This window comes from Papaver somniferum, chromosome 3, assembly GCF_003573695.1.
Source record: "Papaver somniferum cultivar HN1 chromosome 3, ASM357369v1, whole genome shotgun sequence".
Taxonomy (NCBI): domain Eukaryota; kingdom Viridiplantae; phylum Streptophyta; class Magnoliopsida; order Ranunculales; family Papaveraceae; genus Papaver; species Papaver somniferum.
In genome coordinates, this window is record NC_039360.1 from 122,448,260 (window position 1) to 122,520,348 (window position 72,089).

General features: G+C 36.7%; 3 protein-coding genes across 4 annotated transcripts; 2 read left to right on the forward strand and 1 right to left on the reverse strand.

The window, feature by feature from the left end:
- The first annotated feature begins 7,501 nt into the window (after positions 1 to 7,501).
- On the forward strand, positions 7,502 to 12,720 carry LOC113357221 (UDP-rhamnose/UDP-galactose transporter 6-like). The gene is made up of 6 exons (XM_026600561.1): positions 7,502 to 7,754; positions 9,211 to 9,452; positions 10,222 to 10,406; positions 10,496 to 10,696; positions 11,100 to 11,261; positions 12,013 to 12,720. Exons 2-6 carry the CDS (start codon positions 9,323 to 9,325, stop codon positions 12,337 to 12,339), a joined length of 1,005 nt encoding a protein of 334 aa, XP_026456346.1. The 5' UTR covers positions 7,502 to 7,754; positions 9,211 to 9,322; the 3' UTR covers positions 12,340 to 12,720.
- Positions 12,721 to 26,492: 13,772 nt separating this feature from the next.
- Positions 26,493 to 30,426, forward strand: LOC113357222 (protein BRASSINOSTEROID INSENSITIVE 1-like). Its single transcript, XM_026600562.1, has one exon. The coding sequence runs from the start codon at positions 26,682 to 26,684 to the stop codon at positions 30,261 to 30,263; it is 3,582 nt and encodes a 1,193-aa protein (XP_026456347.1). The 5' UTR covers positions 26,493 to 26,681; the 3' UTR covers positions 30,264 to 30,426.
- Positions 30,427 to 31,922: 1,496 nt separating this feature from the next.
- Positions 31,923 to 35,459, reverse strand: LOC113357224 (40S ribosomal protein S18-like). Of its 2 annotated transcripts, XM_026600564.1 has the most exons (5): positions 35,371 to 35,459; positions 35,105 to 35,265; positions 34,805 to 34,993; position 34,663; positions 31,923 to 32,271 (listed from the first exon to the last, which is right to left on the reverse strand). In XM_026600564.1, exons 1-5 carry the CDS (start codon positions 35,371 to 35,373, stop codon positions 32,167 to 32,169), a joined length of 459 nt encoding a protein of 152 aa, XP_026456349.1. In that variant the 5' UTR covers positions 35,374 to 35,459; the 3' UTR covers positions 31,923 to 32,166. The 2 variants fall into 2 exon arrangements, with proteins under 2 accessions (XP_026456349.1, XP_026456348.1); XM_026600563.1 differs by lacking the exon at position 34,663.
- Positions 35,460 to 72,089: the final 36,630 nt, after the last annotated feature.

Below are 72,089 nucleotides of genomic sequence, written 5' to 3' on the forward strand. Positions count from 1 at the left end.
ATGCGTTAGATTTTTTATATCTAATCTGATACGAGGATACTGATACGGGGATTCGTCAATTTTTCAAAAATGGGGATATGGGATACGTAGGATTCGTGTATTTATTAAAATCATTTAATTTTATAATAGTTCATTTTAGTAAAAAGAATCACATAAAACAAAAAAGTTCTCAAATACTTAATGGAATATTAAAATAAAATAGATAAAAGTTGTCTAACATCTGACTCACCCATCGCTAGTTAATATTGTCTTCATCAAAGAACACCGCTTTTTGTTGTGGCTCGTCAAATGAAAGATTTGCAACTTCAAGTTCTCTCAAACTGTCTAGTGTATCAAATTTATCTTCACTAATATCGTACATTCTACTTTCTCCTTTTGTATAATTTTCACTTTTTCGTGAAAGGAGATGAATATTACCGTAAACAAACAATAAATCCTCAGCACGTTGGGGTATAATCTTGTTTCTCTTCATTGAATGAATAAAATTATATATGCTCTAATTTCTCTCCAATGATAAATTATATGTGATCCAATTATATTATAGGAAGTATCCCTTCTTAGAGTATCCGAGAGGTGTCCCAGAGTATCCCCAACCATTTTTTAATTAATGAAAAGGGATACTTTAAATGGAGTATCCGATACGTATCCACAAGTGCCCCCAAGTATCTGACACTAATACGGTGTCCGACACGGATATGTCACCGATTTTGAAGTGTTCGTGCTTCATAGTATCTAATGGTTCACTTTGTTTCTAAATGGCGGTTTAATCAACTTGTTTTTGTGTTTGGCTTAATTGAGAAACTTTAACAAATATATTTTTTATAATTGAAAAAATGAAAATTTTTATCTCCTCTAACCATGTTTCCTAGTTTTCTAAGAAAAACCCTAAATCCAAACTCATTATTGATCATCACAATCATCCATTAATCATCGTTGATCATTAGAATTTACTTTTTTATTCAATCATTAACAATGAAATCTATCTTTAGTTAAAACATGTACATGACAAATTAAAGTTTCTAAACCTGTTGGAGAATTGCTCGGTTGAACCCACCAAGTGTTGGTATGTCAAGGTTGGTTGTCATATTTTAGTATCAAAACTCAATTAGAGTCGCTTGATTAAGATTACTAGAGACAACTTCGTTTAGGTTAGACTAGAAAGTCTAGGAATGTTGAGACACACAAGTGCTACTCCGAAGACCTGAAGAACGCGAAGATGTATAACGACTACAACAAAGACATCATCCTTCCACTTGAGGTTAGTAATCCTGACTTGACTTGTTCTACCATGACTCCTAACGTAGATTAGGGTTTTGTGTGAGTTTGAAATTAGGGTTTGATAGATAGGAAAGTTCTAGATGTCGACATAATTTGAACATGTACATAATTCTTACCATTGATTGTTCAAAGATATTCCTTGATACTCAAGGTGATCTCAAATCGAAATATTGAAGAATCTTTTAATTAAGATTTTCGAATTATATGTTTTTGATTGTCCATCAATCAAAACATATCTCTAGAAAAAATATATTAGTTAAGTGATAAACTAATATTATCTATTTTGTAAAGAGAGGTTATAGAATTATGGGTTGGATGTTAGTTGGAAATATGAAAACCGAAATTAAGTATTTTATTGCATATCTCGAGAATCTTTCAATTTTGGATTTTCCTTGTTGTCCAAACACTCTTGGTCTATAAATAGTGAAATTTGTTATTCTTACAAACTATCTTTATCCAGGAAAACTTCATATTTTTGTTGTTTCTGGTGGAGCCGACTACTAGTATTACTTGTAATCCTATACCGGAGAGGAAAGTACTCTAATTAGGCGAAATCTCTTACAATCCGCTCTTTTAAAGACTTCTGTGGGATCAAGAAGCTCTAGAAAGTACCGTTGGTGGGAAACTAGATAATTGCATTGTTATTTTAGTTTTCAATTACTGATTTGATTGACTAACGGTTGTTGAAACTTTGATTGCACCTAGTTTGATTATTCTTGAGAACCTTCTCTTGTGATATAAGGTCACTCAAACTAGATCAAAGTATCGACGTGATCTTCAAAACTATTTTTAGATCTGAAGAAAACTTATGATCATCCATTTTAATAGACTCCGTTATGTGCGTGATCTATCATAACTGGAATCAAGTTTTATGTGTAGGTATAATTGAAGACAATTGCAGATTTGAAGAAAAAAAAATTCTGATTGGTTTCGCATCTTGCGATATTAGTGCACACATCTTGATCGGTTGGGATACGACTAAGATCATATTTATTTTTGGTAGATTTGATCAAGTAGTCATATAGATCTGCAACTATCATTTGGTGATATTCTTTAATATCAGAATCTGATAGCTTGTGAATCTGGATCTGATCATTTCGGATCTTGATTGATCTTACCTGACAAAGAAGTTTACTTGTTAAACGGAAGAGCCTTTGTCATAACTCGACGTATCTTTATTCTTAAATATTAATAGAGTACTTACCAAACAACTTTGTTCATTTACTGTTTAGAATATGATCAAATGGAGTTGAGTGCTTAAGACTTTACATATGTAAAACAACTCAAGATAGTGATTTCTATCTTGGGATTCACGTGCGTTGGCCAGATGGTTGTAGGCGCAGGGATATTGAGGGAACTAAGTAACTAGGGGTAGATTACTTGGTCTCAACTATACGAAGTTGGCTTTGTTCTTTGTATAGCGGCTTAATTCCAAGAGTATTCAAAACTAGACTAGGTTTCGGGGTTTTTTTGCGTTTGCGGCTTCCTCGTTAACAAAATCTTGTCGTGTCATTTACTTTACTTCCGCATTATAATTGTTTAGTTATAATAAAGTAAATAACACTTGTACATTAATCCAAGACACTTGGCGCTAATCCCATAGTATATTGGTTTTATAACCGTAACTATTATCAAGTGTATACCTTGTTGTCGTAGACGATCACTCAAGGTAACATACTTATAGGTTGATATGAAAAGATTGTGGTGTAATTAGGTACCCCCGTCATTTCAAAAGCCATTCTTCTTCACCTTGTACTGATTTGTTGTTGGACTACTACACCTGAATCCATAAATCTAATATAACAACCTTTCTTGTCTTCATTGCTCTGTGCAATTACTCTCGAAAAACAATAATCACCACATTCCCTTGTCATCGGTTTGCAAATGTACATGAATTTTCCCATTCTCTAGTCATGGGATTTCGTATTGCAATGAATTAACTCAATGTCTCTAACCCTCATCATTAATATTCACAATTTTTTAGTTTTAGTGTGGTAAACTTATCTCAACGTCTTTCAAACCAACAAATCCATAAAGTAACATTTATCTTATCAGAAAAATCTCATTAATCCCGTGAAGATCAAAACCTAAAAACCTAAAACTTTTTTTGAATTTTTCGCTACATTATTTCCTAAAAGTTCTTGACTTGAGAATAAGCACTACCAAACAAAAAACAATGTTAATTAATTGCCACATCAGTTAAAATTATAAACCACCGGATAAGTAACATCCAGTGGGTTATTCTAAAAAAAAGGGTCCGTCAAATCATTTTGTTGCAGGATCCCGACCCATGAATAAATTAATAAGTAAATAAAAGAAAGAAAACTCAGTTAGTGGTGGGTACATGTACATTGGTTAGTTTTGCGGGACAACTCATCAACACAATAAAATTAACAATCATCCACCATCCATCCCAGGGTGAAGTGAATAATCTACAACAAATGTTCAACATGCCAACCATTATAATTATACATATCTTTCTACCTTGGTGTGCACTTCAAACAAGGAAGATCCTCCACTCATTTGTTCACACCACTACTTCAATTATTAGCACGTAAGGATAAAGGTTGGATGATTAAATGTTTAACTCCAACATGCAGGTTAGTAGTGATAAACTTATATCTCATCTCTACATCTAATCATTTGATGTGTTATTCATGTCAACAACAAGATTGAACGAATTCGAGTTATTTTGTAAAAGGGTCGTAAGTTTATAGCCTAATTAGCGTCTGGGTCGTAGAACATGCAGTTGATGCGTTAGGATCGTAGACTGACCCATGACCAGTTTGACTGTCTATATTTTTTTTTACTCAAACACCCTTTGGAAAGTATTGAATTATGAGTGTGTCAATCTCTAGCTAACGCCCAATTAACTTATGAGTAACGGAGTCAGACTATCTAATATGCATTTCCAAGACCACGATTTAATAAAAGTATTATCTTGTAAGTTCACCGAAGGTGTCAAGCATTTTGGTTCATCAATTACCATCCTTGAAATAACAACAGAGCAAAACTTAGTTCGTGATCTTTATGCTATTCTCCAAAGGTCTGCTGTTGACAACATTTGTAAACTTTCCATTGGGTTCGATCATGCCTACCTGCCGCCACAATTCGATCATATCGAATTAAATTCATAAATAGATTTGTATGATTTTTCTTAAATGGGGTATATGTTCTTATTTTGTTTGGTTTTAATCTTCTTCCTTGGCACTTGGAATATATTCGATCACTAACTGTTCGTGAAAATGCCGGAGACAGTCGGCAATTTATAGATGTTAATCTTCAAAATTGAGACCCATTACAAGTTTACCAAGTAATACTATGAATTTAAGATGGTTTATATGCTTGGATTGTTACTTAAGAATCGACGACAATGTGGTTTTGTAATTGTTGTAACTAGAACCAATGAACTCAAATTTCAGAAAATTATAGCATTTCATATCTGTTCAATGTCTCTTGAAATTACGAAATTGAATTTGGGTTTGTAAAGATGTTAGATGGAAGAAAAGAAATGTTAAGAGTTTTTCTTCACCCCAATTTCACATATAGGGTTGTCTGTTTATATAGATTATTTGCAAATGGGTCAAACAGAGTTCACTAGATTCAAACGGTGTTGGCTAAAAAGTCACCTAACTATTGAATTAACGGTTTTGGGTTAGTCTATGACTAGTGTATCAATTGCATGTTCTAAGACCCATAACCTAATTAGGTCTTAAACATACGAACCTTTTACAAATAACTTTTAAGAACTCTTTTTGGGATAATGATTCCTACGTCAGAAAGTTGCATCCTCTGGGACGGTATATAATAACCAAACCTAAAAACCAGTGTGAAACACAATAAGGCCCTACTAATGTAACTAGCTAGGATTCTGTATATCTATTAGCGGGTGTTTCTTGCATACCTATCATCAAACATCAAATCTTTTATAGAATTGGAAATTGTACAACAACTCTTATCACAATAAGTTGGATTCCACACTTCACACCTCTCGATTTAAACCAATGATAACCAATTTAGATATTGGTAGATATGGTTGACCCAATATTACTTACTTGGTTTCAAGAAAAATTATCCCAGCATCCTCCCTAAGCAAAGGCAGGAATTCTAAACATCCACATACTTTAAGATAAACCACATAGTAACATCATTTTGCACACATAAAATCTGAATGTTATACAACTGCATTGGGATATAAATGCATAGCCCAAAGCACAAACCTAAAACCTCTACCACCATCAATGTTATCTGGACACTACCATGTCCATCAAAAATATAGTTTTCCTTGCAGAAAGCAATGAGTGAAGGATTGTACACTTTCACAATCCTCAACAAAATTCACTCACAAGTTCCAACCTTTGCCTAATCTGCAATGTTGGTATAGAAAAGAATATCTAAATTATGCTTCATTGTCAAGTTTTAACAAAAACTTGTCACATCTATCTCACCCAATTAGCATACATAACATCTCTATTTTAATCAACTTCCAGACAACACTTTCAAAAATTTCTACAGTTTAAATCCACGTACCTATCACCACCTGTTTCTGCTTCTACTTCTGGTCAATATGTATAGCCAGGAAATGAATTCATCTATAAATGCAAACAACTGGCAAATACTGCCCAAATAACGCTTTAGCTGAGGTAGAAAATTAACCGGACAAGCGGGGTTTTACCTCGTCATTTACTAGTTGTATCACTATTGATTAAACCAAACTATAAAAGCAGAATTACAACAATAATATCAATAGTATGTGTCCCTTCTATGCGGACTATGCAAAAAACATAGTAGCTAAAGAACACCTCGGCTATGCCGGGATCGGTTTTATCTGCAGAGGTCCCACGAAAATTACCCTAGAAGCTTAGCACAACCTTGGGGGATCACCGACGCATTGTTGGCTTAAATATGAACAAAACAACAATGCATTTGACAAAAAACCCAAGTGTACTTTGAAACAGACCCAGGGGTCAGCTTCATCAATACCGTCAATGCACCGTCTTATTATATCTCAAGTATGATAACGGAAATTAAACTACGGATAAAACAAATACCACACACTGTAGAACATAACTATAAAGAGATCAATCAGGCCAGGTAAAATTAAAGTCGGACATATTTTTTTCCGACTACGGTATGAGATCATGTTGCACCAGATATTTTAGACGAAATTATATCAAATGACTGAGACTCCATCGATACAATATACCCACATAATTCCTTTCTAGTTCTTAATACCAATTTTAGAGGGAGGATCCCTCACATGGTTACATTCACAACTATCTCATATTCGGGATGATACTTTTCTTAATAAATCCACACCGTAATGAATTTAAAGCTCATATTTTGGGGTATGTTTCTCTTAAAAAGATATACATACCCACAAAAAATAAGCATGTTCCGAAATATCAAACCTCACTGTTTATCAATCCTAATTTCAATGGTTGAAAATCTGTTGATCTTCAGCGGCCGATCTTTAGCAGTGTTATACGTTTCAGAATGTACCCATTCTTTGTAAGAGCAACTGCAGTGGTGCGACCATAACCAAAGAGTAAAAACCGAAAAAATCTAAAAGGATTGGGTTTAGTCCATGGTGCGACGTTATGGTGTAGGAGCAAATATGGTGGAGCGGGTGTATAAAGATTCGTCTGATATGGGGCTCAGTTTGAAATTACGCCCACACTATGGGTCTCAGTTTGAAATTACGCCCACACTCCAACGGGCTCAGTTTGAAATTATGCCCCACTCCAAATATGGTGGAACGACAATTAGGACTCCGCCCCACTCCAGACGCAAGTAATATTTGCGTCTCACGGCGGCTCAGTTTGAAATCACGCTCGACCAAAACTAAACTAAAGAACAAATATGGTTTGGTTTTTGGTTTTAGTCTAGTTTTTGATCTTTACTCCGTTCAATAGTGGTTGATTTTTGGTCCAAATATTTGATTTTGCTCGTCGACTGTGGTTGCTCTAAGAACATAGACCTTTATAAAAAGAATATACGTCCAAAATACTAACTTTAAATTCATTACCGGTTATATTTTATTAAGAGAAATGTGACCCTAAATGTGAGCCAATGTGAATATAACCATGTTAGCGGATACTTCCTCGTCAATTTATTTGAAAAAAAAGAAAGAAAAAAATGTACAATGGTCATTATTTTGTGTAAACATAGAAACGTATAAAGAGTATTATTATTATGGGTTTTCCACACTAGCTTCATTTGTTCCAAAAACTATCTTAAATTTCTCTCTCTCTTCTCTATACACCCAAAAGGGAAAAAACGTTCCCTTCTTCTTCACTCACTTCCAGATTTAAAGAGAGAGAGAAGAAAGGGAAGAAAAAAAAACTGTAACTTAAACTTTCTTCACTCTTCTTCTTCTTCTTCTGGGTCTTTCGTTAATGGCAATAACGAAACCCTTGAATTCATCTTCAAATTTTGTTGCTGATAGTAGTATCAACTCGATCTCACTCTAAAAGGTTCATTTTTCTTTTGATTGTTATTTCTATCCGTGTTATCTAGAGATTAGAAGCGGAACTTACAGTTTAAGTTATGGATCTGAGTGACATTTATTATAATTTCTTTTCTCATTTTTTTGCTTGAAAATTTTCTGATGGATCTGGATTTACTTAGACTGAAATTCGTAATATCGATCTCGGAGTTTTTCCCGATTCATTGATTGATTGATGTGTAATCAAATTTAAGTTTTGCTAGGTCTTTGATGTAGTGATGCAAATTATTGTTACCAGTATGGATGAGATTGTGAAATACCCAGATCATTCAGTTAACGAATCTGGAAATAAGTTTGATCTGAATTCTGGTTTTGGAATATATGTAGTACACATAATCATTCTGTTTGATTCTGTATTCTAGGTCTTCAAAGCTGAAACAAGTAAATTTGGTATTATGGTTTCAAATTCTTGGTTTTATTTGGAATCGATTTACAATAGAGAAATTTGGTACATTTCTTACGAATTGAATAAGATTTTTAGGGGATATACCAAAATAGTTGATTGAATAAGATTTTTAGGGGATATACCGGAGTAGTTGGAAGAACGTGTTATACTTAAACTTCTATTGAGAAGCTTGAAAATGCAACGTTGGTGATATGAAAAATGTTCAGTTCCTGATGTTAGTGCTTAGAGGGACCTTGATCAGTCAAAACATTCGCTAGTAAGGTGTATATACTTTGGATAGAAGAATGTAAAACTGGTGGTGGAAACTTCATCTATCTGGTATGTCGATAAAAGAAAAAACTTCATCTATCTAGTATATTTAGTGGAGGTCAAAATGATTGAGACATTGGGTCGTCATATAGTCCTTTCGACTTTGCTCTATTAGGATGTCTAAGGTCGCCAAGAATTTATGTGTATATGGGAAAGAAGACGATAACATGTGATATAAATAGCTATTTTTATATCAGTGGCCAGAACCGTATGACTTGAATGTGTGTTACAACATTAATTTAAGTGTGTGACATTAGGTGCCACAAACACATGCTTATAACATTGAATCCTCTATTACAACCCAAACCTAAAATTTTCATGTGATAGAAAGTTGATTGTACCACTAAACCCACCAGCTCGTGCAGGACATAAGCACACTGATAATTAACTAGCCAATTCTAGTGGTTGGCAAACATTTTGGTTCCAAGCTCCTATCAAGGAACTTCTCTTTTGCATCTATTAGGAAAATGTCTTCCAATGGACACACACAATGTTAACGAGACGTTTATTTATTGCTGCAGTTCTTACTACCACAAAATGAAAATGGCATATTACTTGCCATCTATTGAAATAGTTATTTCCCGTTCATAATCTAGAACTTCAGTATGCTTCTGTTTTTTTTTTTTTGTTTTTTTTTTAAATCAGATTGACTTGCACGGCATTTTCAATTTACTTCATTTCTAAGTATTCAGTTGTTTTATGTTTCCAGAAAATCAGTTGCTAGAGTGGATACTCTTAGCCTTTATCTGGAAGCGCAAGATTTTGTTTTAGCAGAGACAGACAAGTTCAAAAGCTTGTGACATAAACGAAGGAACAATAAAATGGCTCCCTCGAGCAAGGCCGATAAGAAGGCCGCATTAGATGCAGCCTCGTGGATGTTTAATGTCGTGACTTCTGTTGGAATTATCATTGTCAATAAAGCCTTAATGGCAACATACGGCTTCAGTTTTGGTAAATATTCTATCATTTTCATCTGCATCTCTTTGATTTTCTTTTTCCCACACATTCTTTGGTATACCTATAATATTTTATGTTTTGCTTTTCTGTTGAAAGTTGAAAATAAACACTAGATAATATATCCACTGCTTTCTTCCGTTTTATGCCCTTCTACTACCAAAAATCCTGTGCCGGAGTTTAACACAAGGATTTGAAGTTCAGCCGTGTAGTGAATTTATAGTGAACAAGGCATGGGCTCATTGACTTCCTTGTTTCATACAAAAATAAGAATTACCACAAGTAATTAGTAAGGTGTAAATGTGAGTGACAAAATCTAGATGCTTTTAAAAGCTAAATTATATTATATGTGATGGAACATTTATCCGGTCTGGATTGAAATTTCAAGGTCAAGATACTGTAGTTATATACAATTGTTTTATAGCCGGCCATACTTAATTATCTGTTTATTGTGTTCTGTAAATAAAAAAGGAGTTCTTGTTTTGCTTTTTCCATTTAATATTCTTTTCTGATGAGGGCATTGCTGCTTGAATCATTGCTATTTCTTTTTATAATTCCGTTTACACATTGCTGAGGTTTGTTAGCCTTGCATGGTTTTTTTGTTTTGTTTTGAGGTTCTGTTGTTTTTGGCTTCATTATCATACATTTTACTGCTTAAATTGACATTGATCTCATAATTGATTGAAAGTACTTTTTCTTACACTTGTCCAAATAGCTAACCATGTCAGATTTCTAATTCTTGCTAAATTACTATCTTCTCCTGCAGCTACAACGCTAACTGGGCTTCATTTCGCTACCACAACCTTGATGACATTTGTTCTTAGGTGGCTGGGATACATCCAGCCCACGCATTTACCTCTATCCGAGCTCCTGAAATTTGTTCTCTTTGCAAACTTCTCTATAGTTGGGATGAATGTGAGCTTAATGTGGAATTCTGTCGGATTTTACCAGGTTAGTTTGATGGTCTATTGGATTTTTGACTCCTTCATTGAAATTTTATACCAAGTTCTTTCTCCAATAAATTATATTTATATCATCAGATAGCGAAACTCAGCATGATCCCTGTATCCTGCATTCTGGAAGTCATCTTGGATAAAATTCGATACTCGAGAGACACAAAATTGAGCATACTGCTGGTTCTTCTCGGTGTTGCTGTTTGTACTGTAACTGATGTGAGTGTTAATACTAAAGGATTTGTTGCTGCAATTGTCGCTGTCTGGAGCACTTCCCTGCAACAATATGTAAGTCATCGGTTGCTCAAAATAAGATGTTATCTTTTGATCAATATTTTTTTGTAAACCTAATACAATAGATGGACTGTCTAGTTAGCTTTCTTGATATTATGAAAATCCACTTGCACCTTATTTTAGATTGCTAGATGTTTCTTGCTTAGTCCATCTTTTCACTATTTGGTGCATATAAGCTAATTAACCCCCTTGGCCAAATTAATTACTCCATTATGTATAATTGTATTTTTTTCTTTCATGTCTTGATATTATGAATACACCCACTTATACCTATCGTAACTTTTATATAATGTCAATTTTTTTCTTATCCTAGCTTGGTTTTTTAACTGGAATCTCCCAGTTCTGATAGAACTTGTCTTATGTAACATATCCGGCTACCTTTTGGTTGTTTGTGTAGTATGTACATCACCTTCAACGGAAGTATCAACTTGGATCTTTCAGCCTATTGGGGCATACTGCGCCTGTCCAGGCTGCATCACTGTTGGTTGTAGGTCCCTTTCTGGATTACTGGTTGACAGGCAAAAGAGTCGACCACTACGATTATAATGTAGTTTCGGTGGTAAGTATAAATCTTATCTTGAAGCTCTCCGTTCTTTGAACTTCTATATGATGTTTGGTGTCAGAGGCTAAGGTTATAGATGATTGAGTGTTCCTAAAACTTAGAACTTTGTAGATATATGTAAGAACTAAGAAGTAGATAATACTTGGTTTGAGCCTCCCTAACCCACCAAACCTCATCCTAACTCATCTATAGGCGCTACACACAGGTTTCTGTTTGTTATAGGTAGTACATAATTGAGTTATTGCCTTATCGGTGGAGTGGATGCTTAGTATTCTGTTTGGACCTTCCATGTACCATTTTTAAATGTCTTCTGATGTAGGAGCATCTTGGAACACTGCGTTTAAAGATTTATTATTTAAATGCGCTGCTCAATATGCTGCAGTACAAGTAGCCATTTAAGCATTGCTATGTATAATCTGCTCAAGTGTTGAAGAAAGGTGCTTAAGGCTTGACTTTAGTTGTTCATTCTTGCATACCAAATCCAAAATATACCTCCAGTAGAGCAAAGGTTAAAACTGAATTCCACATTTGTGGAGAAGACTTATGTAGGTCGTTAGGAAATAACTGTCCCTATTACTTCGAGTTTGCTCTATAACAGTTTAAGTAAACTATTCACTGTTTACTGAATCTAGACTGATGAGTTGTCATTCTTTTCTCTTGTATTTGTTCTGCTTTTATTTTTTGTATGCTTCTTACAGTGAATACAGAGCACCGGCACTAATGATTGGGTTTTATTTCTACCTTGCAGTTATTCATCACTTCTTCGTGCATCATTGCGATAGGGACAAACCTTAGTCAATTTATCTGCATAGGCAGATTCACAGCTGTATCATTCCAAGTCCTTGGGCATATGAAGACTATCCTAGTCTTAATACTGGGGTTCATACTTTTTGGGAAAGAAGGTCTCAATCCACAAGTAGTTCTGGGAATGATAATAGCAGTATTAGGAATGATCTGGTACGGGAATGCCTCATCTAAACCAGGTGGCAAAGAGCGGCGTAGTAGCCATTCTCTACCAACCAGCAGACCTCAAAAACATGGGTCAGATACCAGCGAGACCGATGGGAAGATCTAACACGTTGAAGAAAATCTTAGATGGCTGGATATATCCGATTTCAGGAAGAAACAAAAAGGAAAACAAAGAAGTTAGCTTCTAACATAAAAAGGTTAGAACACGCATGGTTATTTTTGTCTAATTCTTTCACTTCTAATTTTGATTTTTTTAAGCCATCCTTTTAATTTGTTCTCAAGGGAATGAACACAGTTGGATCTGGTGTAGATTCCCTAAAATCCCATTTTGTTCCACTATCATCATGGTCATCAGTTATAGTAATTTATTTATTTATGATTTCTCCCCTCTCTCCAATAAGTTCATTTTCTTCTTGTATTGCTGAATTTCTTATAAACCAAGTAGTGAATTATCATTTTCAATGGATATTCAATCCATTTTATTCTTCAACCTTATGTTCAATCAGTTACTCTGCCGCCCCCTTAAGACTGCAACTTGTCCGTAACAGCTTATCGCTGATCATGATTAGTGAATTTCTCATCTCTATTGTGCTGTTTAGTAATATCACTTGTTAGATTCCAAAACTACTTTGATATATCGTGCAGGGTCGTGTACTTGTCCAGCACAATCTTTAGTTCAAACAAAGACAGCTATAGATTACCATTGTTTGTTGGGGAGGTCCGTATAATGCTCTCTTGATTTTAGGTTGGTGCTTATCTTGGCCCCATTTCTTGGTAGGTGCAGACCGTGCAGAGAGAGAGAGAGAGAGAACCAATAAATTGGTGGTTCATATTGGGCCTATACGAATTGAAGGTTATCGTTGCTGCTAGGATTTTTGTGGTTTTACTAGTTTCATCTACATTAAACAAAACGATGGAACCCTAGAGACGGGACATTGGACCCTGTATGATGTTGTGATACAGAGGCAGCAGCACTATGCTGCAATTTCTAGGAAATAGAAGAGAGTCAAGAAAGAAAGCTGGATTCATTTTGGATGGAAAAAAATACACTAGAAATAATTGGAGACCAATACAGGTATTGTAGCACACTTGCACTCAGATAGCAATCAGAGAGCAATACAGGTTGGTGATAAACAGTGTCTAGGTGGATGATGGTATTATCATAATAGAAGTCTTAACAGAAGATAGTATTGAGTTCTAGGATTGGCTATCAAGAAACCAAGTGCTGGGATTAGACGGTGTAGGTAGGACCCCATGTTCTCCTCTCATAATCATTGCCCTGTTTGAAAGATCTTTTACAAAGCAACTCCATTCAAGTTGTGTCCGTGTGTGTTTGTTTTATCCACTCCAAATGTCAGGTCCCGTTATTCTACATTCAAATACACTCGGAATACAGACTAACGCTTCCTCTACCGTATGAGCGGCAATACGAGGAGCAACACCCCCATTCGCACTATTTCATACGCATCTACCTCAGACGGTACATAGTAATCTCTCTTTTTGTAGTAAATCTTGATTTCCATTAAAGGACTGGCAGTTGCACAAACATTATGGTGCTTTCTCTGTCTGTCCATGTATAAATGCCAATGCCTTGACTTGACCTAACCGCGTGTGCATGCACGTGTAGGTGTTCCCCCCTCTCTCACAATCCTCTCGCTACTATTAATAGTCTATTACCGGTATATACTATTCTTCTCTTATTGCTTTGCCTGTGCTGTGCTCACAACGCACGTTATCAAAGAAAAAGAAAAAAATGCCCCTCCACTGTTTACGAAGAACTCACTAAATCCCTTCTTCTCAAGAATGGGAAAGAAAGACCAAATGAGACACATTTCGAAATTCTTGTCTCCTCTTTTCGTTCTTGGTTTTTGCAGTTTTGCTTCCCTCACAGTTTGGGGTTTTGGGAAATGATCTTTTCTCCTCTTACATCATCATCATCAGGAGCTTACAAACTAACAAACAATTCATCAATCGAGTGGGTGGGACCCAACAAGTGTTTAAGTGGGTCCCAAATTAGTTTTTAAAAGTTAGGTTAGAGTTGAAAGATGGTGATGGTGACAGTATATTGTACGTGCACGAACAAGACACATAATCGAAAACAAAGTATACGTACCAGTACAGGTGACGCAGCACGTGGTCTTCCACAGCTTGGTGGGCCACCTCATTTGTTTACCCCCGTTACCGTCGTTATCGCGCATACCTGGTGCTGGTCAACTTTTTCATACAGCCCGTTCTTATTTCCTACCTACGCACCCCAACCCCAAAGGCTCTCCTAAGCACAACCAATCGTGTAACCATGCAAATTAATAATTATAGGTCATCCGATATTTCGATCACGGGCAAATTTTGAATCACGATATGTCGTTTTCATGCCAGAATCTGTTCGTAATTGCCTGGTGCTGGTTGTTTTCATGTTCTCTTCCTCTGTAGGGGTTCGAATCCCATAATTACCAGATGTTATTCCAATTTAAGAAGTTTGGAAATAGTTTAAGAATCGCTAATATAGGATATCAACATAAAATATAATTAGAAGTAGACTTTTTTTTTGGTCACCAGTATACGACATAAACTTTAGGTTAGCTTGAAAATTTTGAACGATTGGACTACTAAGTATATTAACAGTTCATTGCGGTTAAAGTATAGATCAAGATCTAGATTCGTGTCTCTAAACAAATTCAGGTCGATGAGCAAATTCGTACTATCGGATACAAATCTTGGGCCATGAGACTTTGTTGGACTACCAAGTAAATCTTAGTTTATACGATAATTTTTGGGTCCAGTGGCATATTTTGAGTCTTACAGAATATGTTGTTCATCCAGCATATCTCGGGATTTAGATTTTTGGGTAACTTGGTTATTTAAAGTCTCGAAGTAGGTTTTGGCAAAGCAAAATCTTTAGTTATCAGACTTATGGTCATAATGCCATGTCTTTGGGGTCATTTAATAAACTTTAGGTCACTCACAAAACTTTGTCGTAATGATAGTTTATGGATCGCGATGCAGATCACCGAGCAATTTGAGTGACACGACAAAATACGAGTTGGTTCACGAGGATTGTGGATGCCAATGGAGTTAGCAAGATCATATCCTCGAGTTACTCTTATCGTTGTGAGGTTGTGAAGGGAAGGCAGATTGCGGTAATTGCGCATGAGGATTTACATAACACGAAAACGAATATGAAAAAGGCTGATTTTTTAGCTTTTAAGGTTGATCTCTCAAAAGCATTTGATGGAATTGAATGAGATTTTGTTATGTTTGTTTTCATGAAGCTATGCTTTTGTAAGCGTCGGTGCAAAATGATATTTGAATGCATTTCAATCGTATCTTGTCACATTTTTCTGAATGTGTCCACAGGTCATACGTCTGAATCCACTAGGGGTTTATGACAGGGTAACCCATGATCTCCTTATTTAGTTATCACTAGTTTAGAAGGTTTTTCTTGACTTTTCATGTCCGAAATCACTTATGGTGTTAAAATCAATAGAGTTTGACCCGTGATCTCTCATCTTTTATCAGTTGATGATTGTTTCATTTTTATTTATTTTTATAAAGCTTCAATTCCTAAGGTAAGAAATTCAACTTAATTGCTTAACATATTTAGTGATTATTCTGGTCAGTGTGGGGTTTATTTTAGTAGAAATGTATATGGTTATGATTCTTGCAAGAGTGCGAGTTAAAATAATTTCAAAAAGTAAAGAAACATTTAGGTTCCCCTTTATTATTATAATAGATATAAGGCTTATGTTTCTTTGAAAGGATGACAAGGCTTATATTTCTCTAAAAGGATGGCAATCTAAGGTCCTATCAAAAACTGGACGAACAATTTATAGATTCTAACTTGTCTGCCTATCCTAGTCATCAGAAGATGTGTTACTCACTCCCCAAAAAGGTGTTAGATAAACTTGAAAAAACCGAGAATTTTTTTTTGATAGAATAAAGAAGATCCTAAGAAAGTTATTTATCTCAAGGCTTGGAGTTCTATATGTACTCTTAAATCTCAAGGGGGTCTCAAAATAAAAAATCCCCATAATTTTGACTATTTCTTGTTAGCTAGTTCGGATTGGAGACTAGTTAATAATCCTAATTAGTTGTGGATTCAACTTTTGAAAGGGAAATACTTTCTTAAAACTCATGTTTTATAAAAGCACACGATCAAAAACACTTCTTGGATATGGTCTTGAATATGTAAAGACCTTGAAATAATTTGAAATTCAATTTATGAACTGATAGGGTTAATTCTTCAGTAAGAATTTTTAAAGGTAACTGGATTCCTGGTGATGACACATTAAATTGTATCCATCCTAATACTCCCGGGTTAGTTAAAAATTTAATTGATGAATCTGGGTCTTGGGATGTCCCACATTCATTGTTTGATTTGCATACTGTGCATAAGATTCAATCTGTATGGATTAAAAAGAATGGTGATGACACCTTATACTGGACTGGTACTAAGTCTGGTTTATTTACTACTAAGTCTGCATATTCTCATATTTCTGGAAATCATAACAAAATAGAGTTTATTTTCTGAGAAAGCTTTGGAAATTACAAGTCATCCCTAGAGTAAAATTGTTTATTTGGAAAATGTTTGCTGATGTTTTGCCTTTGAATGATAACATTGATGCTTTCTCTTCTAAGTCTGTTGCAGATTGTCTTTTTTGTAATTTTGGTGTGCCTGAAACTGGCAGTCATTTTTTTATTAAATTTCCATTTGTGAGATATGTTTGCTTTCATTTAGGAATTCCTTGTCCTACTTATAACAATTCTTTTGACTGGGGAAAACAATGGTTTCCTCACCCAGGGAATATATGGAGTCAAATTTATGCTTGTATTACATGATTTATCTGGAAATATATGAACAAAGTGTTGTTTGGTAGGATTCAACCTAGTCCGTTTGACCTAACAACCTAGTTAATGATAAAAATTCTCCAATGGAATATCAATTATTCTTTGGATTCCAATCAAAAACACATGGTAGAAGTTCAAGAAAGGAATATATTCATCTATGCCCCCAATCCTTGATATACATTACCAAATTGATGTTTTCTTTAAATATGAGACAAGATAGTATGGGGTTGGAGTGGTTCTTATACGGAGAATTATTATTGAAGATCGCAGATTCTACTCTAGTTTCACTACAAGACCAGATGCTAGAAAAGCCCTTGTTGTTCACTAGAAAATTCTTGGGCAAAACAACAAATAAACAAGAAACTGGAACTCCTTTGTGACTGTCACGGTATAGTTTCCTTCATGAATGAAAAAATGATCAACAACGACACTTGGGAAGCTTTTTCCGTTCTTCGGGATGCGACGCAAAAAATTTAGGCTTATGATTATGCTAAAATCGTCCATGTAAATAGAAATCAAGCCTCTTTTGCTGATAAACTTGCTACTTTTACGGACTCTCTCATCCATCTATGTATTTACATGATACAAAGTTGAACTCCCTAAGGAGAGGAGATGTATTATTCTCGGGTTAATTTTTAATATATTTTTTGTTTATTAAAAAGAAAAAACTTTATTTCGATGTTTTTTTTTTTGCTTTGAGAGTGGGTTTTAAAGTATGCTTCAAACATCATTTCAAGAAATATAAAGTCACGCCTAATCATTTACGGGCATCATAACCCGTCAATATATAAAATGATAGAACTCACTATAGGGTTGCTTTCCAGATAGAAGAAAATCTAGGATATAATATTGATATGTGTAACTGGATTTGTAGATTTGGAATATATGGGAACAGTATGAAAGATGTTAGAATGATATCAACTATCTGACTTTGAACTCAACCTCAACTTCCTACGCAGGAATAATGTTTATAGGTAATAGCTTTGCCTGTGTTCTCCAATGTCTTGTATAAAAATTATATCATGCGTTAATGAATAATGATGCAATTATTTATGACATATTTTTATGATGCACAAAAATGAAAAATATGGTTTTTGGTTATTTAGCTGCCAGGTGATCTAGTATATATTATAATTGTTTAAAACATACGAATTGATTAAATCATTTAAATTGAATGAAACATATAACAAGTTAAACACAAACGCATGAGTCGGGTTGGGACTTCATTATAAGTTGTCTTTTTCTACTTAAAGAACATCTTTGGTAAAAGTTGAAGGAATTGAATTTTGACAGTTATCTCGAAAGGCATTGTAACACCCGCAATTTTTACATGTCGCGCTCTCAAAAATGTGTCATTTGTACGAGACGAAGCTTCATCTCAAGCTTGTTGCGCGTTTCCGACAGGTTGGCCCAAAATAGAAGTTGCACCATCATGGTGCATCACCTCATGGGTGGTTGGCGGGGATAAATACTGCACAACCGTGATGCAATACTCAAGTTGGCTAACGATCCATAAGTGAATAGCGTACCATCATGGTGCATTACGCAAGGGTGCATGACATAACGGTCAAGATTAATGAAGCATGCATGTCAAAGTGCTTACCAAATTGAAATTCTAGAAATGTCAATAAGACATATATAGGAAGTGGTAGTTGGTTGAGGTGCACTGAGCGGAGATGCATCAATAAGCTTCAATGGTTAGCCGATAAAGCTTATATGATGCTAAAGCATCATTACAGCGTGTTGCTTATTCAAGAGAGTTTTATGATGTGCATCCGTCATCGTTGCTACGTTGTTAAACCAAGAATGCACCTCCATAGTGCCAAACGAAGGAAATGCAAATGATGCACGCTTTTGAACATCATTTGAAGACCATTTGGTCTATACGGACTAAGATATTTCTTGAATATGGCCTTGTATATCTTGTCCTTATGTTGATGAACTACGATCAATGTTTAATCGCTTTGAGCCACGGGGGAAGGTATCTAGGCATTCACAATGAGCTGCAACATTAGTGGTCCGGAAGCTTGTCGCGTATATCATCTAATTGCGAGTGACATTATGGTAACTCATATCATCTAGCTTGGAAAGGCAAGGAAAGAGATGATTATTTACATACTTGATGAGGTAAATGCATTACATTCCTTGGATGCTCATACTGCCTATTAAGCCATCGACGCAGGCACGCACCAACTACATAAGACATAGGCATCACAAGGATGATACAAGGCAAGAATAGTATGAGTCTGGATGATGCACTCTTAGCACAAGCCATACATTTTCATACATTCATCTCAATGCCAAGGCGAAGTAAGAAATCAGGAATAGGCTTACAGTGGCCTATGTGCAAGTTCATGGCATGCATCATGCTTGGACAGGACTCGGAAGTCAGTGATGCACGAAAAATATATCAACATTAGCCTTCAGGCTTTATACACTTCGCAGAAAAAGGGTAAGTTGGAACAATGTGGAAGTTTTATTTAAAGCATCATGCTTGCAAAGACAAATCGACGTGCATTTATCAAACAATAATTGAAGATTTAGGACCGGATCACTAGCATTAGAGTCGGAAAGGTTCGGCAGGCACGGTTGGATATAGTACGCAAGATTTTCTGCTCCGTCACAGTTGGTATCAAAACAAGTTCCGGGAAAACACTAGGGACTGTGCGTTATGAAATCTTAGCGATTATTTTATAATTAGACTACAAAATTTAAGTTGGAAGAGTATGTCAATGGTTGCACGTAAAGAGAAGGCCTAACTGAGATTACAATTACTTTGGCATCGAATTAGACTTAATCGAGTGTTGTGAGTTTCCCAGGCCTTAAATGGTGACCCACCAGATAATTGGCGACCCATAAGACCATTAGAAACTGACAAACGGTGTCTTGCATTCGATTGAAAAGGCATTAGAGTTTGGTCCTCATGGTACTGTGCTAAGATTTTGCTTGTCATTTAGATGAACCTTGCCAAACTATGAACTTTTTGGGATTCCTAGGTGTGGCGGTGGACGTGCACTTAGGATCATGTGTTAAGATATCCTTTTGGAAATCCTAAGGATGTGATGGGACGCTTGCTTATGGGATCCATATCGATATTCTCGGTAGTGTTGTATAATCTCTTAGGATTCATGAGTATGCGGTATGGGACCTATGCTCAGAAGGTCTTGATTGTTGTTTACAACAAACTGAATAAACCTTGTGTGATTTCTGAGCATCATGGCATGAGACATATGCTCAGGAGATCCAAACCGAAGAAGCTTGTCCATAATTTTTTATTTTGAATTTAGGTTCTTTAAAGGGGGTGATGATGTAACAACTGCACTTTTCACATGACGCATGTTCAAAGATGTGTCACTGGCATGAGATGAAACTTCATCTCAAGCTTGTGTTACGCGTTTCAGTCAAGTTGGTTCAAGATCGAAATTGTATCATCATGGTGCATCAGAGCAGCAGGTGTCTGGCCGAGAGCAATATCTCACCATCATGGTGCAATACTCAAGATGGCCACCGGTCCATAACTGAATAACGAACCATCACGGTGCATTATGCAAGGGTTCATGCCATAACTATCATGAATAGTGAAGCAGGCATGTAAAAATGCTCCCCAATTTGAAGTTATAGAAATTTCAATAAAATGTATATATATACAGGGGTAGTTGGTTGAAGGTGCATTGTTCGAAGATGCACCAATAAACTTCAAAGCTTAGATGGTAATACCTATATGATGCAAAATCATCTTTGTGGAAAGTTGAATACTCAAGAGAGTTTCATGATGTGTACGAATCATCGTTATTATGTTGTTAAACCAAGAATACATCACCATGGTGCAAAACGAACGAAAGGCCAATGATACAATCTTACATATATTTTCAAAAGGCCATTGTCTTATACGTACGGACTAAGATATTGTATTTCTTTGAACTTGCAACACAAGTTGTCTTTAGTAGCTTGTCCCGAAGTTGATGAATTACAATAAGTGATTGATCCATTCGATCCATAAATGAGGGTGTGTAGGCAGCCGCAATGAGTTGCAACATTAGTATTTTATTATCTTGTCACTCATATAATCTAATTACGAGTGATTGCGACATTATGGTAACTCATATTACCTGGCTTGGCAAGGCAAGCCAAGAGATAATTATTGCCATACTTGATGAGGTGGATGCATTTCATTCCTTGGATGCTCATACTGCCTATCAAACCGTCGACATAGGCATGCGCCAATTTCAGATTGGGAATGGTTAGGAAAGGAAATTAACATGTATGCAAGTAGTGCGAGCTTGCGTAAGATACGGGCATCATAATATTGATGCAAGGAAAGATGACATGAGCTTGGATGGTAGATCCTTGGTACAAGCCAGACAATTGCATGCATTCATCTTAATGCCAAAGCGAAGTAAGAAAACTAAAATAGGTTTTGAATGACGTATGTGAAAGTCCAGGGCTCGCTTTATGCTTAGAAAGGACTCAGAAGTTAGTGATGCATGAAAAATTCATCAACATTAGCAGGCTTTATATCATTCGCAGAAAAATGGTAAGTTATAACGGTGTGGAATTTGTGCTCAGGGCATCATGATTTCTAAGGCAAATCAATGTGCATTTTTCAAGCGAGAATTGAAGCTTTAGGACCCGATCACTAGCATCAGAATAGAGTATCATAGAATTTCGGCCTGCACGGCTGGGCGTCGCAAGCAATATTTTCCGGTCAGTCGTAGGCATTGCTTTGGAGGTTGGAAGTAGAGGTGGATGAGCGATCGTATTTTCAATAGTGATATATGTACATATATAGGGTTAGCATCCATTTATTCTCAATTAATATGATCCAACAAAAATTTCTCATTGACTATTAGGTCAGGTGAATTAAATAATAGACGTTTGTTGGCATTCCAAGCTTCATTTTTATTTCAGGTCCTTTGGATATCATTGCTTCAAAATAAAAATTAGAATTAGGTTCGATAAACTGGAAAGCTTTTAATCATACATGAGATCTTTCAATCAGGACAACGAGAAATGCGTATATATTTTATTTAGTTATTCCATTAAACAAATGAAATAATTCATTATTTACGGGTTGGTAAAGTCAAATTTGCAACCCTAATCACTTTTTTATGATAGTTCCTTCAAAGGTAACCTGACATGTATGTCAATTATCGTTGTTGATATTTGAATTAGGTTTGTTGATTAAAGAGACTCCCAAATAAAGTAGAAGTTTCGTAAAATGTGTCGATGTACTTTCGAAGAGGTTAAACTGAATAACCCAGTTGAGGCATGACAATCATACATTTGTAATGAACTGTATCTATGTTAGTTCCGATACAATGCATATAACATATACGAAGTTGTAGATGTAAAAAAAATGACAGGGTTAGATAAATAATATAACCGAGATTAATGTGATCGCAGGAGGATGATTACGAAAAGTCCTTGACTAAACAAGAAAATAGTTGTTCAAGAGCTGCTTCAGTCGCAAATAAAGAGGTTAGCTTGGTCTAGGGAGAGAAGCTGAAAAGATGAGATCAGAATTCTTAGTTACAGAGAGCTGCTGAAAAAAAGGGTCTGATAGACATTATGTAGAAAGCTATTGTATTTTTGTTGTGTTTAGAGTAACTAAGAGTTAGTCTATTTACATCTCTACAAAAACCTAATATCTAGTTTGTGAGATAAGGCTTAGGAGTAAGGATAAGCACCTCCACCTTAATCTTAGGAATAACTAAGGATAGATCAAGGTTTGAGTATATCCTCTGCAACTGAGTCCGTGTGACCAATTATTCTCTTTTTGTGTGAGTAGGATGATACTCACACGTGTCATAGACTACTAGACAAAAATCCTAAGGTAACCCCCCATTTACGACGTAATCAACCTTTATGTATGAGGTGTTGTATGACATGTTAGTATTCTCCAGAATTTTCGTAACTTTAAGTGGAGAAATACACATCTTTTAGTCTAGAGGCCATCCAGAATCGTGCAAAAATCTATTGGGGGATTGTTGTATCCTTGTGCGATATGAGGATAGCACAAACTCGGCTGATTTAAAGTATGACCTAGTTGTGAAAGTATTCTTTGAGATAGAGGAGTGTGAGACCGACATTGTGAAAAGGTTGGGAAAGGTTGGTCCAGAAGAAGCACTAGGACCTGATAGTGGTTAAATGTTGACCTAAAATGGTCATATGTCAATAGTTGCGCAGAGGCGTGGCCAACTTTGTAAAGAAGCTAAGATATCATGCTGCTTATCCATTCAAAGGAGCAAGTCAAGTAAGTCAAGCCTTTGTCCAATCATAGGAGCATGGAAAAGGTTAAGGTTGAGCATCAACCCAGCGTGATCTTCTGTCGAGTAAAAAACGGAGGCAGAGCTGTAAGTGTATGATGATACAAGTACGACTATTCTTCTATGGAGGGACGAAGCATGGTCGGAACTAAAGAGGCGTTATGGAAAAGCCATACCTCAAGAGGCGCTATGGAGGCTTAGTACTCGTGGTGACGTTTCAGAGCGATAAAACTACCTAAGATTCACAAGTTTGTTGAGAGACTCGGGGAGTCGTTTCAGAGTCCTTTGGTTGAGTAAATTGCTAAAACAATACAACAAATCAATGATATTAGTTTAGTTTTTTCTTAAAAAAAAAAGCCACGTGGATGCCACATAACATTGGGTACACCCAAGTTGGTATCCACAGATCATTTTTATACTTGAGATATCTGACGAGTATAACAATCATATTTAGCTAGTTGCAAATCGTCGTACTTTGCTAAATTAGTCTAACTGATTACCTGAAATTTTACGGAAAGGAAAGCACATCAATTTCGATACTAAGCAGTGTAGTCAATCTCGGCCGTCTCGGCCGAGATCTCGCCGATATTCTCGGTACCGTCCTTAGGGCGAGACAATACTGTAATCTCGCTGATACGATATTTTAACGATAAAATCGGACGGAATTTGTTAACTCGTATGGTACCGACCGGAATTTCGCCGAGATTTTAGACGTGGTGTGTGTAAAACAAGTCTAAAAATGGTAGAGTTTCCCCTTTTTCATCTGATTGAATTCAAACAAGTGATTCAAGATAATGCTAGCACAATTAGAGAACAAGGAAATAAGGATGCTAATGCTTGGATTCATCCATAACATAATAACTAAATGAAACGAAAATCAAAACTACTAAGTAAATGAAATAACAAGTAAACTCTCAATTTATACAAAATGAAACTCTGAACAGCTGATTGATCATCACCCATACAAATAAAAGCAATATCAGATCTTTTAGGTGAAAACCTGAAAAATGGAGACGAGTACAAAAGATATGGTAGATGTGCCGCCATTATAGGGAAGGGAAAAACAAGGGGGGGAAGATGAATAGAATGAAAGACACGACTTCAGATGAGGTGGAATGGTTTTGGCTTTTGACCAAAAACATATATATCCCTCTAAATGTTAACTTTATCCTTAAAAACCAAAATAAGTGCTGGTATAATATATGTACATGTGTATGAGGAGAAAGCAAAGGTTGCAACAGCGTGTAAACTGAAAAAATTACTAACCATATGTATAAAGTTTGGAAATAAGAATTTTAAAAAAAATTCTGAGATTTGGAACCGAAATCTCCCCGATACATAATCGTACCAGTGTACTGGTCCTTGTCCGAGATAAACCGATATCCGATATTGACTACATTGATACTAAGTATAGTAAAGAAAATCACTACCAAAATATTAATCGGGATCTAGCCTTGAGTATCAAAGGAATATATGAATAATAGTATATATCACTGATATATAAACGCGTTCAATAGTTCTTTTTCATATGAACTTTCCAATTCCAACTTGTGTCAATGACTCAATACAAAATCTATAAAACAAATAAACAGACAATTCGAAAAACACAAATTGGGATCGGTCTTGGGATCGACCAGAAATCGAGTTCAAAATATCTATGATACGTATTTCTGAGAATGCTTCTAACATGTTTATAAAAGGCGGATTCGATTCCAAAGCTCAACAAATACATAATTACAAGTATAATATCATGTTATGCTAAAATTTAGAAAATATAGCAAATTATACCATTTAGGCCAAGATATAAACGTCGTAATGAAATAATCTAGTTGAACCCGTTGGAGTTTTTGATTTGGTCTGGGGATTACCAAAACAAACCAACACCTGTCGGTTTTCACAATACTATTACCATCCTAAACTCTTAGTTAAATGGTTCGGTTCATGGTTAATTGGTTTGGTCAAGTGCGGTCCACAATTTGGGACGGTTTTTTTGTGCTGCCTTGCTTATAGCTAGCTACCCTATAGGAAAATTCCGCGAAATTTTAAGCCAAAATACAATAAACTACTCACAGTTTGTGGATTTTGATTAGTCCAATCATATCGCAAGTCTTCATGAAACATGTTCAACTCCCACAATTTGAAGCCCTATAGTTATCCATCAAAAAAAAAAAACCCTATAATTAAAACTTGCATTAACAACATCGTGACATTTATTTGGAACCTGCTCGTTGCCTTGCATATTTGACCCCACACCAATATGATTGATTGTTAAAAATCTTAAATCAGTTGTCCCAAACTCAGTTACTCAAATCAAAACTCGTACGACATTTTAAGCCAACAAACTCGAAACTGGTATTATATTTTTGTCGAGAGAAAGTCATAATCGTTGCTAATGGCGAGGCTTCTTTAATCACTGATTTTATAGAGTTACACTTGGTCTTCACTGACACGAGAATTTACATGCGTAAATAAATATTTGCAACTGTTGTCAACCATCTGCTAGGTTCCATGCCTAAACTTAGCATTGAGCTTTGGTGCAAAATAGCAATTTGGATTTCCTTGTGCATCTTATCCATAGAGTCCAAAGACTGAAAACAGAAGAAAATGATGGTTGGTCAATTTTGATTCATCAAAAAGGCAGTACTGTACCTTTTGTTGTGTTTGGGCAGTAAAAGTTGTGGGCATACATATATGACAACAAAGCAAAATACCCAATGGACCAACAGTATCTTTCTTCTATGTAATGTACTTAAATGTATATGAAATTCCCACTGAATATTCAATATTCATTCATTATTGCAATCTCTCCTCTTCTTCTTCTTCATCTCCCTTTCCTATTCATTTCAATTATTATTCTTTATTCATCTATACATACTACTGTTGAGAGAAAGAGAGATGCAAGATCCAAGATTATTATTTACTAAGAATTATATTCATGAATGAATTATGAAGAAGAAAAATACAGTATGAAAATGATCAAGTCATGAATAACACATTCAAAACCCGCTATTAAATTCAACTGTTCATTCTTTAACTTACATTTTAGAAAAGAGAAAGAGACAGAGTATGGTCATATACCCATGTGACCACAACAGCTGTGTGTGTGTGTAATATGTCTATTCTTTGTTTTCTATGTCTTCTTCTTTGTTAATCCAACTCCAATGTAATGTGTACTGTATACTATCCTCTTCTTCTCCTTCCTTCCTTCCTTCCTTCCTTCTCCCCTCTCTCTCTCTCTCTCTCTCTCTCTGGCAACTGCAACAAACAACTCTGTCATGGCCAAATCTAAAACCCTAATCCATATATCTCATTAGCTAAACAACACAAACACAAAAACATGAAACCTCTACTGTCTGTTTTCCTACCATTCTTCTTCTTTGCTATCACTTGTACCACTGCTGCCAAAGCATTATCATCAGATAGTGATAGTGAGCTTTTGCTATCATTCAAGGCTACCCTTACAAACCCTACCCTTCTATCAAACTGGAAACCAAATACAAGCCCATGTTTCTTCAACGGCATTACATGTAATAAAGATTCTCAAGTTTCGTCAATCAATCTTATGTCTATTCCTCTAACTTCAAACTTTACTTCTGTTTCTTCTTATTTATTGACTTTGAATCACTTGGAGAAGTTGTCACTCAAGTCTACAAATCTCACCGGAAAACTATCAGCATCCCATTGCAGTCAAGTTTTAAGTGATTTGGATCTTTCTGGTAATGGTTTAACAGGTTCTGTTTCAGACATTGTAAGCTTATCATCTTCTTGTACGAGTTTGAAGAATCTTAACTTGTCTAGGAATGCGTTATCTGGGTTTAATGCTCAAACAAAGGGAAGTCTCGGTTTCGACTTTGAATCGCTTGATCTTTCTTCGAATACCATTTCTGGTCCGAATGTAGTTCAATGGCTTATCTCACCTAGTTGTTCTAATCTCAAGTATTTGAATTTGGCGGGAAATGAGATTTCTGGTAGTATTCCGGTAGCTAATTGTCCCAGTTTGGAGTTTCTTGATTTATCGGCGAATAATTTCTCCGGCAAGCTTCCGTCTTTCGGAGTTGGCAGTGGCGGCGCCGGGGGTTGCGATTCATTGCAACACCTGGATCTTTCGGGTAATAAGTTTACGGGTGATATTGGTGTTGGACTCATTGGATGTCAAAATCTTAAACTTTTGAATCTTTCAATTAATGAGTTTTCAGGGCAAATTCCATCATTACCAACTGAGAAGCTGAAATACGTTTCATTGTCGACAAACAAGTTTGAAGGGGAGATTCCTACACGACTGGGCGAAGCTTGTTCGAGTCTGGTGGCGCTTGATCTTTCGTCTAATCACCTGGTTGGTAATGTCCCTGATAATTTAGGCTATTGTTCATCTTTAGAATATATTAATCTCTCCAACAACAATTTGACTGGTGAATTCCCTGGTGAAACATTAGTTAAGATGACTAGTTTGAAGAGATTGGTTCTTTCTTATAATTATTTCATTGGTGGTCTGCCTGATTCATTGTCTAAGCTTACAAATTTGGAGTTGTTAGAATTAAGTTCTAATAATTTCTCGGGGTCGATTCCGTCGGGGTTATGTCAAGATCCTAAGAACAATTTAAAGGAGCTGTATCTTCAGAACAATCTGTTTACGAGTACAATCCCGGCGACTTTAAGTAATTGTTCTAAACTGGAGTCACTCGATCTCAGCTTCAATTACCTGTCTGGCGAGATACCTTCCAGCTTAGGATCGTTGTCGCGGCTTCGGGATCTAATTATGTGGTTGAATAACCTGCAAGGTGAGATTCCTGAAGAGCTCATGTACATTAAAACACTTGAAAACTTAATCTTAGATAACAATGATTTGACTGGAACAATTCCACCTGGTTTAAGCAACTGTACTAATCTCAACTGGATATCTCTGTCGAGTAATCGGCTTACTGGAGAAATCCCAGGATGGATTGGTCAGCTTAGTGGCTTAGGAATTCTTAAGCTGGGGAACAACTCATTTACGGGTGGCATTCCAATGGAAATCGGAGATTGTCGGAGTTTGATATGGTTGGACCTTAACAGCAACAAATTAAGTGGGGCTATTCCTTCAAGCCTGTCGAAACAAGCTGGTCAAATTGGTGTTGGTTGGGTATCTGGGAAGAGATATGTGTATTTGAAGAATGATGGAAGTTCAGAATGCCATGGAGCTGGAAATCTTCTCGAGTTTTCTGGAATTAGACCAGAGGGGTTAGATAGGGTACCTACAAGGAGTTCTTGCAACTTCACTAGAATCTATATGGGCAATACAGAGTACACATTCAGTAACAATGGGTCCATGATTTTTCTTGATCTGTCTTACAATTTGTTGGAGGGTAGTATACCCAAAGAGCTGGGGAACATGTATTATCTATCTGTTTTGAATCTTGGGCACAATAGTCTCTCCGGTCCAATTCCAAACAACTTGGGAAGCTTGAAAAATGTTGGAATTCTTGATCTATCCCACAATAAGCTCGAAGGGCAGATTCCTGGTTCCTTATCGGGACTTACCTTGCTCTCCGAGATTGATCTTTCGTCAAATAACCTCTCAGGGCCAATTCCCGTGTCAGGTCAGTTGGCAACATTTCCAGCTAGCAGATACAAGAACAATGCAGGTCTATGCGGCTACCCTCTGCCTACTTGTGATGATTCAGACACAAATGCATCAAAACTCCAGCATAAATCGGGCAGGAGGAGTGTTTCCATGCTTGAGAGTGTAGGAATGGGCTTATTGTTTTCAATTTTCTGCATACTTGGTTTGATTATTGTTGCTGTGGAGACCAACAAGAGGAGGAGGAGGAGAAGAAGGCTGTCTGAAATGTCTGATCTTGATATTGATAATACGTCTAACTTGGGCATGACCCAAACTAACTGGAAGTTAACTGGCGCAAGGGAAGCATTAAGCATCAATCTCTCCACCTTTGAGGTTGATAAGCCTCTTCAGAAACTTACGTTTGCAGATTTGCTAAAAGCCACCAATGGATTTAATGATGACAGTATGATAGGATCCGGCGGGTTCGGGGATGTGTACAAAGCTCAACTCAAGGATGGGAATACAGTGGCTGTGAAGAAGTTAATCCAAATCAGCGGACAAGGAGACAGGGAGTTCATGGCGGAGATGGAAACTATTGGGAAGATCAAGCACCGGAACCTAGTTCCGCTTTTGGGTTACTGCAAAGTAGGTGAAGAACGGTTGCTAGTCTATGAATTCATGAAATTTGGAAGCTTAGAAGATGTTTTACAAAATCGAAAGAAGACGGGAATCAGGCTGGATTGGTCAGCCAGAAGAAAAATTGCCATTGGAGCTGCGAGAGGCTTAGCTTACCTTCATCATAACTGCATGCCTCACATTATTCACAGAGATATGAAGTCAAGCAATGTCCTACTTGACGAAAACTTGGATGCTAGAGTTTCTGATTTTGGTATGGCAAGGTTGATGAGTGCAATGGACACTCATCTTAGTGTTAGCACGCTCGCAGGTACTCCAGGTTACGTTCCACCTGAATATTACCAGAGTTTTCAATGCTCGACCAAGGGAGACGTTTACAGTTACGGGGTAGTGTTACTGGAGCTGCTTACTGGTAAGAGGCCTACGGATTCTGAGGAATTTGGAGATAATAATATAGTTGGATGGGTAAAACAGCATACAAAATCATCAATAACTGATGTTATAGATCCAGAGCTCATGAAAGAAGATTCAAGCTTAGAGAATGAACTAGTAAAACACGTAAAAGTTGCATTGGCATGTTTGGATGATCGACCAAGGCAAAGGCCAACAATGATACAAGTCATGGCATTGTTCAAGGAAATCCAGACGGGGTCGGAGTACGACTCCTCTGCGACGGTCGACACCGAGGAAAGTTTTAGTGCAATTGACATGGTGGATATGGCAGTTATAAAAGAAGAAAAATGATGATTTCTTTGAGGAGAAATATGGTGAGGATTTCTACCACGCAATTTTTGCTTCTTCAACGGTATAAATATTTTCTCTTTGTATTTTCAAATTTCCCATGTATTATATTTCTTCACTTCACAAAATCTTAATATTAATCAATACTTGAAAATTTGTCAAAACATATTAACTTGTCTTTTGTTGGTTCCAGTAACTTGTTTTGTTTTGTTAGATGGTTTTCTTTCACACCTTAATACACAATTCATTCTTTTGAAACATGGGTGGTGGTGCTACTGTGTGAGTCAGAAATGCTTAGCCTAAATTGGCGGGTTCTCTTGTTGTACACCCCTTTGTTTGTTTAATTAATAGGATTATTACAGATTCCCATCTCTTTTCCTCCCATATCTCTTACCTTGGACTGTGTATATATGCTTTATAGGAACTGCTAATCACATTCAAATCTTCTTTACTCTTTTTTATATTAATCCCATCTTAACACCTCTATCTGTGCATGTACTTTAAAATAACTCATATCTCCATAATTGCAGATTAGTTTATTAGGGTTTTTGTCTCATCTTCTGAGCTTTCTCCATCAAAGCTCACAATTTTTTTATGCCCTTAACACACTCACCAATGTTAAGAATCAAATCTGACTCATATAAGAGCTCTGACTTCTGTAATCTTTTTAATTTATGTTGTTTAAACTAGTATTTTGAACCCCATATAATTGAAAAATATTGCTCATTCGTTAAAGATTCAAGTGTATATGTAATGCAGCAAATGAATGAAATAAATGAAAACTAGACTTTCAACTCCTCCTGTGCTGCCAGGATTATCTCCAGTTGTAGTAATATTGTTTCTGCTATAAGCATGTGCAGTATGCTTAACATACTCTTCTGCATTCAAACTAGGGGTTAGTATGCACATTCATTGGTTGTTTGGGTGAAAAGAATAACCCCTTCTTCCTGTATATTGTGTTGTTGAGAAAAATGGTAATAAATTAACTCCAACTTGTATTTATTTTGTAGATAGATACCAATTAGGTATATTTTAGTGACAGCTACATGATGATGACGTTGCTGGTTTCCCTAACACACGTTATGTTGATCCAGTTTGTTAAACTCAGGGTCAACTTATTTGGTAGGAAAATTTAGGTACAAGTAAGGAGCAGCATGTGGTGTGCATTAATGTGCATAAACTGTTTTATTTGAAGGTTTTCATTTGTTTATTTAAAGTAGAATTCAGAGATGCAAAAAAGAAACCATAGATTTCATCTTCTTTTCTGAGATAGAATAAGTTTTCTACCAGTACAGGCCATGACCAAGTCCCCTTTGCTCGAATCTTTGGATAACAAAGCGAAACTATGGATAACAAAGCGTTCCGTACTAACTGCGAAATTGCAGCAATGCTAAGATGCTAAATGTCCAGATAAAAGCTGGTTATCATCACCCTAGACGCATGGTCTAATTTTTTGCTTGTGAATAATCACAACACTTGACAGTAACCTCGTACAAAGTTAATTACCTCTCATCATCTACATAGACTATATTGTTCGGAATTTAATTTAGCTTTTCGTAAATATGCAAACAAGTTTTCAAGCCACTACAGCAACTTATAATAAGTATAGTAAAAAGTACGTGTAGGAAATCTTCTCAATGATAAAAATTGTTGGGGAAGATATATCAGAAATAGAATAGATAGAACTAATAGCCTTCAGTAAAAGGAATGAAGTTTCGTTAGATATGACACTATCCATCATCCAAACAAACTAACAGTTACAGGGCACTATTTAGAAAAGGTTCAGTTGATGCCAACCAAAACAAAATAGCATGAACCTACCAAAAGATCTTCGGCCCCAGAACAAAAAAGAACAATACCCTTGGATTTTTAGTTCAAAAAGAAAAGGAAAAAAAAAAGAACAAACTCAACGTTTCTTGGAGACACCAACAGTCTTTCCTCGGCGACCAGTTGTCTTGGTATGCTGACCACGCACACGAAGACCCCAATAGTGCCTCAAACCATGATGGTTCTGCATAAAATTGGAAACAGACACGCAGCAGTGTCAACATTGCACCACCCGCACGAAAGGAAACTGAATATGACATAACAGTGCCTTTCTAATATATACTGTAATAAACAAAGCTCGTAATTTAAACATACGGTGTGTTTGTATGAGAATCTTATTTATTTACTTTCATTGATACCGTAAAATTCTAACTTGGTGATTGGTGAATCATTGCGGTGAGTGTACACCAGCTACAACCTAAGGAAAAGGAAGGTGAGGCTCAATAAGTGTTTGAGCCAGATTTGTGAACTTTCTGGTACTCCACAAGAATAGTTGGCCTAATCTACTACTATTCCTGAATCCTGAACATCACAACTTGCACCAGGAAGGCGATAATTTGACTCTGTAAACTATGTAGTCCCTTGAAATAAAATCCTTGCCACTTCACCATCTAGCTTCCTGCCCCACCTTTACTCACGACAGAGAGGCAGTGCAGCTTTTAGACCAACATTGGCATAAGGGATGCCCATCCAAACATTCTGAGGGACAGAAACCAATCTAAAACTCCAGAAAGAATATTAGACAAGGGAAGTACAGGTAATAGAATTAATATTTGGACCCACTTTAAGGAAACAGTGGTAACTAGACTGTTTTTCTTTTGTTACTAATAAACTGACAAATCCAAGGAAACCTTTGTCCAGTGTCCTAGAATAGCTGAATGAGACCTTAGCCGGAAAATCTCAATCAACAAACAAAGTAATGTAGTACTGACAACATGTAAGATGTAACACACCAATCCACAAGTTACGAATAAAGTTGATTAAAAATGCTTTTCTATGTACCTTCAACATGATCATAAAGAAATAAAAGAATGATCACCACTTCCACGCCACTTGCTCGCACATGGTGATGTGGCGAGACGTTAATCCTAGGATCATGGTATTCCCCCCGAGGGGTTCACCATCTTGAGGATGTAGGCCATTTGGATGGTTGCCATGTCACAGATGCGAGCAAGTAGGGTGCGGGCGGCACACACCCTAGCACTTCAAATGTAACAACTAGACATTCAGTCGGCTTTCGAGTAAGGCTTACTCAGCCCAGCCTTTTCGTTGCCATGTGTGCCTAGGTGGGGCCTTTAGCTGTACAGACTACTCTGTATCTCTTTACTTTAGGCGGGTTTCTAAACTTTGCCCACCCTAAGCGTGATGTGGAAGCCCGTCTGGTATATTTAGCGTACATTACCGTTGTGTATAATTGTGGTGTGCAATAAATTGGCATGATATATTTAGAATAGCATACCCCATTGTCAATACTAATGAGGTCAATGAAATTAACTTTTGGTGTGAACCCACTTAAGGAGACAGTGTCAACTACACAGTTTTCTTCTCTGTTTTCTTCTGTTTGCACTACATAGGCAAATTCAAAGAAACTTGGTCCAGTGTCCACTATCCTAGCATAGCTAAGCGAGGCCCTAGTCAACATGATCTCAATCAAGGAAGGAAATGATGAACTGTAATGACATGTAACACGGTGTTGCAAACAAAATTGATTAAAAAATGCACTTCTGTCTACCTTGTTTGCCCCTTCAACATAGTCAACTATAACTGTATCCAAACAGGAGCAAAAAAGCCTCCATACAAACACACAAGTCCGCTGGATACATACAGCTTCACTTGTTTAGAGAATGCACAATGGTTATCTTATATAAAAAATGCTCAATGCTTACAATAACGTTTTGAGGCACGAGTTGATGCTTGCAGACCCAAGTTATTCTTTTAGGCGCACAAATTTTGAACCTAAAAGTTCACAATTTGGGCTTTGATGCCGTCCTCAATGTTCTTTTCAACCTTTTTCACTGCAAGCCTTAAAATAGAACCCTAGTTCCTAAATAAATAAATACTATCGTATTAAAGAAGACTTGTTGAAGTTGTAGACTAAAGGCGGAGGTTGTCCTGTAGAATGTGGCCACAATTCTTAGTTACATCTTGACTTCTTGTATTATGATCTTTGTTTTCTCTCTTGTTAACTTCTTATTAATTTTTCTAGTATTTTGTAAGTTATGTGTCTATAGTTTTAGATTTCTAGTGTATTCTTCTGGCAATGCGAAGCTATTCATTGATGCCGCATCGCCTTGCCAAATAAAAATGAACGCATCACCTCAACGCGTTTTTAAACCTCGTAAATGCTAGATAAAACCATACCAAGATAACAATTGACAAGTATACCAGGGGCTGTTTAAAACCCCGACAACTATAGGCTGCCTTGAAACCTGCCCAACTTTATATTTCTTTAGTTTAGGCAGGGTTTCAAACTTTGTCCACTCTAAAGTATGGTTTAGAACCCACCTGGTACACTTAGCATATATATATATATATATATATAGCATACCAATTCAGTACACAGCTTTGTGAATACTCTTAAAAAAAGCAGCATACGTTTAGGCATAAATCACAACAAATGCAAGGCATGAAAAGTAGATACATAAAAATGTATATGTTATCTTTATTATAGGCCATTCTTTCAAAAACAAAAGAAAATGCAAAACAAGTAAGTTTACCTGATCTTTTTCAAGCGCTCTAAATCATCCCTGAGTTTCATATCCAAAGCATTAGACACCACCTGAGAATATCTTCCATCCTTGTAATCCTTCTTCCTATTCAAAAACCAGTCTGGGATTTTGAACTGGCGTGGATTAGCAACAATTGTCATGAGATTCTCTAGCTCAGCAGCAGATAATTCACCAGCCCTAATAAAACCCAACATAAAACCTCAGTAAAAAGTAGAAAAACACAAACAACAAAAAAAAGACGACATCGTTAGGGTTCTAGGTAAGGAGTAATAACAAAAACCCAAACACCTCTTGTTCATGTCGACATCGGCTTTCTTACAGACAATGTTAGCAAATCGTCTACCAATACCTTTGATAGAGGTCGTTGCAAACATTATCTTTTGTTTTCCATCAACGTTTGTGTTCAACACACGCAATATGTGCTGGAAATCTTCATTTGCTACTAGAGACTACAAAAACACAACAAAATATCATCAAAAACAAGGGGGAGAATTCGCGATTATATGCATATACAGATAGATATTGGATGGAGAATCGAGAGTTTTCCTCCTTACCATTTTTGTTTAACCAGCGGAATTGAGTTGATAGTTTACTGTTCTCTCTTCGGGGAGGGAGTAAAGGAAGAACAAGGGTTTTATTATTTAGGGTTCGTTCTGGGTTTAGGAAATTGTGCTTTTGTATGTTCTCTGTTAGACGAAATTGCCCTTCTAGTCTAGACTATAACTTTCAGCCCAATAACTTACTGGTTTAGGCCCATGTTTTCGTGTTCTTGCACTTAAACGAAGTATATAACTTCAGGTGTACCTTTGAGTTGCCAATTCATCATGTTTGAAAACTAATAGCTACATGTATGATATTTTAATAGTTAAAGCATTGTCGTTAAAGGATTCCACCCTCTATAGCAGCTGAAAATGGACGACTTCAGGTTTCTTGTGAACATTGTTGTTTTTAGTTGTCAGGAACAGTTGTTAAAGGATTGTATCCACTAGAGTTAGTGAAAAATGGTCGTATTGTACTGCGTGATAGAAATAACACGATAACCAACATAAAGGTGAAAGGAAAAAAATAGTGCTCACATCTCAAATCACAGAATGGAGCTATGTCCAATGTAACATTTATCAGATATATCATGAAACCATGAAGTCAAGGAAAAACGTAAGGTTAAATGATGAATCACAAGTTATCGGATTTATGCAGTTGTAGACGACGTTGACGCAACCAGCGGTTAGGGTTTCAGAGCTTGGAGTTAGAAGTTGAACATGAAACAACACGTACTTTCAGGAACAACCTAAGACGAGAATAAGAAATATGAATTGAATTCAGGAGAGAAGTCACCTTGAATAGCAGAAGAATAGTGGCGCAGGAATTTAGGGAAATTGAATGCAAAATGGAGATCATGCATAGGTGGCGGCGATCATGGGAGATTAATTTACCCGAATTATGACAATCAGGGAAAAACATGGGACAAATTGTAACTACTGAATATAAGTCGTATATGTAGCAAGATCTCAGGATGGAAGCAATCTACACTCGGTATACACGAAGCACTCAACTAATTTTGGTTAGGAAAAATACGGTTTAGTCCAAAATACCATCCAAATATACTAGTTAGTCCTCACCCATTTAACTAGGTACAAATTAGTCCATTTTTATGGAAAGTACATAAATAACCTTCCTGGTTTACAGTTTAGTCCAAATATTTACAGCTTAGTCCAAAGTGACTTAGGATGATGTCACCAGTTTTAAATAATATATAAGAAAAATTAAAATCAATTTATCTTTCAAACCGTTCGTGCAAAATTCACAAACTTTATGTATTCCGAAAGCTACAAAAAGATTACCTATATGACTATATAATTCTCATTTTTTTAAAAAACTTAAATTACATTAGTGCGCAAATATGTACACATCTACAAAAATACAACCTGTTTACAACCCAAACTCATTACCAACACCAGCTCCAACGCTCAACCACTCTTAACCCTGCTGCTGCAAACAACTACAACACCTCAACCATTCAACTCAAATTTTTTGTCTGTTTCTGTAGCTTTCCAATCTTAGCTGCATTTCTCTGCAGCAATACTACCCATCCAACAACAACATAAATTCCTGCTCCTCGGTACCACTAACATCACACATTTCAGATTTTGCAATTCCATCGGCATTTCATATTTATTCACCAGATCACCACTTCAGAGTTCTACCATCAGTTACTCAGCTGAACAATTCCTTGTACTGCAACATAGAAGCAAACTCATTCTTCCAAATTTCCCATAGCATCACCTGCAATTGCTTCATAGCCAGCTGCAGCTCATCCATACCCTGTAATTGCTCAGCCAGCAGCAATACACATTGCTTCTTCATTTCGTTATCAGCATACTTACTGCGGACTCTAAATCACAGAAAGTAACAGTACTATCTCCATCTCATATTCATCAAAATCAAGAGTTCTAACACCCTTGAAATCTCAGTAACACTTTCTTCTTTCAGACTCGAGCAGGCATAAAATCTAATCAAACCAAACACATCTTTCCTTCACTGCAGAAAACCACATCTTATAATTCAGGTACAATAATAAATTGCATCCTGTTTCTAACCACATATTCAACCCCAGCACAACCAGTAACAAGCATGAGACCTACCATCAAATCGCCTATATTAGCTCCATCAAACATAATGCCAACGTTTTCTGTCATAGTTGTATCATGTGAACTTGAAGCCTGTCAACCTCTCATTTTTTCTGCATCGTCCTTTCTTGCCCTCTCTTCCTCCATTGAAGCTTTAAGAGTAAGAGCAAGGTGTACAAGCATATACACCCGTAAAAAGCACAAAAAATAGGTGCACTTTTACATGCACCCATATAACTGGTGTACAAGAATATACACCAGTTAATTCTTACGTACTTTTAAGAATATATGCTTACCAATACTTTTGTTGAATGATGTTTTATGTTGTATATCTGACCGAGATTCGAGAGGTTATTGCCAATTTGGGTTGCATCCGTTGATGGAAGTTCCTGTGGTCAAATAGAAGCAACATTTATAAAGTTACAATAGATATAATTATTTGGCTGGATTAATACATTAGCAAGCCTGTGTTTATATTATGTTAATCAAATCTAACTCCTCAACGACTTTGGATTTTAGTTAACTTACTGCTGCGCTTGGCCTTGATTCTACAATCTCTACATTGTTATAGTGGAAAGATGCTTGAATTGCTGCTTGTTGGAGAAGTATTGATACAATTGACAGTATCGAAGCAATCAGACATCCGTAACATTTCTGTCATAACCAACACCCAGTGGATCATAGTATCACTGATTCGACATCCAAAAAGCGAAAAAATATAGTTCACTGAAACTTGATTAAGAGTCCTAAAATGGGATACTATGTACACATGTAATTTCTGTCACATGTGTACGACAATGTACACTTATATATAGGTGTACAAATATGTACACATTGTGGTGTACCACCATGTACACATACAGGGATATACAATAAGAATAAAGTTACTCATGTGAATATAATGATGCTTCTCTTAAAATCTACCAATGATTTTGCTACTGTTATAGGCACAATACTAAGTAGTAAGTAAAGTAAGACAAAAACACAACATAACATCTATGAAAATTTATACTTGTGCCCAGAATCATACTTCTATATATCCTCAAATGAAATCTTGTTAATATGGACTAAATAGAACAACACCTGAAAAATTATGGAAAACTTATGTAACTGAAGGCATTACCTTTCATTCTAGGCAGTTAGAAGTGAGGATTCAGAAGCATCAACATGTCCATCTGCGAAAGGAAGGTTTAAGGCCTCTTAAGTCTTGTACGCCATCTGCTTTCTGAAATGAAAAACATATTATATTTAGTATATCAGTTGTTTAAAGATAATTTGTGTTCATGTTCAGCAACTTCAGTTTATATAAAAAGTAACAAACATTCTTATATCACTGTGACCCTAATGTCCCCCCCCCCCCCCCCCCCCCCCCCCCCCCCAATATACACTCTTTTAACTAATAAAATAAAATGGAATAGTATAGTAACCATTGTTTGACAACTCCATGAAACCTGAAGTTGGAGAATGAACTTCCATGATAAACAAGTTTTTATTAACAATTAGTGGGTGTACAACTATGTACATATTAACAATCCACATGTGTAAAACTATGTACACACCAAATCAACAGGTGTATAATTATGTACACATTAAGAAATCAACATGTTTAATTTATTACAAGAAGATGAAGTAAAAATACTAAGAATCATGCTTTGGATTCATTCAAATGACAAGAGGATGTTTTGTTCATTCCAAAGAAATGCACATAAAAGTGCATTGTATATAACTGATGTTCAAGCATATGCACCTTTTATAAAAAACACACAAAAAAAAACAGTGCACTTTTATGTACACTGCGTATAACTGGTCTATATAACTGATGTTCAAGTATATAACTGATGTCCAAGTATATAAATGATGTCCAACGGAGTCACCCGACTCTGTTGGATAAAACATTAATGACCAGAAAATTAACTACTACTATAGAAATTTTAGGAACTTATGCAAAGATTGACAAATATAAACATTACCATCAGAAGCATAAACAATATCATCACGATGGACAACAACAACAACATGTACAACATCATTATCAGAGGGATTTAAACTCATGCAAAACATCTCAGATTTAACAATAATATCAATGACCCAATCCAATGATCGGAAACGCAGAAGTCAATCATGATATTCGAAGTTGACCGTTCATTCTATAATGGAGATTCATTTTTTATGCACAATTATGGGTCAGGTTAGGCGCTAAAACAACGTTTGGACTAGTTTAAAGGGAACGTTAGGGGACAATAAAGGATCCATAATATTTATCTCAACTACTTTTTACTTAATAGATTAGAAAGATACATCTACTTTCAAGAACAACTCAATTATAGATAGTGGGGATGGCCTATAACTTAGGTTACAAACATATAGCGAGGGACAATTAACCTTCAAATGAAGCTCCTTAGGTTTTAAAATTTACTGCAACTATATTCCTTCTTGCCTATAAAATAAACTATAACTGGTTTACAAACATATATACCTCACATAACAAGCAAAAAAAAAAAAAAAAAAGGATTACACCTTTATGTTTCTACAGTATCCAAAATTGGTGTACAAGAAAATACACCTATCTTGTTTATGAATTTAATCTACCTCTAGTTACCGAAATATATTTCTACGATATCCAAGACTATATTACAAATCCCAGTTAGAATAAAATGGCAGGAGATCTTACACTTGCCTAAGAAGAGCTCTTTAAAATATGTCGGTGAGCCTTACATTGCTTTCAGGTAGGGAAGTTTGACAATCTATGGAGGTAAAACACCATATAGATTATGATTATCAATCTCTCTACACAAACATTAAAGTATTATCAAATTAGCTAATCAAAATCAAAATGTTAGTGGTTCAAAGCTTATTAACTAGTTAACTGATAGCACAACAAGGACAACAAAGTTTTGGACCTGCATATACATATACATTACTCTTCAAGCAAGTATTAGAAAAAAAATAATGTTTTACACCTATCTTAAGATTCTTCGCCTCATTTCAAACATTTAACAAGCAGGCATTTGACAATTTCTTTTCTGCTAGGAGTCTTCTCAAATGGTCAACATGCACTCTTAAGAACCAAATGTTGGAAATAGCCATGATTCTATGATATTATTCTGGTATCTATTTGGAGTATTAACATTCTTTAAAACAAGTAAAATTCCGCGAAACGCTGAAAACAAAACAAAATGCATTATTGTAGTCAGTTTGGAAAAAATACCAAATTGATACAATGATAAAGCTTAAGACAGGTACCACACATATTTGATGTTACGGAAAACAAATGCACTCCCCACATACATGAACTTTGTGAACAAAACAGTAGAGCTTAGTCGCCTAAAATCAAAATCTCTTCTCAAATTAGAGGCCAAACATTTAACAAATCCGTACAAAGTATTAAGTAAATTAGTATCACCCAGATTTTACAACACACATCAACTAAAAACTATCCAATGCCCAAAATCTATGTTCATCCAACCAAAAATACCCAAATTATTGAACCAAATGTAATTGCGCCTAATTTTAACTATATTACACAAGAATCAGATCTCACATATCATTATACGTTTGTCTAATTAATACCTGTAGTCTAACCTAATTTCTCAAATTGGCTTAAATCGTTCCACTTTACGTCAGAATTTTGTACCTAAAAACTGAAATTACAGCGAAATCAAGAAGAAAATAAAGATGAGATAGTCAAACTAAGTACCTTGCGAAATTTGCAGACTACCATCGCATGAGCAGGCGATGTTGATACTGAATCGAATTGATTGATTGGTTTACAGTTTTGAGACGATCGAGAGTCTTAAACCTTTCCACAGATCTGATGCCATATTTGTCATTTCTAGGGATTTAGAGAAAACTAAATCGAGAAGAACAAGAGATTAAGAGAGAAATCAAAGACATTCATAAGGAATATTTGATCCGAAACATGATGAACAACTAAAACCTAGTTTTGTTTTCGCTGCAGTGTTCTCCCAATAATGAAAAGTGAAGAAATGATCTAGAATCACTAGTATACTGTGTTCACTGTAAAGGATATTTTTCTCGCCCAAAAAAAATATTTTGGACTGAATCGTTCGTTAAAGGATTAACTCGTTTTAGAATAGAGAAATTTGGACTTCCTAGTACTAGGCTTGAAGAGGATGGACTAGACTGTTTAAAGCCCAACTAATATGGGACTAAACGTCAATTTCTACCTTTTGGTTCTGCTTTGTCGAATCTCGAGACAAATTTGTAACAACGGCTAGGATACGACCACGACGTGTTGATGTGATTGGACAACTAGAAAGAGTTGTTACACGCGTGCAGATCCATCTACTCAGCATTAAATGCCTTAACTTACCGTCACCTAACCACGTCCTCCACGTGACGAAAGTCTAGCGAGGCAAGGAATGTCAAGTGACACCGTGAAGCTGCAACTAATGATACTCAATACCCGGTCTTGAAGATCGCAAGAGCAAATGGCGGGTTCCAGATAAATTTCTATAAATAGACAATTTGAGCACTGGAGAAGGAGTTGGACATTTAAAGAGTGGAGAGTTAGAAATAGTGTGAGGAACATTGTAATACTCAATGTTTACTTTTACCTGCACCTACATTCAGACACATTATTTGAGATACTTTGATTACCGTTTGAGACACTTTGATTGCTGTTTGGGATACCGCTACAATTAGTTGGGTCATTGCTACCTTGATTGCATTAGGAAAACTAAACTTAAAAAACTCCAGATTCATGTTATTTATATCTAATGAACATGGGGTTGGAGTCATTGCCTTGCGCTTTGACAAATATTGGTTTTATTTTCAAAACCAGTTTGGCCCTAGATGTTTGGTCCTCTCCGTTACGAGAGAGAAGTGTTAGAGTACTGCTCGGTCGAACTCGCAAGCGTTGCCATCTCAAGCTTGTTTGTCAAGTTTAGTTGATCAAAACTATATACTTGATTTCTAGTCTACTTATAACTATGTCTTGGATTAGGATAGAATGTATAATTGAGATTTAGACTTCACGACGTTCATCGATTGAAGACGAAAATCTACTAAGGAGAGCTTGGAGGAACTTCATAACAAAAGGTATGTGGAGACTAAAACTTATCTATCACTCAAAAGTCTGTTTTATTTTATCTTCTAATGATACTAAGTCGTATATCTATATAGACTTTTACATTATACACATTTGATATTTCGAGATGAGTTTATGTCGCGTATCTATTTCTCGAAATATGTGTTGGAAGCTTTTTGCTTTAACTATGTTCATCATTATTCTTGACGAGTTTAGTTGGAGACAATTTATTTGTTCGAAACTAAACATTAAGTCAAAAGATAATCATGTGAAAATTGCCTTGAAACATCTTACATGATTTGTGTGAGGCAATCATTTGATGTCGACTTGGAAAGTTTCGTATTGATCATTCGATCACTTGAAAATTACTTGAAGCTAATGGTATGTGTGAGACAACCATTGTCGTCTTCCAAGGATGTTTCAATGATTGAAATGAGAGTTTAGAACAATTAACCATGTTTGGGTACAACATGGTATGCATACCTAGTATGCGAACTGTATTGTTATAATTCAGGTATGGGAACCTTGTTTGCATACCTAGTATGCTAATGGTTTTACCTGTAAAGGTCCGGGAACCTTGTTTGTGTACCAAGTATGCGAACGGTTTCACCTGAGTTAGGTCCGGGACGGCTGTTTGCATACCTGGTTTGCGAACGGCTGGACAAGGCCAAGGTCCAGAGTTGTTGTTTGTATACCTAGTTTGCGAATACAGTGGTAAAATTCTAAAATCGGTTAAGTATGATTCTCATACTAATGAACTAAAACATTTATAAATTAAGGAATGTAATTTTTGCAATCCGTGGCTTAATATTCATGAATTGATTCTTGTATAAGTACTTTGTACAATTATAAAATAATCCGGTTTTGTTTCAATTTGTTCATATATATTTCTATGAGATAGTGAATAATTGAAAAACTCTATTTGAAACACAATTATATTCATTTGATTATCTTAAATGATTGATTGATCATCATGTTTGATCTAGAAGTGTTAGATGAATATGGTTAAGTCAAAAGTGTTCATCTGGCTAACTTCGGTTAACTGTTATTGAGCCAACTCAATATACACGTTTAGGTATGGTTACCCATATCTAAATGAGTGTATATTTCATTTATGTGTAACAAGCTAAGATCATCTAATAGTGGAGATCGATTGCTTTATATTTAAGCAGACTTAGCTTGAATCTTAAATCAGGATTTCATCTAACGGTGAATGTTGAATGCTTTGTTACTAAGCTATCTTAGCTTTGATTGTAAGCAACCTTGATTTGAAAGGATACACAAGGGAAAACCCTAGAAAGTGAAAAACCTAATCCCGACACTTTCATGTGTCCTAGTTGCAAACTAGAGTCGATTCTCCTTTAACCTAGGTTTTCCAAAAGCATATTAGGTTAACGACTTGAAGACTTCATCTGGGATTCGTGAAGCCAGATCCAACTGTTTTCTTTGTAGTTGTGTATTCTGATTTTACTTGTTCTATCGTGTTGAGTACTATCTTATCTAAGATCTGCTCGAGATTTATCTTCTATAGGTAAGATATAAAAAGTAATCACAACAGTTCTTCGTCTCAGACTCTTGTGATTCTGCAATAACTTTTTCTGTCTGTCAGTTGGGTTATTGTGAGGTGATTGATGTTTTTAGGCTGTTATTCAGGAGTATAAGACCGGATTATCAATTAGTTCATGTTCACCTTGATTTATCAAAAGACGGAACAAAAATCGAATAAAGAATAGACATATTTGTGGGAGACATATTTATTTATAAGTCTTCGACTTTGGGTGGTAGCAACTCTTAGTTGTGGGTGAGATCAGCTAAGGGAATCAAGTGCGCAGAATTCGGTGTGGTTCTAAATGCGTAACAAACTCGAATGTACCTTAATCGGTGTGAGACTTGGTTAGGGCTCAACTACACTCCAGTCCGAAGTTAACTTGTAGTAGGCTAGTGTCTGTAGCGGCTTAATACCGTGTGGTGTTCAATCTGGACTAGGTCGGTTTTTCTGCATTTGCGATTTCCTCGTTAATAAAATTTCAGGTGTCTGTATTATTTCTTCTCCGCATTATATTTGTTTATATAAATGCAAAATCATCCTTGTGTTTCATACCCAAAGCATTAGACACCACCTGAGAATATCTTTCATCCTTGTAATCCTTCTTCCTATTCAAAAACCAGTCTGGGATTTTGAACTGGCATGGATTAGCAATAATTGTCATGAGATTCTCTAGCTCAACAACATATAATTCACCATCCCTAATAAAACCCAACATAACACCTCAGTAAAAAGTAGAAAAACACAAAAAAGACGACATCGTTAGGGTTCTAGGTTAGGAATAGTAACAAAAACATAAATATCTCTTGTTCATGTCGACATCGGCTTTCTTACAGACAATGTTAGCAAATCGTCTACCAATACCTTTGATCGATATCATTGCAAACATTATCTTTTGTTTTCCATCAACGTTTGTGTTCAACACATGCAATATGTGTTGGAAATCTCCATTTCCTACTAGAGACTACAAAAACACAACAAAATACTATCAGAAATAAGGGAGAAAATTCGCGATTATATGCATATACAGATAAATATTAGATGGAGAATCAAGAGTTTTCCTCCTTACCATTTTTGTTTGACCAGCGGAATTGAGTTGATAGTTTATTGTTTTCTCTCTCCGGAGAGTGAGTAACGGAAGAACAAGGGTTTTATTATTTAGGGTTCGTTCTGGGTTTAGGCAATTGTGTTTTTGTATGTTCTCTGTTAGACGAAATTGCGCTTCTAATCTAGACTATAACTTTCAGACCAACAACTGACTGGTTTAGGCCCATGTTCCCCAATTGCAGTGTTCTTTCACTTAAAAGAAGACAAATGGTGTGTGTTACATTAAAACATGGTTTGTGCTTATACCTACTGAAAAAGCGGGGGTCTAATATTTCGCTTAGCAATCTGTATGGACAAACTCCAATATACTTTTTATGAGAATCAACTAGACAGTTAGACTCAATCAATAAAAAGATATATCAAAGAGTTTATATCTCAATCTCTCAATTTGATCTTTACTCAAGCAAATGGAAATCTGCGAGTCTTTATCAAAGAGAGATAACTTGGACGGTACCAAAGACCAATGTCCAAGGATCAATCAATATCAATCAACAACCAAAGGTTGGATTTCCATTTGGTGATCTTTAACGCACAACCTGTATTATTTCAATTATATAAAAAATATAATGCGGAAAAGAATAACACAGATACCCGAAGTTTTGTTAACGAGGAAACCGCAAATACAGAAAAACCCCGGGACCTAGTCCAGATTGAATACACAATGTATTAAGCCGCTACAGACACTAGCCTACTACAAGCTACCTTCGGACTGGACTATAGTTGAACCCCAATCAGTCTCCCACTAATTCAAGGTACAATTGTACTCCTACGCCTCTGATCCTAGCAGGATACTGCGCACTTGATTCCCTTAGCTGATCTCGCCCACAACTAAAAGTTGTTGCAACCCAAAATCGCAGACTTGATAATAAACAAATCTGTCTCACACAGAAAAGTTTATCAAAGGATAAATCTGTCTCCCACAGAAAAACCCTAGGTTTTGTTCTGTCTTAAGATACAAAATCAAGGTGAACAGGAACCAATTGATAATCCGGTCTTATATTCCCGAAGAACAACCTAGATTAATCAATCACCTCTCAACAATCCTTCTTGACTACACAAGCAGTTTGTCGAGGAATCACAAACAGTGAGACGAAGATGTTTGTGACTTCTTTATCTTGCCTATCGGAGAACTCTCACGATCTCAAGCCAATCAATGATTGTACTCGTACGATAGAAGATGCAAGATCAGATCACAAAACTACGATAAAAGTAGTATCGGTCTGGCTTCACAATCCCAATGAAGTCTTTAAGTCGTTAACCTGGTTTTAGAGAAGAAAACCAAAGGTTAAAGGAGAATCGACTCTAGCGAGCTCACTAGTATCACACAGACGTGTGGGGACTAGTTTTGCACAATGCTAGATGTCTCCTTTATATAGCCTTCAAATCAGGGTTTTTCCTTAGTTACAAAGAAATCCATATTCACCGTTAGATGAAAATATGATTTAGATTCAAACTAATATTTCTCAACCGTTAGATCGAAAACTTAGCTTGTCACACACACTTGGGTAGATGATCGCTGTCGTATGCGTCAAAAATAAATTACTTTCTCACTACTCAAAATATAAAATATAGCAAGGGTAAGAAAGGATCGTTCCCACATAGAGGATCTAGGTTGTCAAGTTGTGTCGGTTTCTTAAATAAACAAGGGGAATTTCTGATTTTTATGTAAAGGAAAATAAACTAAAAGCAAATAATGAAATAAACAAGCAAATCAATAAGATGAAGATATTGGTCAAGGATTAGTTTTCATTCACAAACATGAATTTGTAACAATAACTAGAATTGATATTTAATGTCAACTTTTATCAAAAGTCCTAGGATACCTTGATCGCAAGAATATCCCGCTAATTTCCTCTTGTCATCAACAAACACATTAAAAGATGCGAAAGTGAATTCTTCCTAGAAAGCAACCTAAAGTGTAAAAACACAATTAAGTTTAACTCCCTAAGAGCACTAAGTTCTATGAAATAAGACTAATCAATACAAACGAACGTGTAAAAGCACTAATCCGTTTTAACAAAGGTTATAATCCACTTGTGACTACTAGGATGTATCACTACAAGCAATAATCACAATTATGCTACTTGTATTCGAGGTGTATCACGATTACGTATAATAAACCCTAAACTAGCAATAGATATGATTACGAGTTCTACCATTTTGCAACTTGACAAAACTACCAAACAATCATACATGGCGATATTTCTAGCGAATCATAATCGACAAAACATGGAGACAAAACTAATTTATTGAATGAAAACCCGTATTTGGAAATCCAACTTATTCCTTAACCAATAATAAAATCTAGGTACTCATGTTAAAGGGGTTCATTACAAGAAGAAAAATAAAAGTTTCCATCTTTCTAAACCCTAGAATAAAAAGTAGAAGAGAAGATAATCTCCTTATCTAAAAAGATATGAGACCCTTTTTATAGACTCCTTGTCTCTCTCTTAATTGCATCAACTGGTCACCAAAAAAAAAACTCAACCACATGCTTGGCCCACAACTCCAGTCCAGCCCATTAACTGATTGAATATCTGGCTTGTCAGTTTTGGAGAACCGACGGCCTAATTGGTTTCTTGTTCCACTGTCAATTCTCAGTGTATTCTAGCATTAAATCCACACCATAAGACACGGTATAGCTCAACTCCTTTCCTGCATCTTAACCTCAGCTACATCCACTTCCTGCAACCAGCTGAGTAGCAACTGCCATCTTATCTGGAGTACCACCGCAATTCTGTCATTTACAACCTCAATCTCCATATCAGTTCATTCTCATTTGTTCACTGCAGCACCAGTTTCAATACTGCAATGCACAACACCAGACTCGAGCCATCTCTTCCCTGCATTGCAACCAACATTCATTCTGCACACTCCCATCACAACATCACTTGTAGTTCTCACTGAATAAGAAATGAACCTGTAACTAGCCTTGGAAACCACAGTCCCATGAAAATCAACAACACCAGCAACATCAACATTTATTCAATTCCACCAACACTGCCTGCGATGATTTTACTCGCAGTTCCCTTCGGTCCATTCCAACCTCCACCGTCAATACCGGCTGCAACTCTTTACAGCTACACTTCCACTGCATTCCAGTTCTTCTCCGCTGCTCAGCACCAGCAATGTCACCTACACTTCAATCTCCATTGCAGCCAAATCCTCCAGAACCACAATTGCAACTCCACCTTGCTGCAACTTAAAAAAGACACATAACTTCGCTGCAGCTCCAATTCCCTTAATTCCAGCTGCGACTTCGAACACATTCTGCAGAAACATCACCATCATAACCATTGAAAGCTCATCTCAGCAACTCCATCTGTGCAAATCCTTTCAGCAACCTCGAGCTCATATATCCCACTGCAAGCCATCACTTTCATTTCTTTCTCGCAGCCAATTTGCACCTGCACTTGTTCTCGAGCATCATCAGTTCTCCCAGCTCAGCTCACACTAATTTTTACTCTAGCCTTCTGCAAACGTACAACTGCAGCACACAGGTTCAGCTCATTCTCCGTCTTCAATACAAATCCACCACAGCTCAGCCATCACAATTGCAAGGCCTCCTAAACTGCTCTCAGTTCCTCTGTCATCACCTGCATACTCCACAGTCCATCAACTTCAGACCAATACCACAGATTCAGCTCCATAATTTCTGCAACTTGAGCTACATCCACCACCAATGCCTTCGCTGCTAATTTCCTGCAATCTTTTGTAGCTTCATAACCACCTAACTCAGCCACAGACTCAACTCCTCCAATTTCTTTGTGCTTCTCTGCAACCCATTCATCCCGTCGCAACCAACCAATCAACCAACTTCTCGCTTGGATCAATTCCTTCCTTTCTCCATTTTCTGCAATGCCAACTCCCATTGGGGACAGCAACACAAATCTGCAGCTGCACCAGTCCATAATTCAATCACCACCAGCTCCAGATGCACTCAAAATTCTTGTAATCATTCATGGAAATACACACAGAGAACTCAACCCTTGAATCTCTTCACCCGAGTCATGCTCCATATTGCATTCTTACTAATCTTCAATCGGCAACAACAATATCAGAACCCATTGCTTCCGTATTCTTAACTTTGTACAGCAGCATCAACTTCTCCTCTTTCGATTCACAACATAGATCACTCAATGGAGCAACATCAACCCCAATTTCAGTTTGAATTCAACCTTAGTCTTCAATTATCGAAACCATCACTACCAAATGCAAATCCAACACAAACCCATTGTTTACAGACCTTTGAATCTACAGAAACTCGCAACTGCTTGATGATTTTACTCTCTTCATCTCCATTTTCTCCGACACCAGCTTATTGTTCTTGATAGAGTTTTCGTCTGAGAATTCAAACACAAACTAAACTCTTATAAATTTGACTTGTCTTACCCTTTTACAACTCTCTGGTCCGACGACGTACTCCACCAGACCAGACCTGAGCTTTCCGGCGTGAACCATTCTTGGCAAGGAACTGAGAGCGGCTATGAGATTTGGCTGAAAGAAGAACTGGTCGTGTAATGACCAACTCGACCTAGTTTCTAGGTTATAAGGAAAATGGATCTACGATACCCACTCATTAGGATAAGGGTCACACAAATGGAGGTGTGACAATTCAGTTCCCAACATAGTTCTTCTTGTTGTTTCTAGTTCATTCGTTATCTCCTTCTTGTGAAACCTAGCCTGCTCCAAATATAAATATCGCCTGTGAATTGACCTTTTTGCCTTTTACGCTCCAAAAATACGATTTCTCCTTCTTTTGCTCCAAATGACTCCAAAGTACCTGTTAAACTTAAAAGCAAACATAAGATACATAATTTACAAGAAAAATCGCGAATAAAGCATAAACAATAGATAAATATCAAGGCGTTTACAACACCTATCAAATTCCCCCACACTTAGACTTTTCTAGTCCTCGAGAAAATCAAACAAAATAATTCTAAAACATACATACAACTCTGTCTCGTCGAGGCTACGGTTACTCTTAGCATAAATAACAAGCCTTTAAACCCCTAGTTGTCCCTAGTGGACGAGTTATAGTCTCGTGAGGGTTTACTAGAGATATACCCACAAAACCTACTTTTCCAACTTACTAGTTCTCCGTAAAGATAGCATCCAACGCGCTAAGAAGACATAGAGATTCTGCACACTAGTAATAAGAAGTTAGACACATAAATGAACACAATCTCATCCTTAAAAGTTAAGAGAGAAATAACCATCCCTTATTGAAAGAAATTTGGGTTCTGAGTGATCGAAAGTCTCGATTCTGCCTCACAAGAAAGGGTTTTATGAAGTTTCTCTCAATAATAAATAGCTTTTTATGGGTCACACATGTTCAGGTAGGAATGAAGAGAGAATCATGCGACACCTTGAATGGTATGAAGGCAAAAACCCTCCGAATTGTTTTGAAAACCCACATCTTTTATCATTTTTTTAAAACCCTTTTTTCTGACGATCTCTAAGAAAGGAAATCAACCACTTAATGAAGATGGTAATATGCTTACTTACCTCATTGTCCGTTCGACGTGCAGGTAGCACCACTCTTACAACATCCATAGAAACGTCTTCGGTCTTCAATCCTTGTCTTCATCTTCGTCTTCGGTCTTCAACTCTTGATGATGAAATCTTGAACTTCGCAGAATCTTGACAATGTAACTGTTTCCTTTAATTCCTTGTTGCTTGAAACCTCATTATGAATATTTCTTCTTCCATTGGCTTTATTGAAAGAAAAAAACCAAAAACGAACTAAACAAACCAAAATATGATACAAAGGATTTTTCTTGTCTCTTTTTTTTTTTTTTTTTTTTTTTTGAGACAAGAAAAATAAAACAAACACAAAATAAAAAACAAACAAAATAGTAAAACGAATAATAAACCTAACAAAATTTCTCTTGTCTCTTTTTTCTCTTTTTTCTCATTTTTTTTTTTTTGCATAAAATGACCATGTCCCAAGTTTTTTTTTTCGGAACAAGAGAAAATAATATACAACTATGATAAAATAAAAAAAATGCAAGTGCAAAGGCCATGGTGTAAGAACTTTACCGTTTGATTCTTCACAACTTGTATGTCTCGATATCATAAACTCCTTGAACTCTCATCTTGATAATCTTCGCTCTTGTACATAAAGTCTTCAACTTGTAAAAATTCTTCTCCTTGTCTTGTTGCTTTACTTGAATCTGAAATCTGCTCATTTCTGTATTGTTGCTTGTAAACCTTGAAGGTCTTCAACTTTCCTTCGAATTTGTGATGCTCCCCTTGTTGATGATGATGATAGTGTTTCTATGGACCTGTTGGTGTAGAGATAGATAAAGTGGATGGTGCTAATTGCGAACAAGATTACAAGTGATATGTAGGTTAGCAATTCGATGTCACCATCATGATTGATAAAATAGAACTCAAGAGATCAAACTAGTGCTTCTATTGGTGGGAGGTTGGTGATAGACACATTTTTGTGCCTAAATTGTACTCAATGTCTCTATTGTTAGTGCTCGATTTTTGTACTAATTTTGATGCTTTGTGTGTTTGTAGGTGTTTTTGGAGAAATACACTTGCGTGGAAAAAGTTGCTCAAAAAGTGCTATTTGGACTCCCGGAGAAAAGTACTAAAGGAACCCTCAATTTGGATAAGGGGCACCTCAGTTGGGCACCTGCTATTCGCACCCCCAGTTTGGTTAGGGGGACACCATCTTCAACATTTCAAAAATTCGTTTTGGCGGGAAAATTTTATTCTCAACTGTGTAACTTTCGATCGATTCTTGAAGGAGTTCTGGGTAGACTAAAGGGCTGAAACTTAATGCGTAGACGTGATATGACATAACAAAGCTGGTATGAGTGTTTGTTTTGATCAAATTTGGCTGAAAAATCCGTGAGAAGAAAATAGGGCAACACGTACGCTGGATGAGATATTCACGGGATTACATCGTGGTTAAACGTGTGATGATCGTGTTTGGATTGAGCTGGGTCTCTGCAGAAGCGTGGAGAAGTTAAATGAGGAAGATTCAGTAGCTGTATACGCGTGGAAGAGCTAAAAGTGGAAGAAAATATTCCCGAGAATATTTTCATCAATGCCGAGTAATGGAGAATTCGATGAAGTTATTGCGTGATATTTTGAGGCTGTTGGGTTATAAATAGTTTCAGGGATAGCAAAGATGGATTACGGGGAGTTTCGGAGGTTTTAGAACACCACAGAGCTTAAACACCAAAGTTGCAGAGCTGCCATTTTCTGCTACTGCATTTCTGAAGAACACGAAGAACGGACCGACCAGAACAGTCGTTTATCAACAGTGATAACGACTCACAACTGAGGGTCGTACATCTGCAGCAGACTTATTTGCTACAGTGACAACGACAGAAAGCTTTTATCGTTCTTTGTAACAGCTCGGTTTGCAACACGTATAACTGTTGCAAATCCGGTTTTTAATAGTTTTTCTCCATTTCATCATTTGTACACCTCCTTTGAGCAATAAAATTGAATCTTGAGCGTGTTTCCAACATGATGATGAGCTAATTCTCCCATAACCAAGGCATTGAGGAAGCTATTTACGCATGAATAATTGGTAACTATTTTATTTTCTCTAATTTATAATTTATAATTCACTCAATCACTGCTTTTGCAGAGTTTTAAATTGTTTGCATAATTTTCATCATTAGTTGTGATTCAATTAGATAGGTTATGCTTTGTTTAGATAATCTATGCTTAGGGGATACAATTAATTTTTGAGAGTTTGCCTGATTATGTGTGAATTAAGAAAGAAGGGACTTAAAAGATAATTAGAGTTTTGGATTATTTACCATAATTTATTCATGCATAATAGTGGAATCAGTGTCTTGGTTATTTCTCATATCTTGAAATCAATTTTGTCTTAAGTTTTCTTTATTTTAAGTTTTATTAAGTCTAAAATTCATTGCCTTCACAAGTCTTAAAACAACCCTTTTATCACTATCTACAACAACTTTGACAACACATCAAACTTTTGGCGCCGCCGACGCGGACTTGTCTTTAGGCTAGAGTTTTTAGATTTTTATTTGTTTTTATTTTATTTGTTCTTCTTTATGTTTTTGGGTTTTTGTCTTTTCCTTACAGCTTTTGGAATTGGGAGCGATAGAAAATTTTGCCAACGCTTTAGTGAATACTTAAAGACTTGGAGTAAAAGATAAAGCGAAAGGAGCGAAAGAAGAATTTTTTTTTGTTTTTATTAAAAAAGAGAGAAAAAAAGAAGAGAGACATTTTATTTTATTTTATTTTTTTTATTTTTTAGACTTTCCTTTTCTTTTGGACTTTGGACTTGGACATTTGGACATTCTTTTATTTTTTAAACCCTACGGAAGGGTAGTATTAAATATTAAATTGTTTGCAGAGAAGGACGGTGATTACGATATCACCTCGGCCCCTCGGGTTCGTACACAACATTGGAGTTGTGGCCCGAGTCGACTTCAGCGGTTCATCCCCCGTCTGGAACGGGAGGTAAGTTTGTCGAAACACTCGCGAATCCCCTGTCAGCGAGTTATTGTATTCCTTCGTTTGCATATATGCTGAGGACTTGAAAACGGCTGATTTAGTTTCCTAGTAAAGGGCAATGACTGGCCATACAAGATAAGGGTTCGGATTTCATCACCGTTCTCTTCTTGCCCGCCTTAGGAAAACAAAACCAAACGCGAACCTAAAACCTAAAATTTGGAATAGAACGAGACCTATAGGGTAACGAGCTTAATAGGAAAGTCGTTCGAAAAATATTGGTTACTCTTTTGAGCATACTTCGAAGTTCATGATGGTTTCTGTGAGTTGAATGCGTGACTTTGCCGCCTTGGAATGCGGTGAGGCCTTGGGTATCAAAGCTCTACGCATCTTCCCTCGCCTCTATTCAACTTACTTTGACTCGGATTTATTCCAGAGGGGTTTGCTCAAATTATAACGAATTCCCATTCGAAGGATTATAAGCTGGTCTAGAAACAATCTAAGTGGAGCCATCATGCTTTTTGTTTGCTAGAAATCAGTAGGTTTGCTGTGGTGGAGTCAGCCTTGTTTGTGTTTGCATAGAACTTCCCTTCTTTTTAGGACTTTTCTTTTTCTTTTGTTTTTCTAGTGTATGCCCGCGGTTATCAGTGAGCGGGCTTGGAAAAGAAACACTCTAGGTCGTTTGATTAGTGATAAGCCTAGTAGTTCTTCTTATGAAGGCGGGGAGCTCGAAGACTCTTCTTTTGAGAGCCCCGTTTTTGGAAACTTAAGTTTTGAAAATCTGTCTCTTCGTGAGGAAGGTACCCCTAGTACTTCAGTTGTGCCAGCGATGGCAACTTTGAAAGATTACATGTTCCCAACTAGGACCAACCGAGCTTCGTGCATTAAATTTCCATCCAGTACGGATAATTTTGAGATAAAACCTAGTATTCTTCAGATGATCCCTATGTTCTTAGGAAAAGATGATGAGAACCCTTATTTTCATATTAGGGACTTTGAGGAAATCTGTGGGACAGTTAGAATAAAAGACCTCACTGATGAAGTTTTGAAACTTAAGATGTTTCCCTTTTCCTTGAGAGATAAAGCCAAGACCTGGCTGAACAACCTACCACCTGAGTCCATTGAAACATGGCAGGAACTTGTTTCTGCTTTCTATATGAAATTCTACCCTAAGCATAAAACTGCAGTTGTTAGGCAGAAAATTAGTGCTAGTGTGCAACAAGAGGGAGAGTCTCTTTATAGGTTTTTAGAGAGATTCAATGATCTCCTATCCCAGTGTCCTCACCATGGATTTGATAAGATGAAACTTGTTGAGATTATTTATAATTTTTTAGACTATTCGACCAAAGCAATGGTCGAGTCTATGTGTGCTGGTGAATTCACCAGTAAAAATGCTGGTGATGTTTTTACCTTCTTAGGAACTATTGCTGAAAAATTCCAACAATGGGAGTCTTGTGTTGAACCCCCTAAAATACTCTTGGTCAATAGAAGTAGCACCAATTTGGTAGATACAAGCTTCGATTCATATGCTAAGTTTGCTGCTTTGTCTAGAAGGTTAGAAGCTTTGGAATTGAATCAGCCTAATTATAGGTCTCTTGTTGAACCTGATGATAGGATTAGAGACGCTCAAGTCTCTAGTTGTGGAGTAGAGCCCAATAACTCGTTTTGGAAGGTCATGTTAGTGAAGAACAAGACCATGCTGTCTATAACAATGCTAGGTTTGAGAACCGTCAGAAGTTTGACCCATACTCAGAAACCTACAACCCTGGTTGGAGAAACCATCCTAATTTTTCTTGGTCTAAGGGCCAAAATCAAGGTCAGTCTAGTAATTCTCAGCCTCCCCCAGGTTTTTGTTATGCTAAGAACTCTTCAGGTCAACCCCAGTTTCAGAACCCTTCGGATAAAAAGATCACAAGTTTAGAAAAGACTCTAGCCTCGTTTATTAAAAACTCTGATAAGATCAACCTAATGGTTTCTCAAGGGATAGAAGAAAGTAAAAATATAGGTTATGCCAACTCCCAAGCTATTTCTGAGTTAAAAAACCAGGTTAGTCAGATAAATGAATCTTTGAGGGAAAAAGGTAAGTTTTCTAGTCAAACTCAACCCAATCCTAAAGCAGAGAAATCGTACAATCATGTGAACTCTATTACAACCCTTAGGAGTGGAAAGAAAGTTGAAAATAAGGTTGCCATGCCTGATAGCGAACATGATGTAGTTTACCCTTCTGAGCCAGAAAATGAGGAGACTGATGGAGTCTCTAAAGAGACCAATGAGGGTCATGCTGATCCCGGCTTTGCTCCCAGAGCCAGTTTCCCCAGCTGCTAGTTCCAACTAAGAGCGAGTCGAACTTAAATGATATATTGGAGGTTTTTAAGAAGGTTACTATCAACCTACCATTGTTGGATGCGATTAAGCAGATTCCCGCTTATGCTAAGTTTCTTAAGGACTTGTGTACACGAAAGCGTAAGCTTAGTGTCCAAAAGAAAGCCTCCCTAGCTAGTCACGTGAGTTCCATTATTCAGAATACCACTACTCCTAAGTATAAAGACCCAGGGTCCCTACCATTTCTTGCACAATAGGTAAATACCGTGTTGAGAAAGCTTTGCTTGACTTAGGAGACGGTGTGAATTTACTTCCATACCATGTGTACCTCAAGCTAGGACTTGTTGATATCAAACCTACCCAGATGACACTTCAGTTAGCTGATAGGTCCGTTAAAATTCCTCGTGGTGTGATCGAGGATGTTCTTATTGAGGTCGACAAGTTTATTTATCCAGTGGATTTTGTTATCCTAGATACCCAACCTGTCCCTGACCCAGAGAACCAGATACCAGTGATTTTAGGTCGCCCATTTTTAGCAACATCCAATGCGGTCATTAATTGTCGAACTGGTATTATGAACTTGTCTTTTGGTAATATGACTATTGAGCTGAACGTCTTTCATATTAGTAAGTTACCCCCTGAACTAGATGACTCGAGCATAGAAGAGGTAAACATGATAGGAACATTAGTTGAGGAGTCATTACCAAACACTTTGTTAGAAGATCCGTTAGAGAAATTCCTAGCTCACTTTGGGATTGATTTCGATGATGATAATGTGATTAATGATGTGAATGCTTTGTTAGATTCAACCCCTTTGTTAGACATTAGTAACGGATGGAAACCTAAGTTCGAACCACTACCAGTTTCTAAGTCTACCCTCGTTCCTTCGTTAGAAGAGCCTCCTAAGTTGGACCTAAAACCACTGCCAGATACCCTGAAGAGTGTGTTTTTAGGCCCGTCTGAGATTTTACCTGTGATTGTTGCTTCCGACTTGGATAGTGATCAGGAAAGTAGGCTAGTGACCGTCCTTCAAAACAACAAGGAAGCTTTAGGGTGGACCATAGCAGACATTAAGGGTATAAGTCCTACTGTTTGTATGCATCAGATATATTTAGAGGAAGATACCAAACCTTCTAGGGAGATGCAACGAAGACTAAACCCTAATATGAAAGAAGTAGTTCGAACCGAGGTTCTTAAGCTGTTAGATGCAGGCGTTATCTACCCCATTTCAGAAAGTAAGTGGGTCAGCCCTGTTCAGGTTATTCCCAAGAAATACGGTATTACTGTAGTCCAGAATGATAACAATGAGTTAATCCCGACCCGAGTGACCACGGGTTGGCGTGTTTGTATTGACTATAGGAAATTGAACAAGGTCACTAGGAAGGGCCACTTTCCCCTTCCCTTTATCGACCAAATGCTAGAGAGATTAGCTGGACATAGTCATTACTGTTTTCTTGATGGCTACTCAGGCTACAATCAGACCGTTATTGTCCCAGAAGACCAAGAAAAAACTACTTTTACCTGTCCCTTTGGTACCTTTGCGTATAGACGCATGCCTTTCGGGCTATCTAACGCCCCTGCGACTTTTCAGCGTTGCATGATGAGCATATTTTACGATATGGTAGAAAAGTTTTTAGAGGTCTTTATGGATGATTTTTCAGTGTTTGGTTCGTCTTTCGATGAGTGCTTGCATCATTTGTCATTAGTGTTGACTAGGTGTAAGGAAAAGAATCTAGTGCTTAATTGGGAGAAATGTCATTTCATGGTTCGATCAGGAATTGTCTTAGGGCATATCGTATCTTCTAAGGGTATAAAGGTAGATAAAGCCAATGTTGACCTTATCAAGACTTTGCAGGTCCCAAAAACCGTAAGAGATATTAGGTCATTCTTAGGGCATGCAGGTTTTTATCATCGATTCATTAAGGATTTTAGCTTGATTTCTAGACCTCTTTGCAATTTGCTTGCAAAAGATGTTAAGTTTGTCTTTGATGATGCTTGTTTAGAGGCTTTTGAGAAGCTTAAGACTTTACTCACTACCGCACCCATAGTCCAGGCACCCAACTGGAACTTACCCTTTGAGATCATGTGTGATGCTTCAGATTATGCTATTGGTGTTGTGCTAGGTCAGCGAGAAAACAAATTACTTCATGTGATTTACTATGCTAGAAAAACTCTGAATGATGCCCAGTTGAACTATACCACTACCGAGAAGGAACTGTTAGCTATTGTGTTTGCCTTAGACAAGTTTAGACCCTATCTCTTAGGTTCTAAGATCGTCATATATACTGATCATGCTGCTTTGAAATATCTTTTGTCTAAGAAGGATACGAAACCTAGATTGATTAGGTGGATACTTTTGTTGCAAGAGTTTTCTCCAGATATTAGAGACAAAAAGGGTGTCGAAAATGTAGTAGCAGACCACTTGTCTAGGCTAGTTGTTGATTCCCCTGATGATTCCCTTGGTATGCGAATATAGTGAATTATCTTGTTACTGGTCGAATGCCCCAACAGTTGGGTAAACAAGATCGTTCTAGGTTTTTAGCCGAGGTTAAGCACTTCTTTTGGGATGATCCTTATTTTGTTTAAGTATTGTCCAGACCAGATTATTAGGAGATGTATACCTGAGAGTGACCAGTCCAGTATTATTTCCTTTTGTCATGATCATGCTTGTGGAGGTCACTTTAGTGCTAAGAAGACTGCTGCTAAGATATTGCAGTCTGGATTCTATTGGCCTTCGTTGTTTAAAGACTCCCATAGTTACTGTGTTACTTGTGAGCGTTGCCAGAAATTAGGAACCATTTCCCGTAAGAACATGATGCCCTTGAACCCTATTTTAGTTGTTGAGGTCTTTGATGTGTGGGGTATTGACTTTATGGGTCCGTTTCCTGATTCTTTTGGTAACCTATACATCCTTGTCGCCGTAGACTATGTCTCTAAGTGGATTGAGGCGGTTGCGTGTAAAACCAATGACCATAGGGTTGTGATTGAGTTCTCGAAAAATAATATACTTACACGTTTTGGTACACCGCGAGCTATAATTAGTGATGGAGGGTCGCACTTTTGTAATGGACCTTTTAGGCTTCTGATGAAGAAATATGGTATTACACATAAGGTAGCTAGCCCGTATCATCCGCATACTAGTGGTCAGGTAGAGGTTTCCAATAGGGAAATAAAACGTATATTAGAGAAAACAGTTAATCCTAATCGGAAAGACTGGTCGTCTAGGCTTACTGATGCCTTATGGGCTTACCGTACTGCGTTTAAAACCCCCATTGGAATGTCGCCTTATCGTCTTGTGTATGGCAAGGCATGTCATTTACCTGTTGAGTTAGAACATAGAGCTTATTGGGCTGTTAAGCAACTAAATTTTTCACTTGACAAGGCAGGAGCCCATAGGAAACTCCAGCTCAATGAGTTGGACGAGATTCGTATAGATGCTTACGATAGTGCGAAGGAGTATAAGAACAAAATGAAACTTGTCATGATAGAAATATTTTACGGAAGTCATTTTCTCCAGGTCAAAAAGTTCTTCTGTATGATACCCGTTTACATCTTTTCCCTGGGAAGTTACGTTCTCGGTGGACGGGTCCTTTTATTGTTCGCACTGTCTTTCCTCATGGAGCTGTTGAAATTGAGACACCGGATGGTAGTAGTTCTTCGAAGGTTAACAGTCAGAGATTGAAACCCTTTTTAGATCCCTTTCCTACAGGTGATGTTGAGGAGGTCCCTATGGAGGACCCTGTTTACCCTTGATTGACCATCGAGGAAGTTGTATGTTGTATATTAGTTTTTGATTTTCTTCACCCAGGTACTATCTTTCCAATTTCTCCTCGTGTTATTTTACTTTTGGTATTGCTCTTTCATTAGAAACATTGAGGACAATGTTAGATTTAAGTTTGGGGGTGGGGAAGAACTTTTTAGTTGCACTTTTGAAACTTCTAGTGTCACATGGTATCCGGTTAGCTAAGTTTACATATTGTTTCTCACCGAAAAGATAAAAATTGGAATGCTAGGGATAACAACCTTTTGAGACATTAGAGAAAAAAGCATTGAGATCCTTGAAATTCAGAAGAGAACTTGTTCCTTTTAGAGGGTAACCGTGATGGACCTAACCATACATGATGGAAAGGAAAGTAGGTCAGGAAATGCCAGAAAGACAAAGCAACCTCACGATGTAGTCTTAGTTACTGGATTGCGACTCTCTCTCAGTAGAAACTTATCATCATCAACAAGCGGAGCGACATCAAAATCTATGAAGAAAGTTGAAGACGTTTTAGGTTTAGAAGCAACAATAGAAAAGAATAATTCAAAAATCAAAGTTGAAGTTATAAGAGCAAATGCTATAAGTTGTTAGAATCCATGATACCAAGACATCACAAGTTGCGAAGATCCAAGTTTTGAAAGTCCTTCTCTCATGGCCATGTAAATTGTTGTCTTGTAATTTTTGTTTCCAAAAAAAAAAAAAAAAATGAAAAAAAATCATCGTTACGTTTTGTTCAATAAGGCCAAAGGGAAGCAGAAATTTATAAGTCAAGCAAGAAATCGAAGAGAAAAGTTAATTGTCAAGGTTCTATGAGGTTCGATAGTTTATCATCAACAGTTGAAGACTGAAGAAGACGTTGTTTCTACTGAGCACTATGAGAGAGTCGAAGAAAGATACATTTGGTTGCTTTGTTAGTCCGCTTTCAATCTGGCACAAGATCTTTCTAGCACTGGTTTAACTCATCACACGTAATTAGTCCAGCTGTGTAGCAGATGTCCCTGTCATCTTTATCTCTCTCCTAATCTTATCCAGCTGTAAAGCGGCGAACGCACCTTACAATGTTTATCTAGATGTGTAGCGGATATCTTTTTATCTAGCAGTGTTGCGGATGTGTCTTCCCTTTTCTTTAGTCAGCTTTAGAGCTGGCACCTTTAATTTCTCTAGCATTCTAGTTACTTGGAGATAGGTTGAGAATATGTATGTCCTCATAGCTCTTTGGATACTTGTGACCAATTAGAAGTCATGGTTTTGTGGGTACACCTCTGGTAAACCCTCCCGAGATTAACTCGGTTTTATTTTTTATTAGTTTTGCTCGAGCACTAGCAAATAATAAGTTTGGGGGTATTTGATAGACACATTTTTGTGTCTAAATTGTACTCAATGTCTCTATTGTTAGTGCTCGATTTTTGTACTAATTTTGATGCTTTGTGTGTTTGTAGGTGTTTTTGGAGAAATACACTTGCGTGGAAAAAGTTGCTCAAAAAGTGCTATTTGGACTCCCGGAGAAAAGTACTAAAGGCACCCTCAATTTGGATAAGGAGCACCTCAGTTGGGCACCTGCTATTCGCACCCCCAGTTTGGTTAGGGGGACACCATCTTCAACATTTCAAAAATTCGTTTTGGCGGGAAAATTTTATTCTCAACTGTGTAACTTTCGATCGATTCTTGAAGGAGTTCTGGGTAGACTAAAGGGCTGAAACTTAATGGGTAGACGTGATATGACATAACAAAGCTGGTATGAGTGTTTGTTTCGATAAAATTTGGATGAAAAATCCGTGAGAAGAAAACAGGGCAACACGTACGCTGGATGAGATACTCACGGGATTACAGCGTGGTTAAACGTGTGCTGATCGTGTTTGGATTGAGCTGGGTCTCTGCAGAAGCGTGGAGAAGTTAAATGAGGAAGATTCAGTAGCTGTATACGCGTGGAAGAGCCAAAAGTGGAAGAAAATATTCCCGAGAATATTTTTCATCAATGCCGGGTAATGGAGAATTCGATGAAGTTATTGCGTGATATTTTGAGGTTGTTGGGTTATAAATAGTTTCTGGGATAGCAGAGATGGATTACAGATAGTTTCGGAGGTTTTAGAACACCACAGAGCTTAAACACCAAAGTTGCAGAGCTGCCATTTTCTGCTACTGCATTTCTGAAGAACACGAAGAACGGACCGACCAGGACAGTCGTTTATCAACAGTGATAACGACTCACAGCTGAGGGTCGTACATCTGCAGCAGACTTATTTGCTACAGTGACAACGACAGAAAGATTTTATCGTTCTTTGTAACAGCTCGGTTTGCAACACGTATAACTGTTGCAAATCCGGTTTTTAATAGTTTTTCTCCATTTCATCATTTGTACACCTCCTTTGAGCAATAAAAATGAATCTTGAGCGTGTTTCCAACATGATGATGAGCTAATTCTCGCATAACCAAGGCAATGAGGAAGCTATTTACGCATGAATAATTGGTAACTATTTTATTTTCTCTAATTTATAATTTATAATTCACTCAATCACTGCTTTTGCAGAGTTTTAAATTGTTTGCATAATTTTCGTCATTAGTTGTGATTCAATTAGATAGGTTATGCTTTGTTTAGACAATCTATGCTTGGGGGATACAATTAATTTTTGAGAGTTTGCCTGATTATGTGTGAATTAAGAAAGAATGAACTTAAAAGATAATTAGAGTTTTTGATTATTTACCATAATTTATTCATGCATAATAGTGAAATCAGTGTCTTGGTTATTTCTCATATCTTGAAATCAATTTTGTGTTAAGTTTTCTTTATTTTAAGTTTTATTAAGTCTAAAATTCATTGCCTTCACAAGTCTTAAAACAACCCTTTTATCACTATCTACAACAACTTTGAAAACACATCAGTTGGGTAGCTCACCATTCTACCCGGAGTTTACGTACGGTGACACACACTCTAAATGCACATATTTAGACAGGTACAAAGAAGTGAAGGTCGGTGCCTCACATGATGTAACAATAGGTAGGCTCCACTATAGGGGACCACTACTCTAATACCGAATTCAATCTGCACCTCATTTTCCACTGGCATGGTTAAATCCAACTTTAACTCTCATACAAGTAAGAAACCTGATCATGTTCTTTGTCATCTCTAAGTTCAGTCACTCTTATGAGAATTTCGATGTAATCTTAGCGACATGTATACTATGTGACTCTAAACTAACTACAAATTGGAGTTTGTTTATTCACTATTTCACACAAGAATTGAAAATTTCATGAAAAATTTACAATGCAAATGCTTAACCACTCCCCCACACTTAAACTTTACGTTGTCCTCAATGTAAATTGAATCGTCCAAAGAAAGTCAAGGTGGGAAATCATATAATGATATGCGACAAGAAATCAGAAAAAGTAAATATGAGACAAGAAAAAGCTAAAAACAAGACAATAAATAAATACAAGACAAGAAATACGCATCCTATGTGTTGCCTCCCATTTAGCGCTTGGTTTAAAGTCATCAGCCCGACTTGCAAGACGAATTCCCCATACACCAACAATCTGAAAAGTTGGGGATCCTTCCACGTAACCTGTTTTGCAAATACTAGCTTCACACAAATAACAGTTTCATAAAACATAAACGAAGCTATTAACCGATAGAAGTTTCCCCCACACTTATTCTTTTCTACACTTGGAAGTGTATAAAGAACATAAAAATCAGGAACTTCTATGGTTTCTTCTTTGCAAACATCCATAGTATGAGAATCAAATGTTTCTAATGGCGGAAATCGAGAAATAAAGTCATTCAACAATATTCTCGAAGCACATACATTCAAACCAATAAGAGGTAAAGGAGAAAAAACAATATGCAAAGGGTTAGACAAACCTTGCGCAATCTCTTGTATCACATAATCCTCTTCATCCTTGAAAAAATCAAGTGAATTACTCACCTATTTTATATCATGTTCCTCTATCAAACCTTCCAACCATTCTTCATCCTTTTCTACCTTAACTAAAGTCTCGGTATCAACATCTTCATTACAATTCTTTGCAATCTCTCAACACACTCCTCTTCGTTGTAAGACACATACTCTTTTGCGGATCCAAATTTTATTATAAGAAACTTTTTTAGAACACTCGAAAATGCAGCATCCTCAAGCTCCACCCTTTGAATAGGCTCTTGATCATTATTAAGATCAATGCTTGAGTAATCTACACAAGTGTCATCATAGTCCTTTTCATCTTCATCTTGATCCCAGAATTCCATTGTACACCTTTGGGTAATGTCACCATGAGTTGCTTCAAACGACGTATCTTCATAATCATCGTCAATTTCATAGCTAACATAAGATTGGTTGTCTCTGAATTTAGTGTTGCTAACCTCAAACTCATCCTTTTGAATAGGCGAATGATCATTATTAAGATCAAGAGTTGAGTTAGCTACACAATTATCAACGAAAGTCCCCAAAGGTTGGCCTTTTTCAACATTAGCATCAATCAAATATTCATCACACACCACAGGCATATTAGAATAGTTATTGTTTTTAAAGCAAAGTTCTTCCTCATACCTTTCTTCTTTGATTTGATCAATACCTCTTTGTAAGTTAGCAATACCTTCACGAAGTTCTTGGAGTTGCTCTTCTGTAGCCTCTTTATCTTTTTGGAACTCTTGTTGTACAAAGTTGGAAACTTTGTCTAGAAAGTCAGAGACTTTTTGTTCACGAGCATAAGAATCCTCCCATCCTTTTGGTTGTTCACACACATACCCGCCATAAGGTTGTTGATGAAAACCATAAGGATCCATGGAATATTGGTCATAGCCAATGAATTGGTTTTGATTATACCCCTGGAATTGTTGGAAGTTGTCATGTTGTTGAGATTGTTGGAAACCGTATCCATTGTTCCAATATGCTTCATCCATGAGAAATAAGTACCTGAAACACGATTCTCGAAACAAGGTTAAAAACCAGAAAATAAAACAAAACTAAAAACAAGAAAATAAGAAACCAAAAAAAGTGACAACCGCTGCCTCCCCGGCAGCGGCGCCAAAATTTGATCGTTGTCGTATGCGTCAAAAATAAATTACTTTCTCACTACTCAAAATATAAAATATAGCAAGGGTAAGAAAGGATCGTTCCCACAGAGAGGATCTAGGTTGTCAAGTTGTTTCGGTTTCTTAAATAAACAAGGGGGATTTCTGATTTTTATGTAAAGGAAAATAAACTAAAAGCAAATAATGAAATAAACAAGCAAATCAATAAGATGAAGATATTGGTCAAAGATTAGTTTTCATTCACAAACATGAATTTGTAACAATAACTAGAATTGATATTTAATCTCAACTTTTATCAAAAGTTCTAGGATACCTTGATCGCAAGAATATCCCGCTAATTTCCTCTTGTCATCAACAAACACATTAAAAGATGTGAAAGTGAATTCTTCCTAGAAAGCAACCTAAAGTGTAAAAGCACAATTAAGTTTAACTCCCTAAGAGCACTAAGTTCTATGAAATAAGACTAATCAATGCAAACGAACGTGTAAAAGCACTAATCCGTTTTAACAAAGGTTATAATCCACTTGTGACTACTAGGATGTATCACTACAAGCAATAATCACAATTATGCTACTTGTATTCGAGGTGTATCACGATTACGTATAATAAACTCTAAACGAGCAATAGATATGATTAGGAGTTCTACCAATTTTCAACTTGACAAAACTACCAATCAATCATACATGGCGATATTTCTATCGAATCATAATCGACAAAACATGGAGACAAAATTAATTTATTGAATGAAAACCCATATTTGGAAATCCAACTTATTCCTTAACCAATAATAAAATCTAGGTACTCATGTTAAAGGGGTTCATTACAAGAAGAAAAATAAAAGTTTCCATCTTTTTAAACCCTAGAATAAAAAGTAGAAGAGAAGATAATCTCCTTATCTAAAAATATATGAGACCCTTTTATAGACTCCTTGTCTCTCTCTTAATTGCATCAACTGGTCACCAAAAAAAAACTCAACCACATGCTTTTCTTAACTTGGCCCACAACTCCAGTCCAGCCCATTAACTGATTGAATATCTGGCTTGTCAGTTTTGGAGAACCGACGGTCTAATTGGTTTCTTGTTCCACTGTCAATTCTCAGTGTATTCTAGCATTCAATCCACACCATAAAGACACGACATAGCTCAACTCCTTTCATGCATCTTAACCTCAGCTACATCCACTTCCTGCAACCAGCTGAGTAGCAACTGCCATCTTATCTGGAGTACCACCGCAATTCTGTCATTTACAACCTCAATCTCCATATCAGTTCATTTCATTTGTTCACTGCAGCACCAGTTTCAATACTGAAATGCACAACACCAGACTCGAGCCATCTCTTCCCTGCATTGCAACCAACATTCATTCTGCACACTCCCATCACATCATCACTTGTAGTTCTCACTGAATAAGAAATGAACCTGTAACTAGCCTTGGCAACCACAGTCCCATGAAAATCAACAACACCAGCAACATCAACATTTATTCAATTCCACCAACACTGCCTGCGATGATTTTACTCGCAGTTCCCTTCAGTCCATTCCAACCTCCACTGTCAATACCGGCTGCAACTCTTTACAGCTACACTTCCACTGCATTCAAGTTCTTCTCCGCTGCTCAGCACCAGCAATGTCACCTACACTTCAATCTCCATTGCAGCCAAATCCTCCAGAACCACAATTGCAACTCCACCTTGCTGCAACTTAAAAAAGACACATAGCTTCGCTGCAGCTCCAATTCCCTTAATTTCAGCTGCGACTTCGAACACATTCTGCAGAAGCATCACCATCATAACCATTGCAAGCGCATCTCAACAACTCCATATGTGCAAATCCTTTCAGCAACCTTGAGCTCATATATCCCACTGCAAGCCATCACTTCCATTTCTTTCTCGCAGCCAATTTGCACCTGCACTTTTTCTCGAGCATCATCAGTTCTCTCAGCTCAGCTCACACTAATTTTTACTCTAGCCTTCTGCAAACGTACAACTGCAACACACAGGTTCAGCTCATTCTCCATCTTCAATACAAATCCACCACAGCTCAGCCATCACAATTGCAAGGCCTCCTAAACTGCTCTCAGTTCCTCTGTCATCACCTGCATACTCCACAGTCCATCAACTTCAGACCAATACCACATATTCAGCTCCATAATTTCTGCAGCTTGAGCTACATCCACCACCAATGCCTTCGCTGCCAATTTCCTACAATCTTTTGTAGCTTCATAACCACCTAACTCAGGCCACAGACTCAACTCCTCCAATTTCTTTGTGCTTCTCTGCAACCCATTCATCCCGTAGCAACCAAACAATCAACCAACTTCTCGCTTGGCTCAATTACTTCCTTTCTCCATTTTCTACAATGCCAACTCCCATTGGTGACAGCAACACAAATCTGCAGCTGCACCAGTCCATAATTCAATCACCACCAGCTCCAGATGCACTCAAATTCCTTGTAATCATTCATGGAAATACACACAGAGAACTCAACCCTTGAATCTCTTCACATGAGTCATGCTCCATCTTGCATTCTTACTAATCTTCAATCGGCAACAACAATATCAGAACCCATTGCTTCCGTATTCTTAACTTTGTACAGCAGCAACAACTTCTCCTCTTTCGATTCACAACACAGATCACTCAATGGAGCAACATCAACCCAAATTCCAGTTTGAATTCAACCCTAGTATTCAATTATCGAAACCATCACTACCAAATGCAAATCCAACACAAACCAATTGTTTACAGACCTTTGAATCCACAGAAACTCGCAACTGCTTGATGATTTTACTCCCTTCATCTCCATTTTCTCCGACACCAGCTTATTGTTCTTGATAGAGTTTTTGTCTGAGAATTCAAACACAAACTAAACTCTTACAAATTCGACTTGTCTTACCCTTTTACAACTCTCTGGTCCTACGACGTACTCCACCAGACCAGACCCAAGCTTTCCGGCATGAACCATTCTTGGCAAGGAACTGAGAGCGGCGACGAGATTTGGCTGAGAGAAGAATTGGTCGTGTAATGACCAAGTTTCTAGGTTATAAAGAAAACGGATCTACGATACCCACTCATTAGGATAAGGGTCACCCAAATGGAGGCGTGACAATTCAGTTCCCAGTATAGTTCTTCTTGTTGTTTCTATTTCATTTGTTATCTCCTTCTTGTGAAACCTAGCCTGCTCCAAATATAAATATCGCCTGTGAATTGACCTTTTTGCCTTTTACGCTCCAAAAACACAATTTCTCCTTCTTTTGCTCCAAATGACTCCAAAGTACCTATTAAACTCAAACACAAACATAAGATACATAATTTACAAGAAAAATCGTGAAGAAAGCATAAACAATAGATAAATATCAAGGCGTTTACAACACCTATCAGTAGACGTTTACTGGGTTTGTGAAATCCATGCCCAAACGTGTACGTGTATGTTGGTTCAACATAGTAACCCAAAAGGTCAACCATATGAGCATTTCATATTAACCTTGTTCTTCTTCACCATAACTAGTTCAATTGACTCAAATGAACTAGTTAGAGAGTTGTTCAATTGCTATGAGATCTTATGTAACTACACAAGACACAATTGAAACAAAGATGATTCGATTCGATGAATCGACTCATGAACTTTATAGCCACGGTTTGCATAAAGCATTCCTTAGTAATTTAAGTTTCATGTTCAGAGCAAATCTTTAGATCATAACCACTTAAGCTCACAAACAAGTTCGCGGACTTAAGACAACCGACAGAGTTTTCCAAACTCAGCAGAAAATCTCGGCAAAGAGACTTCCGCCAGTTCGCGGACTAAACACGCAAACGAGTTTTTGGAAAATCCCAGCAGAAATTCTCGGTAAGAGAACTTCCGTCAGTTCGCGGACTGGGTTCGCGGACTTGGCAAAGCCAATTCCTCCGGTTTCTCTCAATCAACAAAGTTCAAAAACTTCGGATTAAGGAATACATGGTTATGTAATCTAAACTCTCATTCCAATCATTGAGACATTCTCAAAGTGATTGAAACTTTTCATGACTTTCGTCACTAGGTGGAGATAAACTTGATCAAAGAGAAACGCTTTACCAACACACGATTTCGAGAAAAAGATAAGTAGTGAATACTCAGCTCGAAATGTCAAATGTGTATGATCCAGTCTATATAGCATACGACTTTTTGTCTCATAAGAAGAAGGAGATAGAATAGATAGACTTTTGAATGATACATAAGTTCAAGTCTCCACATACCTTTTTGTTGATGAAGTTCCATTGTTCCTTGAGTAGATCTTCGTCATTGTATGATGAATTGCCATGAAGTCCTTGAGCTCAACTACACTTTTCTATCCTAGTCCGAGACTTTGGCTATAATAGACTAGAAAACAAGACTCATAGTTTTGATCACTAACATTGACAAACATGCTTGATATAGCAACGCATGCGAGGTCGACCGAGCTATGATATAACAATCTCCCCCTTTGTCAATTTTAGTGACAAAACTATTAATACATATGGAATACAAAAAAAGATAAACATTAGTGTCTCCTATTCCATAGTCTAATCTTCAACGTTCCTTGAAATCTTCGTCCTTCCAAGTACTCCAATGATCCCAAAGGTTGTAAGTTTAGCACCACCGTTGTTGAAGATCCGTAGCTATAACAATGATAGAAATCGAGATTCTCAATCATTATTATATAGTGTCATAGTATCATTATGTAACATCAAAGTCCAATTGCATCATGACTTTAACAACAATACTATGGTGATATGTATCACTCCCCCTTAGTCAATACTCCATCTCGATCATGGAAACCACTCCCCCTTAAACAATGATCCGAAAACCATATGTAATTGTAGTGTAAACTACATTATTTCTCCCCCTTTTTGTCAATAAAATTGGCAAAGGTAAGAGAACGGGATCATAATGAAATTTCCACAAGAGACATTTCATATACTAAAAGAAAAATACATACCAATTTAATTTAGATGCAATCATAAAGATGAAGCTAAATGCATTCATCAAGGAGTTTTAAGATACAAGACAACCCCTATAAAATTCCACAGCCGCACTCCCCTCAAGATATGACCATTAAGCACAAGTTCAAAAGAACTCTCCCCCATTTGATGTCATTCCCGAAAGAACAACAAGAGCGACCTTAATTTCGAAAGAAAAGAAGGATTTTTTAATTGGACACCAAAAACCATGAAAATGATTTTCTCTATCCAAAACTCAACCAAATTAATCACAAGTAAACCCATGATTAATTTAATCGGAATACGCAACTAAATCAAACCACAAAAGTGATTAATTTAATTGATTGTGCTCGACATAAGAAAACTCTACGGAATATACGACTACATCAACCAATAGAACATGATTAGTATAGTCGTTCATATACTCAACACAAGAACTTGTGGAATATATGAAAAACTCAACTAGATTAATTACAAGAGAACCTATAATTAATCTAATTGGAATACACAACCAAACTAATCACTGAAGCAATCAATTTTAGTTGTCAAAAGATTTTGCTCGGCAAAAGAAGACTTTCGGATCAAACAACTAAATAACCAATCAAGATGATTAATTTAGTTCAAGAATGCTCAACATATATCATCTAATGGAACAACCAACAAGGCCAACATTAATAGACATAGTTGTAAGTTGCTCAACATAAGATACACAATGGAGCCTTCACGGTAAAACATAACAAAATGGATCAATGAAGATCAATACCGTGGGTAACATACAAAGATCTATTCTATTTTCCATCACTATTTGCATAACGACATAATAGACTTTATCCTTGTCAAACAAAAGATTTCATCCTATTTTCCATCAAATAAATGACTGCATAGGCATAACTTTTGTAATTTTCAAAAGTCCATTCGTCCTTTCATCAATACGAATATCAATTTATGAAAGTCTTTACTTTTGACACAATATGTGACCTTCAAGTTCACGGAAGCAAACAATACATATCCCATAAAAATATTGCAATACTCCAAAAAATATTAATACTGCAATCATATCATCCTCCAAATATTTTTAGAATTTAAAAACCAATAAACCTAAAAAATAAACATAAGAAGATGAAAACAAAATAGCTATGTGTAGTCACAATCTTCGCTATTCAAAGGACTAGTTATTCTTCCAACTAATCCAAAAAGAAGACATACTAGGCAAAAATTCCTTTGAGAAATTTTTTATCATTCCCGAACTCCTTGTTATCGACAACCATCGGGACATAAGGTTCACGGAGTGTCAATACCCACGAAGTGTCTTGGCTGAAGAGGTCGAATTAGGGTCCTCTGAATTTCCAAAGATTTAGACATGAACGTCTTTATTTCATAAATCTCCCTTCTTATTTCCTGTAACTCATCAAGAACATCGGAAAACTTCTGAGAGTTAGAAGGAGCAGCCCTAGGTTTTCTTGTATTCCTTCTTTTTCTTTTCAGGGACATAGAAATAGGAGATTTCTCTTTTTCCTTGATTGAAGACTTAACAATCATGTTGACATCCTTTCCATCTGATGATATAGTGCTTTGAGAACAGTTATGAACAACTGGATTTGTGTGATGGAATCACTTAACTCAACAAGCAGTCTTATAAAGGATGTCAAAAGGAAAAAAGGAATGTAGGGTTCGAAACCTATTGACAGGTTCGTATACACCCAACTCTAAAACCCTATAAAGAGTAGAATTGTCGATAATAACCTTTTCTTTTATTTGATAGACAAAAAAATAACAAATCTAAGAAAAGAAGGAAACACTTTCTGAATCCTGGATCAGCACTCAATCTTGTCTTTTTTCGAACAGGCACATGAGACAAGATTTTCCCAACAACACAATCAAGTTGTATTGCGATGAACAACGATTTGTCCATCTTTTTCCTCATGGGAGGAATCCTCTAATCTCTGTCTATCAAAACGATTTGACCATATTTTCTTTTTAAATGGTCTTATTCTATCCTTAGAAACCAACTTTTTAGATGAAGATAAGATCCTACATACCTCGGCGGTCTTCTGAGCAAGTTTCAGCTTCCTTGCTAATCGATCTGCTCTTCGTGAAGTTTGCTGGCGTGCCTTATTTGGTGCTTGTATTTGTAACACCTTGATAGTTCATGTCCCTTCATCGAACAAAACGAGCACGTCAATCTTGGATAGTATTCAGGCATCTGAGATGTGCAAGCAGCTAGACATACAGTTGATCTTAAAACATCACTGATAGGGTTTCCAGTTATCGGATTCAGTGAATCTTCCAGCTTGATTGGGTTTCCCTCTTCTCCGAACCCATTGAGGTTGATATATGTATTGCTACAAGTATCAAAATCGATGTTTTCACAAAGAAGCCCTACACTTGATTTCCTATCTTCATCGGAATCATAGGTTTCAGACATTTCAT

What these genes read in the sequence shown, in the direction of transcription:
- LOC113357224 (XM_026600564.1), bottom strand. An exon ending in GATGTCGACATGAACAAGAG is followed by an intron (nt 34,994 to 35,104) that starts GTGTTTGGGTTT and finishes GGGTTTTATTAG; the next exon opens with GGCTGGTGAATTATCTGCTG.
- LOC113357222 (XM_026600562.1), top strand. Translation starts at nt 26,682, where the DNA reads ATGAAACCTCTACTGTCTGTTTTCCTACCATTCTTCTTCTTTGCTATC.
- LOC113357221 (XM_026600561.1), top strand. Translation starts at nt 9,323, where the DNA reads ATGGCTCCCTCGAGCAAGGCCGATAAGAAGGCCGCATTAGATGCAGCC. An exon ending in AACATACGGCTTCAGTTTTG is followed by an intron (nt 9,453 to 10,221) that starts GTAAATATTCTA and finishes CTTCTCCTGCAG; the next exon opens with CTACAACGCTAACTGGGCTT. An exon ending in GCACTTCCCTGCAACAATAT is followed by an intron (nt 10,697 to 11,099) that starts GTAAGTCATCGG and finishes TTGTTTGTGTAG; the next exon opens with TATGTACATCACCTTCAACG.